The sequence below is a fragment of the Engystomops pustulosus genome, chromosome 6, assembly GCF_040894005.1.
Source record: "Engystomops pustulosus chromosome 6, aEngPut4.maternal, whole genome shotgun sequence".
Classification (NCBI taxonomy): Eukaryota; Metazoa; Chordata; class Amphibia; order Anura; family Leptodactylidae; genus Engystomops; species Engystomops pustulosus.
In genome coordinates, this window is record NC_092416.1 from 54758190 (window position 1) to 54830060 (window position 71871).

The 71871-nt window shown below is 41.9% G+C and overlaps 1 protein-coding gene across 3 annotated transcripts; it reads right to left on the reverse strand.

The window, feature by feature from the left end:
- Positions 1 to 1695: 1695 nt before the first annotated feature.
- PDPN (podoplanin) lies at positions 1696 to 24018 on the reverse strand. Of its 3 annotated transcripts, none has more exons than XM_072156161.1 (5): positions 23847 to 24018; positions 11073 to 11155; positions 5547 to 5673; positions 5117 to 5225; positions 1696 to 2572 (listed from the first exon to the last, which is right to left on the reverse strand). In XM_072156161.1, exons 1-5 carry the CDS (start codon positions 23911 to 23913, stop codon positions 2563 to 2565), a joined length of 396 nt encoding a protein of 131 aa, XP_072012262.1. In that variant the 5' UTR covers positions 23914 to 24018; the 3' UTR covers positions 1696 to 2562. The 3 variants fall into 3 exon arrangements, with proteins under 3 accessions (XP_072012262.1, XP_072012261.1, XP_072012260.1); XM_072156160.1 differs by having other exon boundaries at positions 1696 to 2569; positions 11064 to 11155; XM_072156159.1 differs by having other exon boundaries at positions 11064 to 11155.
- Positions 24019 to 71871: the final 47853 nt, after the last annotated feature.

Sequence of the window (71871 nt, forward strand, 5' to 3'; positions counted from 1 at the left end):
CCTGAGTGCCTAAGGGAGCTTTGTCATTTTTTTTAATACACTCCCCCCGTTGCTCTAGCGGTCCCTACCTTCCCCCGCACAGTGCATAGATCAACTGACAGACTGAACCTGGAGCTCCGGTGACAAGAACAAACAATTTATTGTAGATTACTTATATGTGTCTATGAAATAGTATCTAAAAGTGAACATAGGCAAAAATTTGACTTTACGACATCACACATCATTGGTTACACATATCACTTTATTATCTGTCACTTCTCATGATGATTGGGACGTACAGTTGCCATAAACAATTCCATTCTGTGTACAACAAGCTCCATTGCCAGCAATCAGAAGCCAATGAAATCTAAGGGCTACCCATAATGCACTCCAACACAATACATGGAATGCTGGCGCACCCACCCAAATCTAAGCCTCCTTTCTAAAGAAGACATTGGTCCTTGTGTAAAGAGGATGAGATGAGAATCATAGAAAATATCAAGAAAATAGAGGCACCAGCAGGTGCAAAAAGAGAAAAACAACCTTGTTGCTAAAGTAGCCAGACATATCACATCTTTCATTCTGACAAATGAAAGCACTGCTGTGATTGGCTATGTAGACAGCAAAGTTTCTCTTTTAGACAGTTTCCATAAGGTCGCTATACACATGAACCAATCTTTTAGCCAACTACTACCCTTAGCTTGATAGTGTATATAATTTATCTTAATAAAGTTAATAGGCAGCCCAAATTTTGCTCATAAGATTTCTTTTATATCCTCTGTGTAGGGTTAGTTGAAATTGACATTTCATCTTTTGCGCACCCGATTATGTGTAGGATCAATTCTCTGTGCTGATTTATTTCTTAATATGTTTTTGTAGCTCTGTTTTTCATAAACAGAAATAGAAACCTCTTGCCATATTACATACCATATTACATAGTTAAAAGGTAAATGTACAATAATGTGCAGTTAGCTCCCTCTAGAGGTTGCTGCGAGTAGGTAGAACTTTATGGGGTGATTTATGGAAGGTCTTGTACCATTTTATAGCATAGAAAAAAGTCCCAAAGAGTCCAAAAAGGGGACAATTGTGAGCAATATATAGCTAGAGATTACAGGGATCTCATGGACCAAAATATGAACCATCAACAAACTTGTAAAGACTTATTAACCAAATATTCATCATAGAATATTAAAGCTTATAAGATGTAGAAAATAATATGGAGTACAAGAATAGATATTAATTTTAGATTTCCTATCTGGCTTCTTGCCTTGTTGACCTCTATTTAAAATACTTTAGTCTAAAAAAAATAAATATAATCATATTCATTCTCATGAATAAGGTGGACAGCTTGAATATGCTAATGCTTCATTGGACATTTCACAGGACATTTGCATACAGCTTTAGGACCTCATTGCTTAGGTTTACAGGCATGTAGAGGGACAATGAAGGGATAGAGGCAATGCTCTCAAATGGCAGTTTATGAAAATATATTTAGTTTAGGGGGGTTATTTTGCATGACGGGTTCTCTTTAATAGAGAGCCCACATCTATTCACTTAAGTGTAAAGTGATTCTGAAAAGATTCTCTTGCATTAATCATACACTATATTGGGCATGTGTGGCCACTACCACTGGCCCTATTAGGTTGGTATTCTGTCATATCTACAGAACAATTTCTTTTTTATTATTCCAATTGAAAAATGGTTACGTTTTGTGAGAACGTTCCGAATTTTTTCCTACCACCAGGATGAAGGTTTGTAAACCAAGTACACTGACATATTGGTATGTGCCCCCTCTGGCAGGATCTGCTCTTCTTTTAGCTTCTAATGTCCTGTTTTTTTTTTACAAAAAAGGCTTTTCAAATTATGCAAATGAGTCTAAGGGGCTTTTTCTTCTTTTAAGAATTCTGCCTTTAAGAAGACTTTTTCTTCTTAAAGGAAGCTTAAAGATGAGTAGATCCTGCTAGTATGAAGGTGTGCTTGGATTACAATTCTTCATCCTGGTGATAGATGTCATTTAAGATATTAGTGTTTTTCCTAGCATTTCCATAGACATAACTAGGAACTACAATGAGCTTCCAAGTGGATAGGGCTTATATGACTATGCTGTAAAGGAGGTGTTTGTGGGTGCTTGATGTTCATCATTGTGGGGGCAATGGTTAAAATGTTCTTTCAACTGTTGGGAGATATATATATATACCAATACTGCATACCTGTGTATCATCAACCAAAGGGTTAGTATTTTATACCACGCCCTTTCTACCTAACCTCCATAATAACAGTAACGCTCCGGAAACAAACAATGGCTACCTACATAAATAATTACAAAGCTTCATATAACACATATTATGGGTTCATGCCAGGTTAAAGCCCCGCTTTGGATTTGTCTTGTGTGGCTTTTTCTATCTGGAATAAATATACTTCTTATTGACCCTGAATGAGTCCATTCTTCACCATCACTGATGGCGTCTTCTTCTGTTGTCAGCATCACACTTACGATATGTGTTTTATGTCTATAATTCACAGTCAAGAGATTTTATGTTTCCATACAGAATAAATGATCCCTTTCAGGTTCCTGTGTTCACCTCAGGGCCTGCTGAAACAAAAGCCACATATATCAGAAGGAAGTTACATATTTATGTAGGTTGAAAATACATAGTATAACTCCGCCAATGATATTGGCACAAAGCCAGGGAAAGAAAACTCTGTACATTTTGTAGATACATGTCTAGTGCAAACTCACATTTGACGGGTTATTGCAAGTCACGGTTATCGGTATAGAGAATCAGAGGTAGCAGCCAATCCTGGGCCCCAGACCATGAGGGGCCCATAGATGCACAAGGAGACAACAGTATTATAAATGACATATGTAAGTTTTTTTTTTTGTAAATAAATTTTTATTAAACTTTTTGATGACATATGGAAGTTTTAAAAATGTTGGCTCCTGAAGCCTCAAGCTTCAAAGTTACATCAAAAGGAATGTCCAATCACAATAAGTTAACTCCTATCCACAGGATAGGGAATAACCTGCTGATCCGTGGGGGTCTGAGTGATTGGACCCCCATGGATCACGAGAAATAGGGTCCGTCGTTGTTGTTGAGCTCTTCTAATGGAGCTGTCGGCTCATTGGCGTTCCATTCACTGTCTATATCTTTGTCAGTGCCAAAGCAATGAATAGAGCAACAGGGTGTGTGCACAACAGGCTGCCGTATTCCTTTGGGGTACAACAGGGGTACAATTCACCCACTTTATCATGATACAAGGTGGTCCCATCACTTTGAACTGCACCATTTCTGTGGATAGGTGATAACTTGTGATTGGAGAACCCCTTGAAAGATCCATGAAAATAAAATATGGCAGGAAAAGCAGGGACCCAAGAGCGTCTGAACCAGGGCTGTATAGGATAACTAGCGGCAGGGTGTTATGTGAACACCTTTTATTATAAGTCACCATTTGGTGTGGCTATCTTCTTTGTTAGTAGGTGAGATCTTGACACTATATTGATGATCAAATTTATTTTAAAACATAGATTTTGGATTTTCTATATAAAGAATAAATCTGAATACATTGTATTTGTTTAGTACACATGCTTCACTCTCCACTAAAGGAAATCTACCATCAACTACCATCAACTCACTCATACGCACCGTGACTGTGGTATCTTCTTATATTTGTTATCCAGGGCATCTCCCTTCTAAAAATTATTTTATTAAAATTATACTAGTGAGCCTGAAGGGTTCCTGATGGTGTTGCAGATTCACAGGCTGTTACACTGCTCTGAAGCACTTCCACATGCCTGCTCTGTGCTGAAACTTCCTCAGTCGGACTAAGATTACATCAAGCAGAGAAAGAAGTGCTGAGGGACCAGGGGGAAAAGGGGTGCTGCTCTGATAACCCTCACAGGAGCCCGTCTTGCACATTGGGATAATCTTAAAAGTTGACCTCTATTGGGGGCTTGATCAGGCTACAAATTGTGTGGCTGTATCACAAGCCCCCATACGGTCATTTGCATGGGGCATTAGTGTCACTGGTTTATCATGCTTGATTTTGATGGTAGATTTCCTTTAAGAGCTCAACTAAAGTGGTACTTCTTTGATGAAAGTTGATGGGGCACATGTATAATTTTTTTCCTTGGCTGAAGTTGGCATACTTTAGCAGTGCTATGTATCTTTCTATATTTGCCGTTGTAATACATGTCTGTTTTTGTTTTTTTTTAAGACCCTGGCATAATCGCAAAAATGCACAAACCTACAAAAAGAAGACAAAAAAAGCAGTGAAAATATGTCCCCCAATGATTACCATACCAAGTCAATGTTGTCTGGAGAGCTCGATCTTGCTGACTCAACAAATAACATAAGATATCAGAGTCAGGTATCAATGTCAGGAGTGTGTTGGGGTCCGTCCAGAGTTGGAGTCAGGCAATAAAATTTAGCACCATTTTTTCCCTTTTTTATGTCTTTTTTGTTCCAGGTATATATATGAGATAATAGTATCCGTCAACCACCGAGGGAGGGATGGGGTGAGGGTATAGGATTAGAAGGAATAATGTTATAAGAATCAATAAAGGGTTAATATTTAGTGTATGCTGTACTAATTAAAATTTGAAGTAATTCTTGTAAAGATTTGTATGTTATTTTTTTTCCTTTATTGTAATGTAAACTAATAAAATAAAACTTATAAAAAAAAAAAAATTGCACCATCCCATGTATTTACTTCTGTTAGTAATGGAAGCCTTAGCTGAAGGTAACCTTCCATCTATTGAAGTAAATTTTTTGCATTTCCGTTACGCTCTGCTAAAACAGAGAGTAGAGCAGAAAGCCCCAATGCAGGTGTGAGCAGATCATTAATGTTGATTCATTTTTTGACGATGTCCTATTTGGAACATTGTGCTGACTGTAAGGAGTCACCTCTAAGGGAAGATAACTACATCTGGATTTATAAAACTAGCTTTAAACTCGAAGGCAGCTGTACATATATATGCAGAGAGCTCCCACTAGTGGTGACTGTAGTAAGATCAAATATATAAGTGCCCTCCAACAAAGATCCTGAGCAATTGAAAATTGTGGTAGAAAAATTTCCCCATATTATGAAGGTTCAATTAGACTTAAGGTATCTTCCCATTTTATGAATAATTACTTACGAGTATCTTCCCATTTTGCGAATAATAAAGATGATGATCATGGCACTAATTCCAAAGATGGATACAATTCCGGCTACAATTCCAACCAATGTTCCCAAATCCAGGCCACCTGCAAATATTACACAGAATTATTAGGCCTTGCCATAGATAACAAAGGCCATGAATTCGACAGGTTCCCCCAAGTCATCACATTGAAGGAATGATGAGGGGCTCCATAGTAAAATTTGTGTCTCATTGTTAAAAGGCTCTCAGTAGAGATGTTGGTAGACAGATCCAATCCTCTAACCTAAGAGCAGCAAAAGTATGGGAGCTCTTGTGTAAATTCCATGTGTCCTAATCGACCGTAGGAATAGGACATATCCAAATAGGATGACCTTTAAGAGAATGTTCACCTATACAATGTAGATATTAGAGTACATAGTTGTCATACCTTGGGGATCTTCTATAACTACAGTATATGTTGTATTTTCCAGACTCTGGGTGTCTGTTTCCACTGGAAAGGATCTTGCTGTGCTGGTATCATACACACTTGTCACATTGAGGTCTGTTTGGAGAGTCTGAATAAGAAAAGAGGCATGAGCTAGAAGAGATTTCACCCAGGAAAGGATAAATGAATATATTTGACAGTATATATAACAATATATTTGACGTGACAATACATACAAAATGCAGAATGGCACTCCTTATTGATGAAGTTTGAGTTTTTCATTAGTTCAAAATAATTGGCCTGTAGAAAGTTTACATTGGAACTAGCTCATACTAGCCATGTGGTTGGGAACTTACGGGACTTCACTACCACCGGCTTGGTGGTATGAACTTTTTTACATATACATTTCTGGGAATTTATATATTTTTTTAAAGTATTTTGTACTTGGTGACAGGTTCAGGAATTTCTATTGTCCTTGCCATCAATATATCATTATGTAGATGACCCTTGAGGACCATCACAGAGCAGTATGGTGAAGGGTTGCAATCGGGCCTGGTACATAAACTGAACCCATTGTGAATGCTCTGTAGGACACGTTAGAAGTCAGCTCATCCGATGGAGTATAAAGAGGTTACAGTATAAAGAGTTTGTTCCAGATGAAGGTTTTTCTTTAAAGTCTGTCACCAGAGACCTCATTTTCACTATGGGTTAAAGAAGCTCATTACAGCTGCAGTGCAAATATGTCTTTTTGCCTTTTCTAAACATTTGCATTACAATATACACTCACCGGCCACTTTATTAGGTACACCTGTCCAACTGCTCGTTAACACTTAATTTCTAATCAGCCAATCACATGGCGGCAACTCAGTGCATTTAGTGCATGTAGACATGGTCAAGACAATCTCCTGCAGTTCAAACCGAGCATCAGTATGGGGAAGAAAGGTGATTTGAGGCCTTTGAATATGGCATGGTTGTTGTTGCCAGAAGGGCTGGTCTGAGTATTTCAGAAACTGCTGATCTACTGGGATTTTCACGCACAACCATCTCTAGGGTTTACAGAGAATGGTCCGAAAAAGAAAAAACATCCAGTGAGCGACAGTTCTGTGGGCGGAAATGCCTTGTTGATGCTAGAGGTCAGAGGAGAATGGGCAGACTGGTTCGAGCTGATAGAAAGGCAACAGTGACTCAAATCGCCACCCGTTACAACCAAGGTAGGCAGAAGAGCATCTCTGAACGCACAGTACGTCGAACTTTGAGGCAGATGGGCTACAGCAGCAGAAGACCACACCGGGTGCCACTCCTTTCAGCTAAGAACAGGAAACTGAGGTTACAATTTGCACAAGCTCATCGAAATTGAACAGTAGAAGATTGGAAAACCGTTGCCTGGTCTGATGAGTCTTGATTTCTGCTGCGACATTTGGATGGTAGGGTCAGAATTTGGCGTCAACAACATGAAAGCATGGATCCATCCTGCCTTGTAACAACGGTTCAGGCTTGTGGTGGTGCTGTCATGGTGTGGGGAATATTTTCTTGGCACTCTTTGGGCCCCTTGGTACCAATTGAGCATCATTGCAACGCCACAGCCTACCTGAGTATTGTTGCTGACCATGTCCATCCCTTTATGACCACAATGTACCCAACATCTGATGGCTACTTCCAGCAGGATAATGCGCCATGTCATAAAGCTGGAATCATCTCAGACTGGTTTCTTGAACATGACAATGAGTTCACTGTACTCAAATGGCCTCCACAGTCACCAGATCTCAATCCAATAGAGCATCTTTGGGATGTGGTGGAACGGGAGATTCGCATCATGGATGTGCAGCCGACAAATCTGCGGCAACTGTGTGATGCCATCATGTCAATATGGACTAAAATCTCTGAGGAATGCTTCCAGCACCTTGTTGAATCTATGCCACGAAGAATTGAGGCATGGTGTACCTAATAAAGTGGCCGGTGAGTGTAATTGTGTGTTTTAACGTACCTTCCACTATGACAGAATCCTCTGTTCAGTCACAGGGGTTGATTTTAGTTTGCATGCATTTCAAAAAGCAACTTGTGGTTTTTTGTGCTGCAGACGCCTCAGCTCTCAGCCCCCACCTTTCTGCTTCTGTACAAGAGCACAAAGGTGGGGTATGGGAACTGAGAAGTGAGTGAGCAGCATAGACATGTCACATGTTTTTTTAATGCATCAAAACCAACCTTTGACTCAGAACAGGATTCTATCAAGGTAAGTTAAACACACAATTATATTGTAATGCACAGAAAAGGCAGAACAACATCTTTTCAATCCATGGGCTTCTGCAACCTGTCTTTAGTAAAAATAAGGTCCCTGGTGACAGGCTCTCTTTATTACCCATGGGGCTCATTATAATCCAAATTATAATCCAGAGAAGCCTTTTAACCCCATAGCGCAATAAGACGTACCCTTACGTCTTACTGCGCATGGGGGAGTATGAAGAGGGCTCACAGGCTGAGCCCTCTTCATACTCACCGGGCATTTGCTTCATAAGGAAGCAAACGCCCGTCGCTATCACCCGCGATCGGTGCTTGCACTGATCGCGGGTGTTAACCCTTTGATTGCCGCCGGCAAAGCTGCCGGCGGTATTTAAGAGCCGGCGGCGCATGGGCGCCGCCATCTTGGCTCCGATCGTCACTCCCCGTGACGTCACCGGGGAGCGGCGATCCGTTGCCATGACAGCCTGGGATCACACAAAGATCCCAGGCTGTCATGATCGAGGCTATCTATTATAATGTGCGATCTGCACATTATAATAGATGGTATGCAAAATCCCCATATACTGCCATACTGTAGTATGGCAGTATATGGTAGGATCAATCAGACAACCTAGGGTTAAAGTACCCTAGGGAGTCTGTAAAAAAGTAAAAAAAAAAAAAAAAAAAAGTAAAAAAAAAAAAAAATAAAAATTCAAATCACCCCCCTTTCCCTAGAACTGATATAAATATAAATAAACAGTAAAAATCATAAACACAATAGATATTGCCGTGTCCGAAAATGCCCGATCTATCAAAATATAATAACCGTTTTTCACTGCGTTAAACCCCGTAGCGGAAAATAGCGCCCAAAGTCACAAATGGCATTTTTTTGCCATTTTGAAAAATAGAAAAAATTCTATAAAAAGTGATCAAAATGTCGAACAGTCCTAAAAATAGAAGCATTGAAAACGTCATCAGAAGTCGCAAAAAATGACACCACCCACAGCTCCATACACTAAAGTATGAAAAAGTTATTAGCGCAAGAACACGGCAAAATGAACAATTTTTTTTCTGTACAGGAGGTTTTAATTTTTGTAAATGTATGAAAGCATTATAAAACCTATACAAATTTGGTATCCCCGTGATCGTATTGACCCAATGAATGAAATAGACATGTCATTTGGGGCGCACAGTGAAAGCTGTAAAAACCAAGCCTACAAGAAATGGCGCAAATGTGTTTTTTCATCATTTTCACTGCATTTAGAATTTTTTTCCCGCTTCCCAGTACACGGCATGGAATATTTAATACCATCACTACGAAGTGAAATTTGTTACGCAGAAAATAAGCCATCACACAGCTCTGTACATGGAAAAATAAAAAAAGTTATAGATTTTTGAAGGTGGGGAGTGAAAAATAAAAACGCAAAAACGAAAAAGGGCCTGGTCCTTAAGGGGTTAAAGGCGGTTGAGGCTTTATTATTGTAGATGGATCATAGTCTGCCCCAGGATGTGCTTCATTCTTGTTTTTAAACTCTTTTTTTGGGGAATAACATGATTTAGTAACCATTGCTTGAATTCAGGGCTGGATTAAGTTTGGTCGGGCCCCTGGGCGCAAAATCTGGTGGGGGCTCCCATTCAATGTAGTCCAGACAGGGAGCAGTAATTGCTGTATACTACTCCCCAGCAATAAATATATACAGCCCCCAACATTACTATATACAGTCCCAAAGCATTAACTATATACAGCCCCCTTTAAAAATTATATACTTTCCCTTTTTAACTATACATAGCCCCCTATAATAACTATATGCAGCTTCCCATTATAACTATATACTGCCCCCTATAATAACTATATACAGTCCCCCTATAACTATTTACAGCCCACCTATAATAACTATATATAGCCCCACTATAATAACTATATACAGCACCCTATAATAACTATATGCAGCACCCAGCAATAACTTTATAGAGCCCCCCATAACTATATACAGTCTCCCTTTAATAACTATATATACAGTCTCCTATAATAACGATATACAGCCTTCCTATAATAACTAACTATATACAATTCTCCTATAACAACTATATACAGCCCCCCCTATAATAACTAACTATTATAACTATATACAGTACTAGGTAAAATAATAAAATTGTCCTCGGTCATGCGTCAAGGACAAGGCGCGCACCCCAGCGCCCCCCTATAATCTGTCCCCGTTTGGACTACTGCTGGATACATCACCTTTGCTGATCAACTACAGTAGGTAAAGGAGAAACCTTTGGCCTTCATTGATTAAATATTAATATCATATATTGAACATATAGATCCTTCCCCTTTTTTTGCTAATCCCAGATTTTTAAGAGCAAGCATATAATCAGCTAAGGAAGCTTAGAAATTAAGTTATAATCACTAGATCCAGATATATTGGGGCAGATTTACTTACCCGGTCCATTCACGATCCAGCGGCGTGTTCTCTGCGGTGGATTCGGGTCTTCCGGTGATTCACTAAGGCATTTCCTCCGACGTCCACCAGGTGTCGCTTCTGCGCTGAAGTCTGCCAAGGTCCACCGGTGTTCATGATCCGTTGCTGGGTGCAGGTAAGCGCGTGTCCAGCGACACTTTTTTTTTTATAAGTGCGGCGTTTTTTCCGAATCCATTGGGTTTTCATTCGGCCACGCCCCCCAATTTCCATTGCGTGCATGCCGGCGCCGATGCACCACAATCCGATCTCGTGCGCCAAAAACCCAGGGCAATTCTGGGAAAATCGGCGCAAAACGGAAAAATTCGGGTAACCTGCCGTAAAAATGCAATTAGGGCCCTTAGTAAATGACCCCCAGTATGTCAAATGAAAGTGCAAATACAAAAATAATTATTGGGGACAGGGTCCTCATGATAGTTCTATGACTGCCTTTGGACCTTCACTGCCCACTAGATTTATTAAAGGGGTGTTGGCCCTTTAATAAATCTGTTGGCAGAGTTTGCAAAAAAATTTTTAAAATAATTGAGAATTGCAAAATTGTAAAAAAAATGCAAGCATACTAGGAAGGGAGTGGATTTCTTTTGGCGATTTTTGGGGATTAAACTGGCTTTACAAAATGAAACACTAGCAGTAGCTCTGTTTTTGAGCCTCTAGTTCTAAATTGGCAGGAAAAGGCAATTGCAAGGTTTTTTTTACATTAAAAGATTGCCAAAAAAAAAAAAAACATGCAATTCTTGTAAACCAAAAGTCAAGAAAATCCTATGATAAATGTCCCCAAATAAGTTAATTTTTATCAACCAAATGTTTTTGAGATTTTGCATACCACACTAACTTGAGTTTGAGTTTCTGTTGAGTCTGTGAAGGTTTTTTCTGTCACGTCCAATGTTTCTGCTTCATTATCCAGTAAAGTAAAAACTAAAAAACAAAATTAGATCAAAGATAAAGTAAACTGACCTTGTCTTGAACTTCTATTCAATCTATTGCAAGGGCAGGCCATCCCAAAACTCCTGCTAAGACTCAGAGAAACAACTCTTTCAAAAGGGGTATTGCCATCTTGGGTTTTTGATAATACATCCACAGGATAGGTGCCGCTCCCACCTCAGTAACCTGTACCAGTCTCACAGCCTCTTCTATCTTTTCTCTCCCAGTATGGAATGTTTTAGACTGAAGTCAGGAGACTTCTGTTATCACAATAGCTGTGGGTTTTGACCCTTTGTAATGTGTTTGACCCCTTGGTTGTGACCTTACTCTGGAGACTTTGTGTGTGAGTTCGTCTTGGAATGTAAGAGGTGGGGCTGATGCAGAGAGGAGGTTAGTGCAGTGTCAAACAGGAGAACAATATGTCCTGCCTGACCCTAGATTTTTTATTTACGGTCAGATCCAGGGGCAAACAAAATTGTATACACCAGGACTGGAATTATATCAGTGAAATGCTGTATTTTTGTTACTATTAATGTGAATTAGAGAATGTGTTATTTTGTTATCCTGAGTATATTTAAAAACCTTGTCTTTGTTGGGAATACTCCTTTAAAATATTCCAAAAATGGAACTTGGAAAAGGGCTGTCCTACAAATTTCCACTAGTATCATAGGTGCAAAGGATTGAAAGAAAAGAGAAGATGGGAAACCTCATAGAAACAAACAAGACTTTCCTCTTGCTGCTCATTCATAATACCCTCCCCCTTCCTCTGCAGGTATGCCCAACCCATGAAGAATCACCTGAGCTGGAGCACTCCTTCCAAGCTCCACAGGGAATGCTTCTTAATTTACTATATTATTACATTATTTCTGGTAAAAAAAATAAAATTCTTGTACTTGTTATTTTTATACCCAGAGACCAGTCCTGCACAATTGCCGGCTTCGTTAATACTTATGTATCCATCACTGCCTAATACCAGTCTCTATAAATAATAATCAACAAATTCCTTGACCGCCACTACCTATATAAAGCCCAGGGAACAGTCGGGCATCAGAATACCTATCCTGTCTGTGTACTCCCTGGTGAAGTCAGACACTATTATATCAAGGAGAACATATCATTTTTGTATGCGGCTCACCCTGTATGCCAAGAAGGGATGGAAAAAAACATTCTTAGTTACAAGAAACCTCAGTCTCAGAAAACAAGTTTTCCTTTGATTGTGGACGGTCAGTAACTGGGCTGGAACACAAATGTCTACATGCTGTTTATATGGAAGCGGCAAGCGAATATTAAATTATTTAGTTGATGGGTCAGTTATTCTATTTCCTGCTATAAAAGTATTCATCCCTCTCCCAACTCCATAATAACTTTTTTGATCTATTTGTTGTAACAGAATTGGACTACAGTAGAAATAGATATTCAGATATTCTGTAGATTTCCTGCACTTTTGGGACTGGGACAAAAACTTGTTTTTTTGTGTCTTTTTACTTGTCCTATGTGTTCAGTTTTTCCTATCCTGGCAGAAGCAAATTTTGGCTTCTTTTTGAGACTTTTTGTTGCAAATGTCTCAAATCCACATGGACACAAGCCTTGTGAGGGGGTTATATACAGGAGAGGACACAAGCCATGCCAGGGGGTTATATACAGGAGAGGATACAAGCCATGTGAGGGGGTTATATACAGGAGAGGATACAAGCCATGTGAGGGGTTTATATACAGGAGAGGACACAAGCCATGTGAGGGGGTTATATACAGGAGAGGACACAAGCCATGTCAGGGGGTTATATACAGGAGAGGATACAAGCCATGTGAGAGGTTATATACAGGAGTGGACACAAGCCATGTGAGAGGGTTATATACAGGAGTGGACACAAGCCATGTGAGGGGGTTATATACAGGAGAGGACACAAGCCATGTGAGGGGGTTATATACAGGAGAGGATACAAGCCATGTGAGAGGTTATATACAGGAGAGGACACAAGCCATGTCAGGGGGTCATATACAGGAGAGGATACAAGCCATGTGAGAGGTTATATACAGGAGAGGATACAAGCCATTTGAGAGGTTATATACAGGAGAGGATGCAAGCCATGTGAGGGGTTATATACAGGAGAGGACACAAGCCATGTGAGAGGGTTATATACAGGAGAGGACACAAGCAATGTGAGGGGTAATATACAGGAGAGGACACAAGCCATGTGAAGGGGTTATATACAGGAGAGGATACAAGCCATGTGAGGGGGTTATATACAGGAGAGGATACAAGCCATGTGAGAGGTTATACACAGGAGTGGACACAAGCCATGTGAGAGGGTTATATACAGGAGAGGATACAAGCCATGTGAGGGGTAATATACAGGAGAGGACACAAGCCATGTGAAGGGGTTATATACAGGAGAGGATACAAGCCATGTGAGGGGGTTATATACAGGAGAGGATACAAGCCATGTGAGGGGGTTATATACAGCAGAGGATACAAGACATGTGAGGGGATTATATACAGGATAGGATACAAGTCATGTGAGGGGGTTATATACAGCAGAGGATACAAGCCATGTGAGGGGGTTATATACAGGAGAGGATACAAGCCATGTGAGGGGGATATATACAGGAGTGGACACAAGCCATGTGAGGGGATTATATACAGGAGTGTACACAAGTCATGTGAGGGGGTTATATACAGGAGGGGACACAAGCCATGTGAGAGGTTATATACAGGAGAGGATACAAGCCATCTGAGAGGTTATATACAGGAGAGGATACAAGCCATGTGAGGGGTTATATACAGGAAAGGACACAAGCCATTTGAGGGGGTTATATGCCGGAGTGGACACTACTGTTAATTTGGGATTTGAGGCCGTGTCCTGCATTTTTAAGCACTGTACTCACACCCCACGGAGCTGATGACATATGAAGCTGTGGTCACATGTAGTGTTAAGAGTGCGTTCACATGTTGCATTTTGATTGTATTTAAATTTTGTTTTGAAACACATTTCGGCTGAGGAGAGGTGATTTGCCTAATTACATTACTGTTAACATTAGCATTACAAAACGCATAGTAAATTTTGTAAACGCAAATGTTAACAGTAATGTAATTAGGCAAATCACCTCTCCTCAGCTGTTTTAATGTGTTTCAAAACGCAATCAAAACCTACGTGTGACCTCACACTTAGAAGCAACCAATAAGTTTAAAGAGAAACGTAAATGCAAAATTTTCTGAATTTTCATAAAACAGGTTACTGTGCAAAATTTTAAATATTTAAAGCATGTGAAATAATTCCAATTTTCATTGGTCCATGAAAAAAATCCTATCTTTGCAACTGCCCTGGACCAGATGCAGATTTGCGCCTGAAAAGTCGCAAAAAATAAGCAAAAAAAGTGATACATAAGTGAAAAGTCACACGGGTCATTTGGAAAACAAAGATACATAAGGTACTGCACAAGGTGCACTTGGAAAAGGACAGCAAAAGTCGCAGTGAAAAGTGCCAAAAACGCCAAAAGTCACAATATTGAGACAATTTGACAATTTCCCTCTTACACCACCTACACACCAAGTCAGGCGAAAGTTATGGCGCAATTTTTATACAACTGTGCAGCCAGCTGCCATATGTATCTAGTGCAGTGGGAGAAGCGGGCTTTAATCATACACTGGCACACAATGGGGGTCATTTACTAAGGGCCCGATTCACGTTTTCCCAACGTGTTACCCAAATATTTCCTATTTGCGCCGATTTTCCCTGTATTGCCCCGGGATTTTGGCGCACGCGATCAGATTGTGGTGCATCGGCGCCGGCATGCACGAGACGGAAATCGGGGGGGGGGGGGGAGGGGAAGCAAAAACCCTACGGATTCGGAAAAACCGCCGCATTTAAAACAATAAAAGTGTCGCTTGGGACGCGCTTACCTTCACTTGGCCCGGCTCGGTGAACTTGAGTGCGTTCAGATGCTTTTCAGCGCAGCAGTGCCACCTGGTGGACGGCGAAGGAACTACCTTGATGAATCCCGGCCGGACCCCAATCCACCGCAGAGAACGCTCCGCTGGATCGCGAACGGACCGGGTAAGTAAATCTGCCCCAATGCGCCAGCATATGATAAATCCCCTTCTTTCAGACTATATACAGAAAACTATGCTTTGTTTTGGTTTGTTTCTTTTCTTGTCTAGTAATTTACGTTAGTTGTTGTTTTACCTTATTAAATGCGCTTTGAATTGTCGCACAGCTGATTCAATTGCACTTAATTTTGCGCCTTATTTGTTAAAAATTATTCCCCTACAAAGTACATTTCATTTGCGACCAATAAGGAAACTGTATTTAAAAAAGATGTGACAGAACATTCCTAGCTTCATATTTAAACAAAAAAAGGAAATGCATGTACAATGTCCAGACTATATTTAATTGTAAGTGTAAAGACTAAAAGTTAAAGATATGTTAAAAAAATCTATATATTTTCTTGCTCAAATGAGTTGCTGCCTTTTTTTTATTATAATGTATGTGAAATGGAGTCTGATAATAGTTTTAGATGTGCACATTAAAGCGTAACTGTAAAGTTATAATAATTCTCTCTTTTTTCCAAGTTATGGCATTTTTTGTTCCGAAAGTGTTTGACAAAAATCTTTCTCACCAGAAGTGAAGTGGGCGGAGACTATTGTCTGTCAGTCTATGCCCTCAGTTAGGGCCAGTTAGCTTACCCACAGACCTCATGATGCCTTGCGTTCTCTTTCAAAGTAATTTAGCATTAAATCCATTTAGTTTCCCACAAGTAAATGCACTGAAGACTAGCTTCTCAGTACAGAGCCAATGACAAGGTGGGGGAAGGGTTGCAGTATGAGGAGAGAAAGAGACAGAGAGAGTTCTGTAGAATCACAGTCTGGGATGGAGGGACTCATAGGGAACAGGGGAGCTCTTGTACCTCACTATTCTGTGCAGGAGACATCTGTATCCACAGTCTTGAAACACATCCAGCTCTGCTACAGAGAGAGAGAGCTCTGTCACATGACCTCCTCCTATGTGTGCAGGGAGTCATACGGGGTCATTTACAAGGGCCCGAATCGCTACTTTTCATTGGGTTTCCCGAATATTACTGATTTTTGCCGTTTTTCCCTGAATTGCCCCGTGAATCGGCGCCGGCATGCATGCAACGGAAATCGGGGGCATGGGCATCGGAAAATCCGACGGATTCGGAAAAACCGCGGAATTAAAAAAAAAAAAGTGACGCTTCACACGCGCTTACCTGCACTCACGATAGGATAGTGAACTCCGGTGAAATCCAGCGGACTTTTGCGCAGCAGCGTCACCGGGTGGACATTGGGCGCACTACCTTAGTGAATCCCGGCTGGACCCGAATCAGCGTCGGTGAACCCGCCGCTGGATAGCGACTGGACCGGGTAAGTAAATGTGCTTCATAGAGTTTGTAGATTTGTTTATTGGATGGACTCCAAGGCTTGTCAGCACAGGGAGAGGAAGCAGCCATTGCAGCACTCTCCCTGCTAATCTGCTAATCTGAGTGGATAGCAAAACGAACTGATGGATTAAGGTAACAAAGATAATAGGCAAAGTTGTTTTTCATCCTGAAAGCTATTGATTTGTGGGAAAAAAAACCTTTACAGTTACCCTATAAGATTGACGGGGCGTGGCCGGAAGCCGAGGAGTCTCCCAGTCATACTTAACTCTCTATTAGCTCTCCTCTCCGATGGACTTGATCAATACGCCTTTTGTCATAGAGCCATCATCATTTTTTGATTACAACTAGGGCCAAGATTCCAGCAAACTGGCGATCACCTAAGCTTCCCTTTATAAAAGAAATACTGGGTACCATTAATGACAATTGTTGGTATAACTGTAGGCTAGCCCTATCAACTAACTAAGTCATAATAACTTCCTTAACAAAAGGGACTCATGCCTTTTCAGTAAATATAATATTGTTCTCCATTAATGTCATAAGGACTTCCCCCCTTCAAAGCTCAGGTACATTTAGGACTGTCACTATATGATATACAAGAAATTTCAACTGTTAACTATGATTTTTGCCTGTTGGAACACGGTTTGTTTTGTATGATGATTTCTCTTGTTTACTTGTTGATCTTGATTTTAATGTCTCAGAATACTTTCATTCCTGCAGGACGATGATAAAAACCCAGCGACCGCCTGTAATGCTATCATTACCGCATCTCGCGGCATCTGATTAACAAACACTCCGATCAGAAAAGGATATCATACAAGCAATCACTGCTCTTTATTATATATATATATATATATATATATATATATATATATATATATATATAAAATATATATATTATTGCAGTGCATAATGCTTGACAGCATACCACTGACAGGATACCTTATAGTTGTACAGATCAGCAGAGCTAAGGGCTTTCATTATGCCCCCTGCTGGCATGACAGTCCAATTTCACCCCACAACTTCATCATGAGAATACAGAGTATGGGATATGAGAAGGAGCCTGACCCTCTTTGTAACCACTCAGATGATGTAGTTAAATAAGATTTATACAGTGACCACAGCAAAGCAAACATAGTATTACATAGAGTATTAAATTGTGGATATTCAGAAAAATGGACAGGAAATACTCGTATATGGCGGATTGTCTTTCCAGCTGAGAGAGAGGGGTCAAGCTTTGATGGTCATATGGACATGGGCTCTCTTTCTCTTTAGATTAAATGAAAAAAAAAAATTTCTACCCCTCTCAATTCTTTACATGAACCAGTATATTGATAGTCTTACTTTACCACAGGTTTAATACTTGGTGTATTAGAAGTGACCCTGGGCTATGGTTCAGTTACAGTGTATTTAGTTGTGAATAGTGGCTGTATTGTCCTCCTCCATGGCTACTGTGCAAATATTTTTGTACAAGGCTGCCGTCCTAGTAGACCAGCCCTATACATCTTACTTTTACCAAATATACATTTTCTGTTTAATCTGGGTTCATTCTGTTATTCATGTATGTCCTAACAGCAAAAATTGAAAAATATGATGGGTAACAAATACCTTCCTCAAGGGGTTTTCTCTTAAGCCCAGTCAGAACCTGAGATCCCTCATTTCCTGTTCCCTCTGTGATGTTCTTTTGCTTTAGTACTAATTTATGTAATTTTTATCCACTGATAAAAATAAGCATTTCAAATGAGACCCCTGACCTGCCCGAGAAGTATGTATCTATGTATCGTTATGTATCAGGAATGCTGGGACAAGCACTAGATTCTATCATGAAACATTTTAGGCTGGAAAATAAGAGGACGGAAGGAATCTCTAAGAGCGTACTGTACATATCAGTGTTCTCCGCTTCGCTGCTCAACACTTAAAGCCTTGTTTTACGTATTCTGTTGGAAACATTTCTGGAAACTGGTGCACAGAGAAACGGTGGTGTCCTCCACATCTTCTATCCACCTTTTACTCCCATTTTGTAAACTACTCACCCCAAAGAGGAAAATGTCCACTAAATCTGGGGTTTCCCTCTACAGACAGCCTGTGTGTAATCAGTAGGATGGTTAAAAAGTATTTGGCGTGGTCTTGCATGCATAGTAGTATCTCTATCATTTACATTGCCTGCTATAACTACAGGCGGCTACTCACTGCAGAAGCAATAAAGGGGGGGGGGATTCCCTTTTCAGTATCCTCATGTATTAGACAGGAGCGGTGAGCTATTACAAAGAGTTGTTCTCTGGTGGCCCGGCTTGTCCAAGCGTTACACAGGCAGCCCACTGATTCAATAGGTACAATGCAGGGATTATTTCCCATGTGGTGGTGCTGCAGAGAAATTGAATACTAACCGCCAGGTTCTGCTGATAACTGGAGAATAGTCTGTGATCAGGTTATTTCCAGGGAACTCTTCTAATGCAATGAAACATAAAAACCAGCTTAAAGAGAATGTGAATATTTTCAACCCTTCAAATTATTTATGAACTGGTTGCAACCTGGTCCCCAGAATAATGAATATCCCGAGTTATAAAGTCACATTCTTACACTTCTTTTGCTAAAGTGTAAAGAGCTTGACAATGGAAAATGAGCTTCACCCCTTGGTTATAACCAGGGCGTCATAGTACATTTCCACGCTAGTAACCAATGGCTACAAGAATGTATTGACCAGGCTGGCTTTTGCATAGGATGTACCCTAACCAGTACAGGTCTCCTTCCTATTTTGGAAGCTGAATGTATAGTGCCTTGCTAAAGTATTCGGCCCACTTGAACTTTTCTACCTTTTGCCATATTTCAGGCTTCAAACATAAAGATATAAAATTGTAATTTATTGGTGAAGAATCAATAACAAGCGGGACACAATTGTGAAGTGGAACAAAATTTATTGGATATTTTAAACTTTAAAAAAAATAATAAAATGAAAAGTGGGGCGTACAATATTATTCGGTCCCTTTACTTTCAGTGCAGCAAACTCACTCCAGAAGTTCAGTGAGGATCTCTGAATGATCCAATGTTGTCCTAAATGACTGATAATGATAAATATAATCCACCTGTGTGTAACCAAGTCTCTGTATAAATCCACCTGCTCTGTGATCAGGGTTCTGCATCATGAAGACCCAGGGACACACCAGGCAGGTCCGGGAGAAGTTGTGGAGAAGTTTAAAGCCGGATTTGGATACAAAAAGATTTCATAAACTTTAAACATTCCAAGGAGCAGTGTGCAAGCTTTTATATAGAAATGGAAGGAGTATCAGACCACTGCAAATCTACCAAGACCCGGCTGTCCCTCTAAACTTTCATCTCAAACAAAGAGTGATTAGAGATGCAGCCAAGAGGCCCATGATCACTCTCTATGAACTGCAGAGATCTACAGTACAGTGTCTGTCCATAGGACAACAATCAGTCGTACACTGCACAAATCTGACCTTTATGGGAGAGGGACAAGAAGAGACATTTCTCAAAGATATCCATAAAAAGTCTTGTTTAAAGTTTGCCACAAGCCTCCTGGGAGACACCTCTGGTCAGATGAAACCAAAATCAAACTTTTTGGCCACAATGCCAAACAATATGTATGCCATCAAAGCAACACAGCTCATCACCCTGATTACACCATCCCCACTGTCATATATAGTGTAGGCAGCATTATGGTTTGAGCCTGCTATTCTTGGACTTCTAGGACAAAGATTTCCAACAAGACAATGATCCCAAACATAAAGCAAAATCTACAATGGAAGGTTCACAAATAAACGTATCCACGTGTTAGAAAGGCAACGTCACAGTCCAGATCTAAATGCAATGGAGAATCTGTGGAAAGAGCTGAAAACTAGCATAAAAGCTCTCCATCCCACCTCAAAGGAAGAATGGGCAAGAATTTCAGTCTCTCGATGTGTAAAACTGATAAAGACAAACCCCAAGCGACGTGCCGCTGTAATCGCAGCAAAAGGTGGAGCTACAAAGTATTAACTTCAGGAAGATAAATAATATTGCTCGCCCCACTTTTCAGTTTTTTATTTTTTTACAAAAGTTTTAAATATCCAATGAATTTTGTTCCACTTCACAATGGTGTGCCACAATTTTATATATTTATGTTTGAAGCCTGAAATGAAAGTGTCAAAAGGTAGAAAAGTTCAAGAGGGCCGAATACTTTCACAAGGCTCTGTATGTAGTGCACAATAAGACACATGTGTCTTAAACAATTTAATAAAAGCTCAGTTTTATCCAGCGTGTAATGGATTAATGTTGCCAGTAATAGGCATAAGTTGGGATTGCATTGTAAAGAAATAACCCAAAGACTGTTGGTAATTCTTGTGTAAATAACCAGCCTATAACAGCTGTCAGTCAGAGCAGGGGATATTAGTGTAGTAAGCAGATAGCTCTTCAGGCTGAGGCTCCACCCCAAGTAGCACTTGCAGGGTTTCAGCCTTGAATTTAAAATTCATTGCGTAGTAATGCTGCTGCTAACTACAAACACGATGGTATAACTACAACTTCCATTTATAATCTAGTTGCTCTCCATTGTTATATATAGAGGGCTATCCTAGGCATCACCACTTTTCTCAAATCTACTATTATCAAATCTATTGTAATCTGAAACTCAGGAGAGTCTTAAACAGTTGAAGACCCTCCTAAATATATATGGTGCTAACAATTTGTGTTCTTTTTATCTGAAAATGCCAACTGTAGTTTATTTCCTTTCGCTGTGCCGAAATGACGTGCACAACTACTGTTTTGTTTTCAATTATTGCTGGGTCATCAGACCCTGGTCCAGCATTTCTGAGGGAGGGTGCATTATGGTATGGCATGTTTATTATGTTTGGAGTGGCCCACTAAGAAGATAAAGTTAATTATTTTTTGGTCAAAAGGTCAATAAATAATAACTTCAGAGGCTGTAAAAAGTTACTTCCTTATGAATGAATTTCAGTATGTATATTACAATTGGGGTCAAACTTTCAGTAAATAAAGTTTATTTTTGCATAATTTTTTGCAAATACTTTCTGCATGTTTTTCAAGCACTCTACCTGCAATCATTGAGTGTTTTTTTATGGCCATACATTTTTCCTGCAGTGGCCACTGCAGGGCAAACGTGGTACTGCATGCTGCTGATTTAAATAAACGGCTGACCCTGTAGTAGGCGCCATTTTTTCTTTGAATGTCTCAATACTCTGGATTATAGAAGGTCTGAGGTGTGGTCATCCTTCATGTTGTCTCTATACCCTATAAGGGCATAGTGACTTTGAATATTAATAAAGGTGTTTCTTCTAAGCACCAGCAGCTGTATGTTGTTTTTCTGATGAATACCTTGTTCTGAATTACACTTTAGTTCATGTTTTAAAATTGTGCTTATAAAAATCAACAGTGCACATTATATATACAGAGACATGAATGGGAATTATTCAGCAGGTATAACGTATAGATGTTTATCCAACCATTCCCAGAATTCCTTAGTCAACTGTTCTCTAGTGCAACATAATAACCCTTTCAGCTGTCTTCTCCTTCTCGTCAACCCCAAGTGTAAGTCCTGCGAGCACAGAGATAGGTATTTACTATTGATGTCCCTTAGGATTTGCTCAGTGCAGTTTGGATTTCTGTGCCAGGTCTATTTTCCCAATTTAAGAATGAAGACCCCTCTATGAATAGGGCATAAAGTGTCTGTTCAAGAAAAGCAACTGGAATACAACCCAAGACTGTGAATATGTATGTTTAAGATTTTATATATGTGTGTTCATGTATATGTGTTATATATGTGTGTTTAGGTATATGTTTTGTATCTGTGTTTATGTGTATGTTTTACATCTGTGTACAGGCGGTCCCCTACTTAAGAACACTCGACTTACATACGACCCCTAGTTACAAATGGACCTCTGGATATTGGTAATTTATTGTACTTTAGTCCTAGGCTACAATAAACAGCTGTAACAGTTATCACAGGTGTCTGTAATGAAGCTTTAGTGTTAATATTGATTCTTATGACAACCCAACATTTTTAAAATCCAATTGTCACAGAGACCAAAAAAGTTCTGTCTGGGATTACAATGATAAAATATACAGTTCCAACTTACATACAAATTCAACTTAAGAACAAACCTACAGACCCTATCTTGTATGTAACCCGGGGACTGCCTGTATATGTGTTGTATATATGTTGCTTATGTATATGTTATATTTGTGTGTATGTGTTGTATGTGTGTGTTAATGTAAATGTTTTATATTTGTGTATATGTGTTATATATGTGTGTCTATGTGTTTTATACTGTATGCGTGTTTATGTACCGTATATATGTTATATATGTGTGTTTGTTTCTATGTTTTATATGTATCTTTGTGCATACATGTTTGTTTATGTATATGTGTTATATATTCATGTTTATGTATATGTTATATATATATTTTTGTGTATCTAGTAATAGTTATTTAATATTAATTTTAATATCATTTACAGCATAGGTGACAAAGTGAGTTCCTAATCATATTGTAATAAAGTGTGTGCTGATCTGGGGTCCTTGAAGAAGAGGGCCCCTCCTTGGTTGTTCATTTCACCTTGCAATAGATGGGTATAGCCTCTACAGGACTTTCCTTTTTTAAAAAAGAATGTTGCTGTTCACATGCATATATCTCACCTATCATTATATCTATCACCATATCTATCTATGTAATAAAATGAATAAGAGTAGATCTCTGATTGGCTGTGGCACAACAAACATGTGTGTACCCTCCAAATTCTTTGCTTCTGGTGCTAGACTGCAGGCGCCTATAGTTCCATAGACTGATTTATCTGCAGTTGAACTGTAGCAAATCAAGGAATTACATATATAACAATTCCATAATGTCAATTTCATCATTTATGAATCACATGGTCAATAAATGGGACACACAATTCAGCACATAAATCTTCAACCAGTGGCTTTATAGTTGTTGTAGAACTAAAAAATAATAATAATCTCACAGTAACAGATTATGGAGTATACTGGGACTTGTAAGTCAGGAAAATAAGACCCCCAGGTCACAGACCACCATCACAAACTAGTGCATAGTGAGCTTGGAAACTGAATCCAATTGCTTGAAGAAAGGCAATAGTAACTTTCAATGGTAAATCTATAGTAATGAATAGCTATTTGTGCAATACTCCCAAATAGTTTTCTTACCCCATTTACTGTGAGTAAATACGTATATGCATACACCTCTAATAACTCTGGCTACAGTTTGATATACAGATGTGTACATCATGTAATATAAAGTAGTTACATTAAAACTTTCTTACCTTCTGCAGATGCCGCTTGAAGCACAAGACCAAGCAGCAGACAAAGCAGCCCCTGTGTCTTCAGCATTTTCCAACAGTGTAAGGAACTATGTTCTGTAGGAAGGCAGGAAGGCTGTAGAAATGTGATTTCAGCACTTACAGCTTCAACCACATTATAAGCTGGACTTCCAGGGGGAATGGTCGGTGATGGGGAGTTTAGGAGGGTGGGGTTGACTGAGGTGGTCTTACAGGCATATGATCCTCCCATTAATCCCTGTATGGTCAGCAGTGAACATGATCCGACTCTGGGATAGCAGACACTGGGATACAGCTGCCAGTCTTAATAGCATGCTTTTTACAAAAGGTACCTATAGGGCAATTATAGGAGTCTCTTAAATGTGTCCTATAAAAGTATCAAAAGTTTTTAAAAGTTAGACTAACTGCATCAGATTGGGAAGATAGTCAGTGTCCATACTACATAGAGGTTATTTACATGTTTCCCATATTCCCCTAGTACAGTAAAGCATCAATGGTTATGAGTCTCCACACGCTTGCAAGGTGTCTTAATTGGTAAAGTCCATAAAGAGAGCTCTTACTTCCCAACCCTACTATATAGAGGAACAGGAAATGTTTCGAGGAAATCTGGTTTGGACAACAGTATTGTCTTCCCAAAGACTTGGTCTTTTGAGAAGTATTGAGAACATTTTAAAGGTTCTATTGTCTACAGTAACAGTACATTTAATCAGCACTGGCAAAGAAATAAAACCATAGATATTAATAAATTAACTTTAGTGTAATGAGAAATGATACAGCGAAAAAGTATTGACCATGTTAAGAAAGAGGTCATGGAAAGTCATGACACCAGCTGAAATATATAAGTAATAAGAAAGCAATCCTTCAACTTGGTTAAAAACAATATCAGTTGGTTTAATTGATGGCCTATAAAAAGGCATCTGAAGGTTCCACACAAGAGAAGTCTCTGGATAAAATCATGGAGCCCTCTGAAGACCTTAGCAACATTATTGTTTAAAAAACATACATAGTTATAGAAGATATTGCAAAATACTGAAGTGTCCAGTGATCACTATTGGAGCCATAATCCCAAAGTGTAAAGAACGTAATTTCAAAATAAACCAGCCACAAGCTGGGGCTCCCTGCAAGATTTCAGACAGATGAGTGAAAAGAATTATCAAAGAGCCAAGGTCATCACTGGAGAGCTACATAAAGAATCAGTGGTTTAAAAGAAGAAGTATTTGCACTAAACCTCCAAGCCATGTATGCACCATCATCACCCAATGCTGTCTTGCTGAACAAAAGAATGGTTAAGGGACATCTACCACCAGGATCAAGTATTTTAGACCAACCATCTTGCAGGATCTGCTCTTCTTTTAACTTCTTATGCCCTGGTTTTTACAGAAGACGGCTTTTAATACTAAGTCCAAGGGGCTCCAGGATCCATAGGTGTTAAAGGGGCTGTCCGAGTTCTGAAAAAAAATGGCGCCCGGACCGGAGCGACAGCAGCGCTGGATACCGGAGGGCACCAGAAGGTAAGTAGGACTTTATTTTTTTAAGCAGCGCCCTACCGGCCTCCCTTAGTTTTTTTTTCAGAACTCGGACAACCCCTTTAATGGAGCCTGGATTCTTTCAGGCTGATCTAAATAATTTTTAAAACCTTTTTTTCTTAAAACAAGGCCAAAGGAAGTGTAAAGGGGTGTTCCCATTTCAGCAAATTAATGTTATTATTTATATAATGAAATATTATACAATTTTCCAATGTACTTTCCGTATCAATTCACCATGGCTTTCTAGATCTCTGCTTGCTGTCATTCTATAGAAAGCTTCTATGATTACTTCCACTGGACAGAAATCAGATCATTTTCACACTGGTGCACAGATTGTTAGTATCAGAGTAATCAGAGCTGTGTGATATACTGAGCTGTTCACCTGTGTGACCATGGTCAGATTTCTGTGCACTGGAAATTAACAATGAAGCTTCCTATAGAAGAACAGCAAGCAGAGATCTAGAAAAACATGAAGGATTTATACAGAAAGTTTATTGGAAAATTCTATAACTTTTCATCATACAATCAATATCAATTATTTGCTGAAATGAGAATACCCTTTTAAAAAAGAGTAGATCCTACCAGAGAGGGCACACACCAGTATGTCAGTGTGCTTGGTTTACAATCCTTCATCCTGGTGGTAGATGTCCTTTAAGCATTATCGTCATGGGATTGAAGGAAGGATGAATAATATATATTTCCAGGCATAAAACTCTACTAGGATGATGAAGATGAAACGAGTGTGACCATATCAGTGATCCAAAGTCAATGATGCCTAGCACACAGCCAAGGAAACTCTCAATTGGTTTCAGAATAAAGAACATAAAGCTGCTAGAATGGCCCAACCAATCCCCTGACCTGAATCCAGTAGAAAATCTATGGAAATAGCAAATCCTAAAGGATATGTTAGCTTTAGTTGAGTGAAGAATGGGACAAAATCTCACCAGAGTAATGAATGTAACTAGTTTCTCCTTACAGTTTGCGTCTTGAAGCTCCATCACCAACAAAATCTTTTGTACAAATTATTAAATAACTTTCAGAAGTGTGATAATACTTTTTCATTTCTTATTATTCCATATAACTTCATTTCTGGACATCTATGATACGATTTGTTTGCCAGTGTGAATTATATATGTTGTTATCTAACAAGAATTTCATGGCAATAGCACCTTTAGACATGCACCTTTAGGCGACATGCTCAATACTTACCGTATATACCCGTGTATAAGCCGAGTTTTTCAGCACAAAAAATGTGCTGAAAAACGTCCCCTCGGCTTATACACGAGTCTATAACAAAAAAATTACCCACTTAAAAAAAAATAAACTTAAATGCTCACCCTCCGATGTCGGCGCGGCTCCCCGATGTCCCCGATGTCAGCGTGTCCCATCTTCTTTCTTCTCCGCGGCTCCTCTTCTCTCTTCTATCTTCCGGCATGGAGGCGGCCATGGTTTCTTAGTGGCCGTGCATACTATGACATCAGCAGCGGCCGCGTCATAGTATGCGCCTGCTAGAAGAAGAGATGGCCGCGTCCATGCCGGAAGAATGAAGAGGAGCCGCGGAGAAGAAAGAAGACGGGACGCGCCGACATCGGGGAGCCGCGCTGACATCGGAGGGTGAGTATATAAGTTTATTTTTTTAAGGGCCGTGGGGGCAGGCTGGCTGTATACTACTAGGGGCTTGCTGTATACTACTTGGGGCTGCTGTATACTACTAGGGGCTGCTGTATACTACTAGGGGCTTGCTGTATACTACTAGGGGCTGCTGTATACTACTAGGGGCTGCTGTATACTACTAGGGGCTTGCTGTATACTACTAGGGGGCTGCTGTATACTACTAGGGGGCTGCTGTATACTACTAGGGGCTTGCTGTATGCTACTAGGGGCTTGCTGTATGCTACTAGGGGCTTGCTGTATACTACTAGGGGCTTGCTGTATACTACTAGGGGGCTGGCAGGCTGTATACTACTGGGGGCTGGCAGGCTGTATACTACTGGGGGGGTTTGACCAATGCATTTCCCACCCTCGGCTTATACTCGAGTCAGTAGTTTTTCCCAGTTTTTGGTGGTAAAATTAGGGGTCTCGGCTTATACTCGGGTCGGCTTATACTCCAGTATATACAGTATTTCTCCTGCTGTAATAACAATAAAATAAAGTTGTCAAATAGTATTGCATTATATTCTTACAAAATGATGAAATAAGGGAGTGAGGAAAATAGGTATTTTATACACTGAAAATTTAGCAAATGTTCCCACCTACAAAGAATGGAGAGGTCTGTAGGTACTCTTTACTTGTGTGAGAGACAGAAACTAAAAATAAAAATGCAGAAATCACATTGTTTGATTTTGAAATGATTAATCTGCATTTTTTTGCATGAAATGATATTTGATACAGTTGAAAAACATAACTTTATATTTGGTGCAGAAGCTTTTTTTTTGCAATTACAGAGGTCAGACGTTTCTTGTAGACAGGGACACCTGAATATTCTCTCTAGGAGCTGCAGCTCCCTAGCCCTACCCCAGTAATAGCAGTGATAAACTGCTAGCTTTATTGGAACATACCTATAAACCTAGCAAACACTACACTACAAAGCCCTCTAAACGCTGGACCAAGCTTACAGCGGTTCAGCGTATTCATGAGGGGGTGGTCCAAGGAGCTCCCCTCTCCATATCTTTCTTCCCCGGACCGCCCCTTCCATACCGTAGGCATAAAGGCATAAAGTGACTGCCAGGCGTCATGCGGCAGTCACTGCCTCCTTGGAATGCCCCCTCATGAATATGCCGGACCGATTTAAAGGGGTTTTCCCATCAGGGCATTTACATTTAATTAAATTCATTTGCCACATATAAACATTTCTTCAATTGGATGTTAATGAAAAAAATGTTCCTGTGTGAAGATAATTTCTCATAAATGTAGTGATATGGTCCCTTAGAAATTAGATAGCTTCCTCGGATACGACCACCTCACACTCTGGCTACGGTGGCCAGACTTGCGCTATAGAGTTCTGCTGGACCACCAGGATTCAGCAATCATTACCACAGGACGGCCGTAGGATATGCAGTAACTCCCGGACATTTCATATACAAAAACGTTTCTTTGTGCAATCACTCCAGCAGAGGTGGCAGTATCCGAGGAAGCTATCTCGTTTCTAAGGGACCATATCACTACATTTATGAGAAATTATCTTCACACAGGAACATTTTTTTTTAATAACATCTAATTGAAGAAATGTTCATATATGGCAGATTTATCAAACTGAATGTGAATGCCCAGACGAGAATACCCCTTTAAGCTTGGTCCGGCGTTCTGAGGACTATGGCAATGCAGTGTTTTCTAGCTTTATCAGTATGTTCCGATAAAGCTAGCAATTTAACACTTCTATTACTGGGGTAGGGCCAGAGAGCTGCTTACTTTAGTAAATACTCGGGTGACAGGTCCTCTTCAAGGTTGGTGGGGGCCCCTGGGCGCAAAATCTGGTGGAGGTGCACACTGAATGTATCCAAAATAGGGTACACATTTAGCATCCATGTAATTATCAGGGTCTCCCTTAGTTTATAATGCATGTAATAGGCAGGGTTCCCCTAAGCCAGAAATCCATGTAGTGGACAGCCCCCCCTTTAGACAGTAATCAATGACAGGGTCCTTGAGTAGATTTTTGATTGGGTTCAGGTCTGGAGACTGCTTCACCACTTGAGGACCTTGTAAATGCTTCTTACAGAGCAAATCCTACATAAGTTGCCCTGGCTGTGTGTTTCAGGTAATTGTGATGCTGGAATACCCAACCGGAGCCCTTCTTTAATACTCTTACTGAGGTCATCTTCCCACCTTTGCAGAAGAGCTCTACCAAAGTATAAAGTATTTAGCCCATGTTTCATGGTTGGGACAGTATTCTTGGGGTTTTGTTCGTCTTTCTTAATCCTCCAACCATGCGAGCATAGCTGATACCAAAAGTTGTATTTTGGTCTAATGTGACCACATGTCCTTCTCCCTTGCTATTTTGGATCATTCAGCTGGTCATTGGAAAACTTTAAACAGGCCTGGATATGTGTTAGTATTAGCAGGGCGACCTTACATGCCTTGCAGGATTTTACAAATAATAATCATTGAGACTGCGGTCCCACCCCCCATCAGGACATTGACCAGGACCTCATGTGTATCTGAGCCAAACCAGCATCGGAATACACGGGGTACCGGCTGTAACTAACAGCCGACACCCCAGTCTATGACTCCGATCATGGGTGTTTAACCCGATCTTTTCCCTGGCAGCCCTGCAGTTCGATCAGGATCCCAGGGCTGCCTGCTGGCAGTGCCTAAAGTCATCTTAAAGGCACAGCGTCAGCCTATGCATGTGCATAGTCTGACACCGCTAATACCCTGCAATACATCAGTATTGCAGAGTATTATCATGAACAAGCAAACAGACGATTGCTTGTTCATGTCCCATGGTGGAAATAGTAAAAAAAATGTTATTCAATAAATAATAAAGCATTAAATCAATAAAAATGCCCATAACCCCCATAACATATTAAGAGACATATAACACAAAAAAAGTCATAACACAAACCCCACAGATATAGTATCACCGCATCCGTAACAACCTGTAGAGTAAAAGTAAATACTGTATATACGGTACAAAAAATGTGCTGAAAAACCTCACCTCGGCTTATACATGGGTCAATAACAAAAAATAAACTTACATACTCACCCTCCGGCTTCCCCGGTGCTCAACACTGCTCCTCTTGCTGAGGCTGTGACCAATGCATTTCCCACCCTCGGCTTATACTCCAGTCAATAGATTTCCCAGTTTTTGGGGATAAAATTAGGGGTCTCGGCTTACCCTCGAGTATATACGGTAATTATTGAACCCGCGCTGTTAAAACAAACTGTTAAAAACCCGCCAAAAATTATGATTTTTACCTATTGAATCACACAAAAAATGCAATAAAAAGTGATCAAAAAAACATATGTACTCCAGAATGATACTTTTGCAAAGTACAACATGTCCCACAAAAAACAAGTCACCAAGCAGCTCCATAGCCAAAAAAGTAACAATGTTATGCCACTTGGAAGACGACAATGCAAAAATTATAGATTTTTTGACAAATTTAATAAAACTTAAGAAAAAATATTCAAGTATTATATCCCCATAATCGTATTGACCCACAGAATAAAGATAACATGATTATTAGGCTATATGGTGAACACCAAAAAAAAGTTAAAAATCGAGTACAAAATGATGCTTTTTCTACTTCTGGGGATACCAACCCCACAATGGTAACACTGGAAAAAGCATCTCTTCCCGCAAAAAAAATGCCATCACATGGCCCCATTAATGGAAAAGCTAAAATTTTATAGTCTATAAAAGGGACCAATGAGGAAACTAAACTCCTGGCAGCTACAGGTCCCTCCTTCCCTTCTGCGCCTCGCTGTGCACCCATAAAACAAGTCACGGACACATGAGGGGGGTCTCTGTACTCGGGAGAAATTGCATAACAAATTGTATGGTGGGTTTTCTATTTTTATCCTTTTGAAATATGTAAATTTTAGGGCTAAATGAACGTATAACCGACAAAATTTGACATTCTAAATTTTACCTCCATTTTGATGTAATTACTATGAAGATCTCAAGGGGTTAACAATCTTCCTAAAAGCTGTTTCTGATAGTTTGAGGGGGGCAGATTTGTAAATGGGTTGGTTATATAGGGGGTTTTGATGTATGTAAAATTTCATTCAAAACACTATTTATCCCCAAAATACCGTATATTCCGGCGTATAAGACGACCTGGTGTATAAGACGACAGATTTGAATTTAACATGGTCCTTTTTTTAATTTAAATTCTTATGACATGCAGGTATATAGCAGGAAAACTGTCGCTCATAAACATAAGGCATACAACAACAACATTACCATCATCCATTTTACTGTAAATGTTACCATACTGTACCTTAAATTTTTATTTTATTAAATATTCCATGCCATGTACTCAGAAGCGGGAAAAAAATTCCAAATGCAATGAAAATGGTGAAAAAACGCATTTGCACCATTTTCTTGTGGGCTTGGATATTACGTCTTTCACTGAGCGCCCCAAATGACATGTCTACTTTATTCTTTGGGTCGGTACGATTAAGGGGATACCAAATTTGTATAGGTTTTATAATGTTTTCATACATTTACAAGTCTATGAACTCAAAATCCTTTGCCCAATATTAAGTTAATTGTTAAAGGGAACCTGTCATCAGGAGCACTTATTCTGGCTCCCCCATGTCCCCATAGAGAATAGTGTGCACACTCACTTGGTTTTACTATAAAAACTCTTTTGCAATATGTACATAATTCTCATGGGCGAGCCATGAACCTTATGACAGGTTCCCTTTAACGCCTTGCCGACCGAGGACAAACTATATCGTCCTCGCGCGGCAAGGGGTGTATGGAGAGGGCTCACGAGCTGAGCTCTCTCCATACACAGTGGGTAACGGCTGTATAATACAGCCAACACCCGCCTGTCACTGCCGCAGTCGGTGCTGGCACCGATCGCGGCAGTTAACCTGTTAAGTGCTGCGGTCGAACCCGACCGCAGCACCTAACTTACCTTTACATGGGCGCCGCCATCTTGGATGCCCGATCCCCGCCCCCTTGGACGTCGGCAAAATGAAGAATTATTTTTTGTACAGAAGGTTTTACATTTTTTAAATGTATGAAATTATTATAAAACCTGTACAAATTTGGTATCCTTGTGATCGTACCGAACCAAAGAATAAAATAGACATGTGATTTGGGGAGCTCAGTGAAAGCTGTAAAATCCAAGCCCACAAGAAAACGGCGCAAATGCGTTTTTTCATCATTTTCACTGCATTCTGAATTTTTTTCTCGCTTCCCCGTATACGGCATGGAATAATAAATACCATCACTATGAAGTTAAATTTGTTATGCAGAAAACAAGCCCAAACAGTGCTCTTTACATGGAAAAATAAAAAAGTTAAAGATTTTTGAAGGTCGGGAGTGAAAAATGAAAATGCAAAAACGAAAAAGGGCCACGTCCCTAAGGGGTTAAATATAGGAAACTGTATGACTGTAAAGTTTTATTCCTCATGTTGAATATGTGTAAGAGCAGATGATATCAGAACACTGTGCACTTTTCTAATCTGCAGGTATTAGGTTTCTAGTTCCATTTCCCCACACTTGTCTATTATGTCCTTTCTGCTGCTAGTATTTGCTATGAAAATAAGCCCCATCTTTCCATCTCTCTTTGTCTATTTTTACTTCTGAAACAAATGAACAAGGCCAATGTACAACCAACAATACAAACATTTCCGATCTAACACTAGAGGGTGCTGATAACACGAAAATTTCCTGCGAAAGGAGAAATATGCAGTTTAGTTTCATGTAAGCCCATATGCTTCATGTATCACTACATTGCTAAGTAAGGCTCAATTCACACTACCAGTCCTTCTTTCTAATGTAACGAATAATAGGTTTAACAGATTTTTACCGTATCACTTAAAAATTCCATTGACATCAATGTAAATTTTATGTCATCCGTTATGTTCCGTTTAGGCAGGGATTTTTTAATTTGGACAGAAAAAATTATGGAGGCTGCAGTACTTCCGTTAAAAAAAATCACATTGATAACGGATTCATGACAAAACTGGCCATAACGGATGACATATAATTTACATTAATGTCAATGAAATTTTGAACTGATACGTTCAACCTCCGTTCAACTTCCATTCTTACCTTTTTTAATGGAGGGAAAGAAAGGTAGTGGGAATTTAGCCTTATATATAGTGTTCACATAATACAGACATTCAGTGCCTAAATAATAGTGTCATACAGTATCTAAAAATAATACTATAAAGAATCTACATAACACTGTAATATTATGGAATACTGCCATTCATAGTGTATTGGTTCACCACAGTATTCTCAGGTTGCCTCATGGGTCTTGCCTTTAAGAAAACCTGACAGTTCATTTGGGGACCCTAAACCAACTACAGGTCCTTATGGACCTGTTGTTTAGGGTCCTTAATCGACCTGTAAGAAGGCTGGATGTTGTGAAAAAAATAACAAAAATAAACGTTGATATGTACCTAAATGGTGCCTCTTCCAGTGATGCAGAAAGTTAAGCCGATCGATGTAAAAACATACAGGGTGATATGGGACACTAAACTAAAGGTCCATAAGAAAATGTCAGTGGTTTAGTGTCCCAAATTGCCCTGACAAATTCTCTTTAAGGGGTGGCCCACATACACCACAACTAAATTATAGGTATTGCTAGTGCAACACCCCTGCCAATGTGTAGGCAGGTGGGAAGTTGCAAATAGCGCCCTCTCCAGGTCAGGAGTTGTTAGGGAGACTGATCACCTCTCTAGGAACGTTCTAGAACCTGAGCATTGTGTAATTTCAGCTGTAGGTACTGCCTGGCATGGCAACAGTTAGCAATGTGAATGTTGCTAGCCAATGATGTGCTTGCTGTTAGGAAGGAGTAAGCTGGTTGGACGATCCACCTGAGCTGGACACACCCCCAAGGTTATATAAACCTTGGCTGTGGAAGGTTGTATACTACATGGTGGCTGGCTTGCTGTATACAACATGGGGGCTGGCTGTATACTACATGGGGGCTTGCTGTATACTACTGGGGGCTGGCAGGCTGCATACTACTGTGGTCTGGCTGGCTGTATACTACATGGGGGCTGGCTTGCTGTATACTATTGGGGGCTGGCTGTATACTACATGGGGGCTGGCTGGCTATATGCTACATGGGGGCTCGCTGGCTATATACTACATGGGGGCTGGCTATATACTACTCGAGTCAATAGGTTTTCCCCCTTTTTGGTGGTAAAATTAGGGGGGCTCGACTTATACTCGGGTCGGCTTATACTCGAGTATAATTATGCAGGCGGTCCCCTACTTGAGAACACTCGACTTACATACGACCCCTAGTTACAAACTGACCTCTGGATATTGGTAATTTATTGTACTTTAGTCCTAGGCTACAATGATAAGCTATAACAGTTATCAAATGTAATGTTCTGTAATGAAGCTTTAGTGTTAATCCTGATTCTTATGACAACCCAACATTTTTAAAATCCAATTGTCACAGAGACCAAAAAAGTTCTGGCTGGGATTACAATGATAAAATATACAGTTCCGACTTATATACAAACACAACTTAAGAACAAACCTACAGACCCTATCTTGTATGTAACCCGGGAACTGCCTGTATACGGTAGAAATGTTATCAGCTGCTTAATACTGATGTAGAGGCTGGCGCAGCACTAAACTGTAGTGAAAGGATAGAAGGAATATGTATAGCCTCCAACCTTCCTGGATGCAAGTCCCAGACCTCTTCACACTCCCGCCATGGATCCCGCTCCACTATTAGGTCTTTGCCACTGCTGTGTGCAGCTGAGAATTGCTGACGCAATTTAATGACATTTTATGACAAGCAAAGGAGGATTTTGGGAAAAAGGTATCTTTTTTTTGTAAGGTTAAAAAGCCACACGACCAAAGTAGTGCCCTGATGTGGGCAGTAGAGGGGGCACTACCTATAGAAGTAAAGGAGCAACATTAACTGTAACTCTTTAATCCAGGCAATGTAGTGAGAACTAAACTTCACCTATCTAGCAATTGTGATGGGCCATCAACAAAATCTCATAGAACTTTCCTTTCATTCCACACAGTAATACAATCTATTGAATTGTACCACACAGTAGTTTTTTTTAGCTGTAGGTAAAATGGCATTAAAAAGAGGCTTCATGGGGGCGTGGCCTGGCTATGGAGGAGTGAGGAAGCAACCCTGCTTAGCTCCCAGGCCAGCCAGGAATCCTAGCCAGCAAATCTCCCTCCATCCTGCCTAACCATATATCCCATGGGACCCAGAAAGAAGAGGGGTACAGGGCACACCGCCTCGACCACAACGCGGCCCTCATCCAGGGGTATTAGCCAGTACCTGGTCCCGCAGGCCTCCCAGGACACGCGGCCTATTCAGGAGGAGGACGGCGATCTGATCGATCTGTCGCTCCCGGTTGCCGCGCTCCAGATGCCGCCTCCCGATCCTCGTTCCGGACCTCCGGATCATGGCCCCCTTCTGTCGGGCTGTGCAGACTCCAGGTCCCCGGCGCAGTGCGCGGAGCATGACAGCCCCAAGATGGCGGACGGCACAGCCCCGAGGTTCCTTCAGGCGCGGGACCCTGCTGTTCCGGCGCCACGCACCGCCCGCTCCAGCAGCAACAGCACCGGCTCACCCAGGATGCCCACCAGCGGAGATCAGGCTCTCGTCCGGACTCCAGATCGGCCCGGAGACCCCCAGCACCGGCTTGCCGATATGACAGTGGCCCAGGAGGCCAGCGCTACAGGTACCTCCAGCCATAACCTATCGCTCTCCGGCCCCGCCACTCTGAAGTCGGGGATGAATGGCTCCTGCCTCACACCGGTGCAGCGCAGCCCCACTCTGCAGCGGCCCACCCACCAAGCTACAGCCACAGGTGAGCAACACCTCTCCCCTGCAGTCCGGGACTTTGACCCCATCCTGGTTCCACAGGAACAAAGGAGCCCCACTCAGGCAATGAGCCCCTGCCCCCAGTCTTCTGGGCTGCCCTCCTTAAGCTCAACAGGAGCCCCAACCCCAGAGCCGGCCTCACCTGCCCCATGCCAGCAGTCTGCATTGTATCCAGTGGTGGTGGTGCAGAAGGCTCCCTCGGTCCAAATACTGGACCCAAAGGCCCCAGCGTTCTCCTATACGCACCCAGGCCCAGCCGAGTGTTCCCGGATGCCCCACCTGTTTCCCCTGAGGCCTGGCCACAGAACACGCCGTCTTGGCAATCTCCTGTGCCACCACGATCATCTCTGTCACAGAGCCCGAATCTATGCCTTCAGGATACCCAAGATAGTTTATCCATTCAGTCCCTCGACCGGTCACCCGTAATGGGGACACACACCTCTCCACAGCATTTTCCAAGTTACCAAAGTAACATAATAGAGGCGGGAGTGCTAGCGGATCTGCGTGCGCTCCGTAATCATATCAGAGCCATTCCAACGAGGGAGGATATGGAGAGCTACGTGGCTCGTCTTGAACAATCATACAGAGTGGAGATATCCAATTTGCGCGACGAGGTGCTTCAAATTGAGCAAAGAGTTACTACTACTGAATCCTCTCATCGCGCTGTAACAGAAAGGCTTGCAATCCACGACACACAGATCTCGCTTCATTCCCAGCAACTTTTAGCCCTCACAGAACAGATGGACGATGCTGAGAATAGGGGCCGCAGGAATAACATCAGAGTTCGGGGTGTGCCGGAATCCATCGATAACCAACAGATTGACGGGACTCTCAGAACCATATTCAACAATATTCTTGGGGTTCCTGAGGACTCCCCTGTAGAGCTCGATAGAGCCCACCGAGCTCTCGGCCCTCGCTCAACTGACCCATCCAGGCCTAGGGACATTATCTGTAGAGTCCATAGATATCAATTGAAAGACCAAATCATGGCCAAAGCAAGGGAGGCAGGCAAGGTGCGCTTCCAGGGGTCGGATGTCCAACTGTTACCTGATTTGTCCCGCCTGACGCTACAGAAACGTAAGGCCCTTAAGCCACTCCTTGGCGTCTTACAGGACAGAAACATACCATACTCCTGGGGCTTTCCGTTTCGTCTCCAGGTTAGGCGAGACGGCATCCTGACGGTGCTCCGTCATCCCGGGGACCTCCCAGTGTTTTGTGCTGCTCTGAATCTGCCTGAGGTCTCCATCCCGGACTGGCCCTCTTTCCTCCCGACCGGTCCCTCTCCTCAACCACCGAGACAGCAGAGATTTCCTAGACGAAGAGCCAGGAGACACTCTCCGGATAGACGAGATGAGGGCGCCCAGGGCCCCCCCCACCCAAGATGAATATCTCCTGATTCGACCCGCACTCTGAGCTGTTCTTCAGGACTCTTTGGGCCCGTTTCTTTCTCTCACTTCAGTCGTTCTTGTTGGACTGGTCCCTAGTGGACTCCTGCAGTATCCTTTATAGTGTTTAGTAGTCATACACATTGTTACAGTTTTATAATGTTTAAGATTGACCTGACTACATTTAAGTTCACTTTGCAATGTTTTCATATTTAGGCATGGACACTTGTACATGACTCCATTGGCGGTTCCTGGCCCCTGGGGGCGCCCTGCATAGACAGCGCGTCTCTCATTGGGCCCCACGACCAGCTGGACTGCTCGTGGTATAATTTGACCCCATTAGGCTCGTCACTGTCGCCCGCGGCAGAGACAGACCCTAGTCCTTAGCGGCCCTTTAGGCTGCTTTATTTGTTTTCTTTGCTTTTTTCTATTTGTTTAATTGTTACCTTCTCTTCCTCCCCCTTCCTTCCTTGAGTCCTCCCTGTCACCTCTTTACCCTATTGTTTCCCAGTCGGTGTCTCCCCCAGTGATTGCCTGCCCAACTAGGACCTAGAGCTCCTCTTCCTGTGGTTGTTCCCAACATGGCGCCTATCACCTGCTACTCCCTAAATGCCAGGGGCCTAAATATTCCCCAGAAGCGTAGCCAGGTCTTGTTCCGCATGCACAAACTTCGGGCTGACCTTCTCTTCTTACAGGAGACCCACTTCCGCACCGATAGCATTCCAGTGCTTAGGGACAGATATTACTCATCCTGGTTCCATAGCACTCATGCGGGGGCCAAATCGAGGGGGGTATCTATCGCTATCCATAAACGCTTACTTCATGAAGTTATAGACTCCCAAACCGACCCAGAGGGCAGATTCATTTTTGTAAAAATAAGAATATGGGGCCAACTGCTCACACTGGCCTCGGTGTATCTTCCCAATAAAGACCAGATTAGAGCATGCCGCAAAATTCTGTCCCGATTACGGGATTTTTCAGAGGGTATAGTTGTTCTGGGGGGGGACTTCAATTTCCCGCTCGACCCCTCGGTCGACTGTTCAGTAGTGCGGCCTTCCCTGGCCCCAGCCCAAATGCGGAAATTACGGAAATCCCTTGGGGAATCACAACTGGTGGACGTCTGGAGAATCCTCCAATAATAATAATAATAATAATAATAATTCTTTATTTATATAGCGCACACAGATTACGCAGCGCTGCACAAGCATGTCAAATTGGTCCCTGTCCCCAAGGGGCTCACAATCTAAACAACCTAACAGTATGTTTTGAAGTGTGGGAGGAAACCGGAGTACCCGGAGGAAACCCACGCAAACACGGAGAGAACATACAAACTCTTTGCAGATGTTGACCTGGGTGGGATTCGAACCCAGGACCCCAGTGCTGCAAGGCAGATGTGCTACTCACTCAGCCACCGTGCCGCCCTCCACCCACAATCCCGTGACTATACCTATTACTCCCCAGCGCACCGATCCTACAGTCGATTAGATATGTTTTTCCTAAGCCACCATGCCCTTAGCTGGAAGCCGGAGGCCTCCATTGCCCCCTCCTTGTGGTCTGACCACGCGCCGATCTCTCTCGCCTTGGATATACCGGGCCCTCGTGCCTCACCTTGGCGGTGGCGCCTTAATGACAATTTGCTAAAAGACTCTGTCTGTCTTGCTGACGTTCGCAAGCAGATTGCTGAGTTCTTCACTACCCATTCGGGACAGCAGCCGTCTCTCCCGGTGCAGTGGGAGACCCTTAAGGGTATGCTCCAATTAGTATTTCTTAAACATGGGGCCCGTCTGAAGCGTGAGAGATTGGCCAAAACGCTGTTACTTCTGTCCAAGATAAGTGCCCTAGAATCGGATCACAAAAACGGAGGGTCCCAGGAGGTTCTGAATGAACTATTAAACACTCGAGAGGAGTTGAGGGAGTTACTGAATCAGAAGTACTTAAGCTCCCGAGATAGGAATAAACGCTTCTTCTATGAATACTCCAATAAGTGCGGGAAACCCCTCGCCAGATACCTCCACCCCCGCATGACTGGCACTTACATTCCACATGTTAAAGACCATGCGGACAGGATGACTCATGACCCCAACAGCATTAACTCTGTTTTCCAGAAGTACTATAAGGAGCTATATAACCTTCAGGACCAGTTATCTGAGTCAGCCGGGGCCAGAGAAATGGAGAGAATTCGGGCGTACGTTAAAGATACGGCCCTTCCCAGATTGACTAGTGAAGGCCGCGAAGGCCTAGAAGCGGACTTCTCTGAACCAGAGGTAATGGAGGCCATTAAAGCTACCCCAGCAGGTAAATCCCCTGGCCCCGACGGTTTCACTCCTCGCTTTTATAAAACCCTGAAGACCGAGATAGTCCCATTCCTGACACGTACGTTTAACTGTATCTCCTCTCAGGTCCCTCTCCCGCCCCAGTCACTACAGGCCTCCATATCCGTAATCCCCAAGCCTGGCAAGGACCATACCATCTGCTCCAACTACCGGCCAATATCCATCATTAATATGGACATAAAGATACTTTCCAAACTTATGGCCAATCGACTGGGGCCCTTGCTTCCAGCTATCGTACACAATGACCAGGTCGGCTTCATCCAGGGGAGGGAAGCCCGCGATAACACTAATAAAACTCTGCTCCTCATTTCTAAGGCCAAGTCAACCAGGCAGCAGATGTGTTTGTTCTCGGTGGACGCAGAGAAGGCGTTTGACCGTGTGCACTGGGGTTTCCTTTGGGCTTCGCTGAGACAGTTGGGCATAGGTCCCCGTTTCCTGGGCTTGGTGCAGGCACTTTACTCTGCCCCCACGGCCCAGGTCCGAACCAACGGCATTATGTCGGACTCCTTCTGCATTAAAAACGGCACCAGGCAGGGCTGTCCGTTATCTCCTCTCTTATATGTTATAGTCATGGAACATCTGGCTGTTGCCCTTCGTCGAAACCCCAGTGTACACGGTCTCCAGGTGGGATCTCGACAGTATAAGATGGCACTATACGCTGATGACCTTCTCCTCTATGTCTCCCAGCCCAGAATCACTCTCCCTAATGTCCTGGAAGAATTTAGAAAATTTGGTTCCCTTAGCAATTTTAAGGTCAACCTCTCCAAATCAGAAATCTTGAATGTCTCCCTCCCAGGGACTGAGGTGCTCCACCTGGCCTCTCAATTTCCCTTTAAATGGAAAAACTCTCATATTTGCTACTTGGGAATTAATATCTCGGCGGACCTATCTTCACTGTATGCCCTAAACTACAAACCACTCCTAGACCGAACGGTTAGAGACCTCGGCCAACACCAAAGCCGCCACCTCTCCTGGTTCGGCCGCATAAACGTTCTTAAAATGGACACTATGCCCCGATTTCTGTATCTATATCAGACGCTACCGATCCGACCCCCGAGCTCCTTTTTTACGACTTTACGTACGGCCTTTCGGAGGTTTATCTGGGGTGGCGGATCTAGCCGCATAAGTTTCTCTGTATTGACACGTACAAAAGCCAGGGGGGGGGGGGTGGGACTTCCCGATCCAAGGTTATATCATACGGCGGCTATTATTCAAAGACTGGTTGACTGGACATATAACGCTGACTCTAAACAGTGGGTTAAATTAGAACTTGATCTAACCTCCCCCACGTTACGTTATCTTCCCTGGGTCCCAGTTGATTCTAGACCCTCGGACCTTAATCATTCTCTGTTTTCCCCATACTTTTTCTTTGCATGGGACAGACTAATGAACATGAATACCCTGCTTAGGATGAGAGGCCCCACTATTTCACAATCCTGCCTTCCCACCTGGCATGGGCAGGCAGAGGTTTCTCTGTTGGGAGGCTTCTTCCGACGTTCGCCTGGGTCAGATTGTCGAGGGCGATTCCGTCCCCACTCTGGGGTCCCTGCGGGCCTCCCATCCTGACTCCTCACTGTCCTGGCTATAGCACAGGCAACTGACATCTTACATAATGGCTGACCCAGAACACACCTCATTTGGATCGTCTCCCACGGCCCTGGAAGCATTATTTAGATTGTCCTCTCCGCCATCACATGTACTTTCCACCATATACAGCTTATTGTTGGAAAATGCCACTCCTGATAGGCCAAATTACATTGGCGCATGGGAGGAAGCCCTCTCTGTCGAAATTACAGACGCTGAGTTAGATAAGGCCTTCCTATTCTCGCACAAGATGCCGCTGCCCTGCAGCGCTCAAGAGAAGAACTATAAAATATTGTCCAGATGGTATAGATGCCCCTCTCGGCTCCACAGAATTTTCCCCGAAGTCTCTGATGTGTGCTGGCGCTGCGGTGCGGAGGTGGGTACTTTACTCCATATCTGGTGGAGCTGTACAGCCCTTCAACCATTCTGGAACAAAATCTTTGACACCTATCAACAGGTCACCGGCAAGACGGCCACCCCTTCTCCTCAGATAGCTTTGCTCTCGATTATTCCTGGTAATATCTCCTCCATCAAGAAGGGTCTCCTTCGTCACTTTTTGACTGCAGCCCGTTCAGTAATTCCCAGGCATTGGAAAAGCCCACAACCTCCTACGATAGTGGAGTGGGTTCAGGAGCTTGGTTTTATCCGGAGAATGGAGGAGTTGGTGGCCAACGATTCAGCAGACCCTAGTAAGACGAACACAGCTTGGGCCTCATGGGATGTTTTTCTGGACTCTCAGGGATTTCATGATCTCCTCCTGTCATAAATGAAACGTGTAGTAGCTCTCCCAACCTTCAGAACCTATCCCTTATGTGTGTGTCCCCCTTCTTTCCTCCCCTTTCTTACCCCTCCCCCCAATTTCCCCTTTTCCTTACTTTCATGTGAGTGTTTTTTTTATATATTTATCTTTTATTAACTTGTTTATGTTATAGAACTTACCTTGCCCGAGATGGCAACGGGGGGCTTTACTCCTTGCTGACTCACCCTTCAACTTTCCTCCCCATATGAGCATATGATTGTTGCGTCTGACCATGCGTGGTCAGGTTTATTATGCCATCTCTTGTTTGTACTGATTTTTGTAACGTTTTCCCAATAAATGTTGATTATACCTAAAAAGAGGCTTCATAAGGTGCACAAAAATTTGATAGGGGAAATGTACCAGTTTCTCCGTTAATTTTCTGGCAGAGAAGTAAAAATTCTGATCTCTGCCTATTTATTCTTTATGTGAACACTGGTGGAGACAATAAATAACATTTCCGCCAGTTCAGACCTTCAGAAAAGGCTTCCAGATCTACTAAAAGGCCGGTGCCTCTGAGTAGGTCTGGGACACAGGGGAATATTAAGACTAGTGTTTAAAACGCCAGACTTAATGGGGTTGTCCTCATTATATATAGGTGGCCTGGGGCTGTAAAAAAAAGTAAACTTATACTTACCTTCTTCAACAATCATGTTGTTCCACTCCATTGTCTGTCAGTGCCGTACCCCTGTTTGTTTACAAAGGCAGGCACGCCCCCTGTCCCAAACACCTGATGCAGCATTAGTATCAATGGGGGACATTGATCATAGTTATTTTTTTCTTTGGTATATAATTGAGACCTTTGGAAGGTGTATTTTGCGCCTTATGGATGATCATGTTTTTTCTTGTGATGCATGTTCAGTTTTTCCTATCCTGGCAGGAGCAAATTTTAGCTTCTCTTTGTGACTTTTTGTTGCAAATGTCTCAAATCCACATGCGTGCTTGAAAAAGGACAGCAAATATCGCAGTGAAAAATCACAAAAACTATTAAGCATAAATAAAGATACATGTCCCATAATGGCTCATGATGCATCAAATCAAATGGTAGATTTTAGCCTGAGCTGCAAAAAGATGAATAGCATATCCAAGAGATACGTAAAGTCCAGGTCAAAGACACTCCGGTTGTCGTAAAAGCAGGGTAATTTCTTTATTGGAGTATAAAAAGAAAATCCAAATGTATACACAACAGAGGGAAACACACAACTGCAAGTTTATGGTCTACGCGTTTCGGAAAGATCCTTATTTATGACCTAGTGTGGTATGCGCGCAGGTGCATTTAAATCATGATCTCCTGCGATCACATGACCAGCTCATTCACATAGTGTACACATACATTTTAAAATCTGAGCATATATAAAAAATATAAATGTATACATAATGGGACAAGAACAGTTTAGAATCGCAATGGAAAATGCTTACATAGAGAGAGTTCGGAATATATGAAAAAATGGAACTAGTCAGGTTTGATATATCATGTCTTGCCTCTTATTCAGACCATACGGTGATTCAAAGAATGCTCATGATTTAAATGCACCTGCACGCATACCACATTAGGTCATAAATAAGGATCTTTCTGAAACGCGTAGACCATAAACTTGCAGTTTACCCTGATTTTACAACAACCGGAGTGTCTTTTAGCTGGACTTTACGTAGCTCTTGGATTTGTTACGTATCTCTTGGGTCCCGGTGCATGGAGAGAGCTCGCGGGCCGAGCCCTCTACATAGCCGGTAAGCTGGTCTTTGCAGCATATTGCACGCGGCATCAAAAAGATGGCGGCGCATGGACGCTCCCCGTGACGTCATCGGGGTGCGGTGACAACCTAGGGTTAAATTATCCTAGGGAGTCTGAAAAATAGTAAAAGTAAAAATACAAAAAAGTTTTAAAAAAATTTATAATAAAAAAACCTAAAAATTCAAATCACCCCCCCTTTTCCCTAGAAGTGATATAAATATTAAAAAAGTAATAATCATAAACACATTAGGTATCGCTGCTTCTGAAAATGTCCGATCTATCAAAATAAAATAACGGTTTTTCACTGTGTTTTACCCCGTAATGGAAAATAGCGCCCAAAGTCGAAAATGGCACTTTTTTGCCATTTTGAAAAATATAAAAAAAAATCAATAAAAAGTGATCAAAAGGTCGTACAGTCCTAAAACTTATAGCAATGAAATTTTTGTAAATGTATGAAAACATTATAAAACCTATACAAATTTGTTATGCCCATGATTGAAGAATAAAGTAGACATGTCATTTGGGGAGCACAGTGAAAGCTGTAAAATCCAAGCCCACAAGAAAATGTTGCAAATGCGTTTTTTTCACCATTTTCACTGCATTTGGAATTTTTTTCCTGCTTCCCAGTACACGGCATGAATATTAAATACTGTCACTATTTAGTGCAATTTGTTATGCAAAAAATAAGCCATAACACAGCTCTATATGTGGAAAAATAAAAAAGTTATAGATTTTTGAAGGTGGTGAGTGAAAAATGGAAGTGAAAAAACTAAGGGCCAGGTCATTAAGGGGTTAAACAAAGAGTGTCTGTGCTTGGACTCCTGGTGATATGCTGCCTGCCTTCAGGTGAGATGACTTTTCCCTACCAATGAATAGCTTATAGTATAGATCTGGGAAATGCTTGTGTTTCTGGAAAATTGTAAACCTTATTTTCTTTTTGAATATTCTTTTTTTCGGTTAATTAGTACTATAATAATCCGGTTCTTGTAAATATTGCATGAGGCAGAGAACCTCTTTATTCTTAGGAATGAGCTGAAACTGGGAGGAGAGGAGTTTGTGTACAGACTTGTACTTAATGAAACAAATGAATAATGTCAGCGCTTCCCCCTGAGAACAACTGAGAGCTGCAATTAAACTAAGATTCATAAAAATGTCTGCCGCGTTATCTGTATTGATTTATTGGTTTTATAAAAGCTGTAAGTGTTATGTGTACAGTATTATACGTATATTATTGCATAGTATATTCCACCCCATTAGATGTTATATGACCCAGCAGGAGGGAGCAACTTCTGTATGTCATGAATGTAAGCTTTATTCACATATACAAAAGATAACACATATAACACATGAGCCGGATCTCATTCAGGGCAGTATAACCGAAAGTCGCACCACCGAGCTTGCATTTCCAGGTGCAGCACGGTATCGAGCTTACAGGTAACCGGCGCGCATCGAGGTTTCTCTGGTACAACACGCTTGGTCCATACTACCATGCAGATATATTAATATATCTAAAACTGTGAATGCACTGTGCACATTTATCCATTATATATAGCTCATGTATTTGATATAAAGCCAGGTTTTCTATTCCATAGCCACTTATATGCATTAGGCTCCTTACATTTGTATATGATGACATTTTTTAGTATTTATTTAATCATGCACTAAGCACTTAACTTTTTCTTGATGTAATTATTTACTCTTAACTCTCTGTACTATTTTAGTTATCATGTGATATATTGTATTGAGTTAGGTACTAGCACCTTGTACATAATAATATTGTACTAAGAAAGTTGTGGCTATTACAGTTTAGATTGCATTACGTGATCTCAATATTAGGAACAGAGATGTACTTGTGTGCTCATTATGGGATGGTTTTCTAGGTTGTTTTTATGTCGTAGTGATCTTATATGTGTTATCTTTTGTATATGTAAATAAAGCCTAAATTCTTGATCAATCGGGTGGTGATTTATTGTGTATGCCCTTGAGATTTAGTACAGAGTCTGAATGTGGGTAAATATTGTTTAGCGCAGGCTTCGCACTTATTTTGTGTATCTGGATAATTGATATTTACCATTATCTTTTTGGTTCGTACCAGAGCATACTACTACTACTATGGACTTCTGCAATAGGGAGTCCTATTGGGTGTCACTACTGACACAAGTTTTTAATGATGGAATTGCGGGGTATACTAACGTCAAACGACAAATTGTCGACACACAACGTGTTTTGAAATAATTATTAAAACGATGCACGAGGAAGTGGTGGAACAAAGCCTCATTGGAACAATACCCGGCCAGGTATCTCATCCCTAGAAGATTAAGGGTCCAGGTATATCCACCCTTCCCTTTAGAGCAGGGGTAGGGAACCTATGGCTCGGGAGCCATATATGGCTCTTTTGTTGGCTGCATCTGGCTCTCAGACAGATCTTTAATAAATGGTGATGGCTGTTGTGTGTCTCAGACTGATCACTGGACACAGGCAGCAATGTTAGCGCTGCTTACGTTCTTTATACGACCCAGGTGCCATCGCCGCCATCGTCTAGGCCTAGGTCAAAGAGAAGAGCATGGGAGCAATGAGGAGCTGGCTGCAGGGAGCGCTGGTAAGTGGCTACCTATCTACTGTGGGTATGTGCTGGGGCTACCTATCTACTGGGAGTATGTGCTTGGGCTACCTATATACTAGGGGCATGTGCTGTGGCTACCTATATACTGGGTGGCATGTGCTGTCGCTACCTATATACTGGGGGCCTGTGCTGTCGCTACCTATATACAGGGAGGCATGTGCTGTGGCTACCTATATACTGGGGGACATGTGCTGTGGCTACCTATGTACTGGGGGGCATGTGGTGGGTGTCCGGATTTGGAGTAGTGAACCCCCTGGACCACTGCGGACTATGATGTAAGCAGACACCTGGGACCGGAATCCAAGTGGCACCCGGTCTTCACCAGAGCCTGCCGCAAATCAGGATGGTCTTGCTGAAGCTTGGTACTACCAGGTCGTTCCACAGGCGAGACCTGTCCATGGTGGCAGCCAAGGATGAGGTACAGGATCACTAGGCAGTCTTGTGGTCATGAACAGGCAGACAGTCAAGGCAGGCGGCAACGATGCAAGGTTGGGGACGGAGCAAGAGGTCAGAGCTGGCAGCGAAGGACCAGAATAAGGAACAGGTCCGGAGTCACAACGGGAGGTCAACACTTGGGAAGGAAACACTGTGGAAAGCTTCCTCAAAGGCATGAAGCACTGAGATCCAGTGGGGAATGCTGGGAGCTGCCAGTCTTTATAGGAAGTGGGTAGGGGCAATCGGCGGCGAGCTGGTCCTTTAACCCCTTAACGACTTGGCCTTTTTTAGTTTTTTCACTTCAATTTTTCACTCACCAACTTCAAAAATCTATAACTTTTTTATTTTTCCACATAAAGAGCTGTGTTATGGCTTATTTTCTGCGTAACAAATTGCACTTCGTAGTGACGGTATTTAATATTCTATGGCGTGTACTGGGAAGCGGGAAAAAAATTCCAAATGCAGTGAAAATGGTGAAAAACCACATTTGTGACGTTTTCTTGTGGGCTTGGATTTTACAGCTTTCACTCTGCGTCCCAAATGACATGTCTACTTTATTCTTTGGGTCGGTACGATCACGTGGATACCAAATTTATATAGGTTTTATAATGTTTTCATACATTTAAAAAAATTAAAACCTCCTGTACAAAATATTTTTTTTTTATTTTGCCATCTTCTGGGGCCAATAACTTTTTCATACTTTGGTGTACGGAGCTGTGGATAGTGTCATTTTTTGCGAATTTTGATGCCGTTTTCATTACTATAATTTTTGGGACTGTGCGACCTTTTGATCACTTTTTATTAATTTTTTTATATTTTTCAAAATGGCAAAAAAATGCCATTTTCGACTTTGGACGCTATTTTCCGTTACGGGGTTAAACATAGTGAAAAAACATTATCATATTTTGTTAGATCGGGCATTTTCGGACGCGGCGATACCTAATGTGTTTATGATTTTTACTGTTTATTTATTTTTATATCAGTTCTAGGGAAAGGGGGGTGATTTGAATTTTTAGGTTTTTTTATTATAATTTTTTTTTTTTAAACTTTTTTTTATTTTTACTTTTACTATTTTTCAGACTCCCTAGGGTACTCTAACCCTAGGTAGTCTGATCGATCCTATCATATACTGCCATACTACAGTATGGCAGTATATGTGGATTTTACTCCCCATGCATTACAATGTGCAATTAGCACATTGTAATGCATGGGTTAAAAGGAAGTAGCCTCGGGTGTTCGGAACACCCGAGGTTACCATGGCGACGGATCGCCGCTCCCCGTGACGTTATCGGGGAGCAGCGATCCACAACAAGATGGCGGCGCCCATGCACCGGTGCTAGCACCGATCGCGGGTGTTACCGGTAAGCCTTTGCTGCAATATGCAGCAAAGACTTACCGGCTATGGAGAGGGCTCGGCCCGCGAGCCCTCCCCATGCACCGGGACCCGGCGCGCGCCGTACTAGTACGGCGCGCGTCGGGAAGGGGTTAAATCTGTGAGTGCCAGGGCGTGTGCACTGGCCAGCCGGGATGAGAGCAGAAACGTGGAGAGGTGGGTGAACTCGGAAAGGGGCAAGCTGAGATGGGCACAGCTGTGCCTGTGATCCGAGACGTAGATCACCTGTGACACCCTATCTACTGGAAGGCATGTGCGTATTGTACGGCTCTTACGGAATAACATTTTAAAATATGTGGCGACCATGGCTCTCTCAGCCAAAAAGGTTCCTGACCCCTGCTTTAGAGGATGAAAATATGAGGAAGCGGTGGGAAGATGTATGCCACAAGTATTCAAGGATTTTCATTGAGCTCTTGGTAGGTGTGGAGAAAAGAAAGCTTGAAAATATTGAATTGAGAATGGGCCCTCTACAAGAGAAATTGAAGGAATTATCCTCTCCTGATTACTTAATAAAATTTGAACAGGATATAAATATGGAGTACGATACATGGGAAAAAGATATTCAACAGATCAAGGTCCGAAAGTTCCAAAGGGATTTGGTTGACTTTCAAAGGAATATGGTGTTCAAGTAGCAGAGGGGAGATTCAGCGGTTTTACACAAAACGGAGTCATCTATCTCTTTAGACTCATGTGCATCAAAGACATCGTCTTACAGCTCCAGTGTGGAACAAGTATGAGCCAGACAGAAATTTAAGGCCCCTGGTACACCAAGAAAGAGGAAATCTTACAATTCTAATGAGGAAGTGCAAGGGCATCTAAAGGTTATTAACTAGAGATGAGCGAACATGCTCGTCCGAGCTTGATGCTCGGTCGAGCATTAGCGTACTCGAAACTGCTCGTTGCTCGGACGAATACTTCGCCCGCTCGAGAAAATGGCAGCTCCCGCCGTTTTGCTTTTTGGCGGCCAGAAACAGAGCCAATCACAAGCCAGGAGACTCTGCACTCCACCCAGCATGACGTGGTACCCTTACACGTCGATAGCAGTGGTTGGCTGGCCAGATCAGGTGACCCTGGGATAGACTAGCCGCTGCCCGCGCTGCTCGGATCATTCTGTGTCTGGATGCCGCTAGGGAGAGAGCTGCTGCTGGTCAGGGAAAGCGTTAGGGTGTTCTATTAGCTTACTGTTAGGCAGGAGTGATTCTCCAAGAACCCAACAGCCCTTCTTAGGGCTACAATAACGTTCTACTTTTTTTTTTTTATTTGCAGCTAGTACCATATTGTGAGGAATTTGCAGGGGGACTTGCTACCGTTGTGTTTAGCTCTTAGTGACACACATATCCACCTCAAACACCAAAGTGGGAAAATTTATTAGGGGTTTGATTTCAATTAGGCACAGTCTGCCATTTACTTTTTATTTTACGTTTATTTTTTTAATAACTCAGTGTCATCTCATCTGGCATAGTAGTGTGCTTTCATACTTGGCTAGAAAATAGCCATAGGAGAATCCAAACAGCTTACTTACGCCTACAGTAGCGTTATATATATTTGATTTCTGGTTGATCTGCTGGTGGCTGTACTTGCTGCAGTGCATCTACTAGCAAATTGTGAGCAATTTGTAGTGAGACTTGCGACCGCTGTGTTTTGCGCTTAGTGACGCACATATCCATTGCAAAGACCGAAGTGGGAAAATTTAGTAGGGGTTGGATTTCAATTAGGCACAGTCTGCCATTTTTCCTTTTTTATTTTACGTTTATTTTGTTTCATAACTCTGCGTCATCTCATCTGGCATAGTAGTGTGCTTTCATACTTGGCTAGAAAATAGCCATAGGAGAATCTAAACGGCTTACTTACGCCTACAGTAGCGTTATATATATTTGATTTCTGGTTGATCTGCTGGTGGCTGTACTTGCTGCAGTGCATCTACTAGCAAATTGTGAGCAATTTGTAGTGAGACTTGCGACCGCTGTGTTTTGCGCTTAGTGACGCACATATCCATTGCAAAGACCGAAGTGGGAAAATTTAGTAGGGGTTGGATTTCAATTAGGCACAGTCTGCCATTTTTCCTTTTTTATTTTACGTTTATTTTGTTTCATAACTCTGCGTCATCTCATCTGGCATAGTAGTGTGCTTTCATACTTGGCTAGAAAATAGCCATAGGAGAATCTAAACGGCTTACTTACGCCTACAGTAGCGTTATATATATTTGATTTCTGGTTGATCTGCTGGTGGCTGTACTTGCTGCAGTGCATCTACTAGCAAATTGTGAGCAATTTGTAGTGAGACTTGCGACCGCTGTGTTTTGCGCTTAGTGACGCACATATCCATTGCAATGACCGAGGTGGGAAAATTTAGTAGGGGTTGGATTTCAATTAGGCACAGTCTGCCATTTTTCCTTTTTTATTTTACGTTTATTTTGTTTCATAACTCTGCGTCATCTCATCTGGCATAGTAGTGTGCTTTCATACTTGGCTAGAAAATAGCCATAGGAGAATTTAAACGGCTTACTTACGCCTACAGTAGCGTTATATATATTTGATTTCTGGTTGATCTGCTGGTGGCTGTACTTGCTGCAGTGCATCTACTAGCCAATTGTGAGCAATTTGTAGTGAGACTTGCGACCGGTGTGTTTTGCGCTTAGTGACGCACATATCCATTGCAAAGACCGAAGTGGGAAAATTTAGTAGGGGTTGGATTTCAATTAGGCACAGTCTGCCATTTTTCCTTTTTTATTTTACGTTTATTTTGTTTCATAACTCTGGGTCATCTCATCTGGCATAGTAGTGTGCTTTCATACTTGGCTAGAAAATAGCCATAGCAATAGGATAGCATCGTTTGGTTTTAAAAACTCAAAAACACAAAAAAAAACAAAAAACACAAAAAAAAGTTAAAAAAAAATTAAAGTTATAACTCTCATTTTAAAAATGTTTAACCCGAGGGCTAGGGGTAGAGGACGAGGGCGGGGACGTGGGCGTCCAACTACTGCAGGGGTCAGAGGCCGTGGTCCTGGCCGGGGTGAGACACCACCTGCTTATGAGGGAGCAGGGGAACGCCGCAGAGCTACACTCCCTAGGTTCATGTCTGAAGTTACTGGGACTCGTGGTAGAGCACTGTTGAGGCCAGAACAGTGCGAACAGGTGATGTCGTAGATTGCCGACAATGCTTCGAGCAATTTGTCCACCAGTCAGTCTTCCACGCAGTCCACCCATGTCACCGAAATCGCCACTCCTCCAGCTCCTGCACCTCAGCCTCCTCCCCCCCAGTCTGCCCCCTCCCCGCTTGAGCACAATTATTTCCTATTTAAGGACAAATATTACCTACAATTCAGGGGGATGGGATGGGGCAAACCTGTTTCTAGGTCTATGAGAACATGACGAGGTCCAGTACGCTATGGACATATCAAGTGGCTATGTGGTGTCATGGATGCATTTTATTGATGATGTTTTGTTTGTCTGGCAGGGGAATAGAGAGGAGTTGGACAATTTTCTGCATTTACTGAACCTAATGATCAAAATATCAAGTTAACACTTGTGGTGAGCCAAACAAGGATGGAGTTCTTGGACATCGAAATTATGGTAGGTAATGGGGGCCATCTCAACACATCTGTTTTTTGTAAAAAAAAACTGCTGTGAATGCATTGCTACACTCATTGCTACACTCGTCATCACCTCATCCCCACCATACCATCCGCTCAATTCCCATAGGGCAATTTTTATGGGCCCGACGAATTTGCGACACGGAACAACAATTCAAGGAGGAAGCATGTACCCCTAAAAACGATTCACAAGAAGGGGCTACTCTATATACAAGGGGCAAAAAGGAAGATCGGAACCTTCTTCTTAAGACCAAACCTCATCGCGCTACTAACAATCAGGTGAGACTGATTATACACTTCAACTCCCAATGGCGAAAGATGGAGCGGATACTGAAGCGCTTCTGGCCGATTTTATTGTCAGACCCAGACTTAACCAGCCAACTCTCACCACGGCCACAATTGGTGGCTAAGAATAGCAAATCGGTTGGTGATATGTTGTCAAGGAGTCATTACACTCCCTTGTATCCGAAAGAGTATATCTTTGGGTCCTTCCATTGTGGACATTGTTCTATCTGTAAATTGATGACGAAGGTGAATACTTTATCTGATTCCGCAGGGATCAAGTCTTTTCAAGTGGTTCATTTTATTAATTGCCGTACATCTGGCATAGTGTACCAACCGACATCTCTGTGTGGGCGTAAGTACGTTGGAATGACCACCAGGGAACTTAGGACCAGAATACAGGAACATCTGAACCCCTACGGGACTCAGCCTCTTTTGGCTTGTGTCACTATAAGTGGTTATAGCTTTGGAACACTATGAGATATCCAAGGGATTTTGAGATTGTTTTCTCGTGACACATTGTACTTCAAATTAGTTTAAAAATTTGGATGAAATCTTTTGCGTTTAGTTCCGAAAAAAAAACTAAATTTGGCAAAAATTTGGAAAAATTCTTTATTTTCAATGTTCTCTAAATTCTCTACTTTTCATGCAGATAGTCATAGCACCCAAATAAATTCATGACTTACATTTCCCAAATGTCTGCTTTATGTTGGATGGTTTTTTAAGATTCCACATATTTTACTAGAATGTTATGAGGCTCAGAATTTTGGTATAATTTTTCACATTTTTTGTAAAATCACCAAAACCCGTATTTAGATGGACCTGCTCAAATTCTAATTCACACTGAGAGGCCTAAATAATAGCAAGACTAGTGTTAAGTGTTTTTACATGTTTTTACTTATACTTACTTCAACTTGAACCAGCGATGCTCTGATCGCTGGTTCAAGTCCAATACACTGCTCTACAATACTTTTTCATTGTAGAGCAGTGTAAACTGTCTGAGCATGCGGGCGCATGCTCAGACACTTTACAATCAGACCCGGAAGGGATCTGACTGCCTCGGACTTCGGGCTGCTCCAGGGCAAATGGCAGTCCTCGGAGCTGCCCAGAAGTGGATCGGATCGCCCGGTAAGCGGCACGGGGGATCCGATCCATAGCGGAAACCCCTTTACACGCCGCTGTCATGCTCGGCTCCGATCGCGGGTGTTACAGCGCAGTGTCAGCTGTGATAGACAGTTGACAGCCGCTGCTTCTGGTACCGGCTCAGTTCGTGAGCCGGTGCCAAAAGCAGGACGTTATAGTGCGTCCTGGTGCGCTAAGCGTCTAGCCACCAGGACGTGCTCTAACGGGACGGGTTAAAGACATTTGAGCTGCATTGAAGATTCGACCTGATGATCATGAAGCATTTTCCTAATTAAAACATGTCCCAAGACACTTTCACGAATATCACAATGATAGATGGCAAGATGTTCGTGTATGTGGCATTGACAAAATACTCCCAGGATCACGGGGCGGAAATGTGTTTTGCAAGCTGGAAAGAATTGAAACAAAATGGATTGTGAAATTACAGATCATTGCACCTCATGGCTTAAATGAGAAGATGTCATTTGCATCCTTCGTGTAAATCTTGGGGTGGTGTCTCCGCTTTTTAATGGCATTAAATAACATTAGTCTATTATTATGTCCATGTTTGCACCATTCATGTAGATATCAGATTGCTGTATTTTGGATCGGCTATATATGTATTGGGCTAGTGTATATTCTTATTTCTTCAATTTATTTTTTTTATAACCTAAAATGGATCATCTATTATCACAGCTGCTATTATCCCATATTTCTAAATTGCAAGCTGGTATTGTTACAATCCGGGGTAGAAATCAAAATTATATGTATCAAAATCTGTTTTTATTGTACTTTTTTGTTTTTTGTTGTATTTGCTGTCGTACTGCTTGGTGTGTCTTTTCAGCATCCTAAAATCCTAAATGTGTGTGTACGGGGCACCAAAACAGTCCATATGGAGGCTAAGTATATATATATATTGTATATATATATATATATATATATATATATATATATATATATACATATAAATATAAATATATATATATATATATATATATATATATATATATATATATATATATAAAGCTATTTTCTATTACACTCTATTCACTACTGTACACTTTAGTTTCATGCACTAATATATATATATATATATATATATGTATATATATATATATATATATATATATATATATATATATATATATATATATATATATATAATATTTTTTGCATTCACTGTCTTTATCTTTTTGATTGACACAGTCACTTCAGTCACTTTCACAGTTTTTTCTGCATGTCACACATTTTCCCCTAGGTGGCACTTCTTGCCAGGCTTCCAACATTACACGCTGTGTCCATGGCCGGACATCTCATTAGAACAAGGGTTGTACTATGTTCGGCCGGGCCATACGTTTAGCTTTGCCGCTATGACAGGCTTGCGTTCCATCAGAGCGAGCTATGCGTCGCTCTGGTAGACGGGGGGAATTACTGCTATGCATGCGTTCCACTAGAGAGGGCCGTGCCTCGCTCTAGTGGCCGAAACTGGAAGCAAACATGTCACGCGCACCCTTGCATATTGCACATGTTGGCGGTCTATGGCTGTTGAGCCAGATCTCATTCAGGGCAGTAGAACCGGAAGTTGCACCACCGAGCGGGCGTTTCCAGGTGCAGCACGGTATCGAGCTTGCAGGTAAACTTAGGTAACTAGGTTGTGTGGGTATAATTATTATTCAGCTGTGTTATAGCTTTACAATAGGATTAACTGGGAAAACTAATTATTTCATTGGGTATACGAGTTCCAACCCTCCTCTTTACTATATAGCCATATCCATTATCACAATCTGCAGTACCCCCTGAGAAAGCCGGGGCGAAACGCGAGTCAGGGTTTCTGTGGTACATCACGCTTGCTCCATACTACCATGCAGCCGGGTTGGTATATCTAAAACTGTGAATGCACTGTGCACTTTATACGTGTATATATTATGTATAGCTCATGTATTTGATATAAAGCCGGACTTTCTATTCCATAGCCATTAGGCTTCTTACATTTGTATATGATGAAATTTTAAGTATTTATTTAATCATGTGCAACATCCCCCACCGGGCCTAGCCTTTTCTTGGAGCCTGGAGGCAGCCGGGGCCCAGAATACCGGAGTGGTTGGTGGTTGCGGCCTAGGCACGCTAGTGTCACGGTTCTTGGTATGGGGACCAGAGGGCTGTCCCACAGCCTGGCAGGTCTCCAGCGGGTGGTGTGTCCAAGAAGTTAGATGAGGGAGAGGCTGTGGTACTGGTTCTCCCTGGGGCAGCCCTTAGAGCAGTGATGGGGGACCTTTTGGAGACAACCAAAACCCACTTATATGTCGCAAAGTGCCAACATGACAATTTAAGCAGTAACTTATTGATCCCTGCTGTATCACAGGTTTTAATTGCATTGGGATCCTGAGTTCACCAATATAAGAGAAAGATGATAGAGAAATTTGGATTGTAGCTTCTCTCCAGGGTTCCCTGAAGAGGAAGAATTAGGGGATCCAGAGCAGGAGCTCCAATGACAATCCATCTCTATCCACACCTTCTTGCTCCTTATGTAGTCCAGGCAGTCAAGGATATCGCTTTAAAATAGTGCTGAACATGGCATGTCCTGGGCTGTATTGGATCACAGGAGAAAGCCTTGAGTCCTATCTGGCAAACTCTGTGTTGGGGTGAAGACCTGGGTGCCCACAGAAAGGGCTCCGAGTGCCACCTTTGGCACCCGTGCCATAAGTTCGCCACCCCTGCCTTAGAGTCTGTAGTATGTGTCCCTGGTAGATAGATGGGGCTCCCTTGATGGTGATACAGCCGTAGCAGGGACCAGACGGAGGCAATGTTGTGCATAAAAGTAACTTACAGTTCTCCACCCCTGCCTTAGAGTCTGTAGTATGTGTCCCTGGTAGATAGATGGGGCTCCCTTGATGGTGATACAGCCGTAGCAGGGACCAGACGGAGGCAATGTTGTGCATAAAAGTAACTTACAGTTCTTTATTCTAACCAACAGCTGCAACAGGCCAAACGATTCTATACAGAAGCAGGTTACTGGAGTGATCTTGGAGAGGGAACCTCAGGATTTGGGTCACCAGCCTGGGCTGGGATGTAACTGTGTCCAGTGCTGGAAGCTGCAGCTTTAATCCTGGGTATTGTTCAGTATCAGCCCTGACGGTCGACTGGTACCAGGTCTCTCACTCTGGCTAGTAGCAGGTGTGCTCTCTACACAGAGCTCTGCTTCCTCCTCTCAGGAGGTTCTGGAACACTCCTCTCCTCACTCTGTTCTAACTCTCCCCTGAATAAGGGTTTACTTAAACCCTGGTCAGGTGATCTCACTCTCCAATCACAATCCAGTTACAATAGTGGAACATCATTGGATGACAGCATTAAATAACATTAACCCTTGCCTATCCAGGCAGTATCTACCGCTGCACAATTACCTAAGCATATGTATAGTGTCCTGCGGAGGAGCTGTTCAGACTCTCTACTAGGGGAACACACATATTAGGGGTTCATTCGCAACAACTCCTCTGCCTTGCATTGGCAGGGGTGTTGCACATACACTAAGCACTTTTTACTTTTTCTTGATGTGATTATTTACTCTTAACTCTCTGTACTATTTTAGTTATAATGTGATATGTTGCATTCAGTTACGTACTAGCACCTTGTATATAATAAAATTGTACTAAGAAAGTTGTTGCTATTACAGTTTAGATTACATTACGTCAATATTAGGAGATGTACTTGTGTGCTCATTACGGGATGGTTTTTTTTGGTTGTTTTTATGTCGTAGTGATCTTATATGTGTTATCTTTTGTATATGTGAATAAAGCTTACATTCTTGAGATTTAGTGCAAAGTCTGAATGTAGGTAATTATTGTTTAGAAGTATTGCAGGCATCACACCTTATTTTGTGTATCTGTATAATATAATATAATTACTAACTTCTGTATATCACACTGGATTTACCCTGAATATGGCAGACTGAAATAGACAGATATACAGATACAGAGGCATAGCTAGGGGTTCAACATAAGAGGAAGTGGGACAAAACCACTCCGGTAGACCCGCAACCCAGGCCTATGAATATTTCTATCATAAAGTGACCATATACTGGTAGATACTCAGCCCTCAGCAAATCTGAGTACGTGACAATGTTTACACGGGACATCTCTGATTGTATACATCTACATTTCTTGTTTCTTCCATCTGACCAGGCCACCATGACCACTTCTACAAGCTGCATCTTAGGGGTGTAGGCTGGAGAAAGATGGAGCCATAGGGGTGCAGAACAGCTAAGGAGGGGTTGATGGGGGTGCAGGCTGGAGAAAGGAGGGCATGGAGGCACACATAGAGGACATACATCCTATATAAGAAAGAAAAGGACATAGAGGTTGTGGCAAGCTGGCTGTGAGAGAAAGAGAACACATGGGGTTCAGGCTGGGTAAGTAAGGTGCATGTGGTGAAAATGAGGTTGATATTGGGTGTGAAACATGTAAGTGTCAGTAGTATCAAAAGGAGGGGACAGGAGGGTGTAGGCCCAAATCAGATCTACATGTAACTTGCCGTTAGAAATCTATGTTTTGTGTGAAACACAGCAACATTTCAGTTACACATCAGGTCGATCAATATTTCATTATGCCCGTGGTTGGCGTACCATGAATCTGCTGACAGATTTCCTATAACATCTTTTCTACCAACCGCACTATCATTAAGATTTTATTCTGTAGCTTCTTGGGGACAATTTTCATTGTCTGCTGAGGGCACCAGCATGCATTTTCCTGCCCCTGCAGAGGTCCTGATTAAGGCCATCCATTTACTGGCATCTATTTGCTGCTGGTGAATAGAGGTTGGACCGACAGAGTGATTTTTTTAAGTGGACCCAAGGCAGGGGTGTACATAGAAAACATGGCTTTTGTCTATGTTTAGCAGGTGTATGTGTTTTTCATATTTTCCCTAGTTCTTATCTTCATGTAGGCTTTCAATGCTGAGTTTTTTTCTTAATTACATTACAAATATTTAAAGAGGACCTGTCACCCCCCAAAAATACCCCCACCAAATATGCCCCCATCCTCTCCCCAGCCCCTTTGTATTTATGCCATTTTTATTAAAACTTATTGGCAAAGGTGGTTTGAATCGATCCGACCTCTGACTAAATAAGTGGTCGCATCCTTGTATTCTGTCCCCTGACAGTCGGCCTTATTCATGAGGGGGCCGGCTGACACACCCCCTCGACGCCCCTGTCAGCGGGGACCTGTAAGAATAATAAAAATTTATTAAAATGTCATAAATAGAAAGGGGTTGGGGAGAGGATTAGGGGGGACATATTTGGGGAGAGGATTAGGGGGGACATATTTGTTGGGGGTATTTTTGGGGGGTGACAGGTCCTCTTTAAGAATAAGGATTAAATGTTGTATTTAGTATAGCAACATTACAGTAGACCCTGTACATGCAATAATATTACTTAACTTATGTCTATATTTGGGACACGCATTTATGTATGGATTATAGTGTATGCCGCACTATGCCACTAAGTTACTTTAGACATTTCTCCTCCTGAATTAATTCAAACATATACAGTGTCCCCCCTTTAATTAAAATGTGTCTTTCAAACTATAACATTGTGCCTGTCATGAAGTATTATTATAGCAATTTACAAATATACTTCACCAGAACAATATTTAGTACATAAATGCAGCACCAGTATGGAGTTCAATACATAAGTACAGTACTAGAGCCTAACTTCATACAGAAACACAGCATCGGGAACTGTATACATATATAGGTGGTCCCCTACTCAAGAACTCCCGACTTACAGACGACCCCTAGTTACAAATGGACCTCTGGATGTTGGTAATTTACTGTACTTTAGCCCTAGACTACAATAAACTGCAATGAAGCTTTATTGTTAATCCTGGTTCTTATGACAATCCAACATTTTTAATTTTAATGTTAATCTATTTGTCACAGAGACTAAAGAAATTTTGGCTTACAAATTCAATTTAACAGAACAAATCTACAGAACCTTTTCTGTACGTAACCCGGGGACTGCCTGTATACAGTATCCCAAATGATTTTACAAATGTACAGAGCTCTCTAATTTACATGTATACAGAATCCCCATAATAAATGAATACATGCAGTCGCCCTTTTTATTTCATAGTGTCCCCTGTAATAAATATAGATACTGTGCCCCCTGTATGAGCTATACACTGCCCCCCCCTGTATTAAAGGGGTTTTCCCATGAACGAAAGTTAGGCCCTATCCACAAAATGGGGACCTAACTTGCCAATCAGTGGGGGTCTCAGTGCTGAGACCCCACAAATCGTGAAATAGAGGGGTCCATTGTCACTCTGTCAGAGCAATGGAGCAGACGGACGTGCATGATTGTTCCTTTATCTCTATGGAGCTGATGGAGATCGCCAAGCGTGGACCCTCGTTTTCACGATCTGTGGGGGTCTCAGCACTGAGACCCCCACTGATCAGCAAGTTAGGCCCTATCCACAGAACTTTTGTTAGTGGGAAAACCTCTTTAAATACCATTCTCCATTTATTAGATGTATTTACTGTGCCCCTCCCTATTAGATATATATAAAATGCCCCCATATGAGCTATATACAGATGGTCACACCCAACTTAGGGACACCCGACTTACAGACTACCCCTATTTACAGACAGACCCCTCTGCCCTCTGTGATCTCTGGTGAAACTCTACAATGCTTTACAATGATCAGCTGTAAGGTTTCTGTAATGAAGTTTAATTGATAATACTTGTTCCCATTACAGCAATAGATTTTGAAAATCCGATTGTGATTGGAATAAAAAAAAAAATATACAGTTTCCACTTACATACAGTCATGGCCATATGTTTTGAGAATGACACAAATATTATATTTTCACATGATCTGTTGCCCTCTGGTTTTTATGTGTGTTTGTCAGATGTTTTTATCACATACAGAAATACAAGTACAATCATATAATGAGTAACAAAAGCTTTTATTGACAGTTAGAATGAGTTAATGCAGCAAGTCAATGGGGCACATTTACAAAGGGTCCGAACAGCGCATTTTCATCGGGTTTCCGTCTCTTTTTACTGTTTTGCCCTGAATTGCCCCGGGATTTTGGCAAACAGGATCAGATTGTGGCGCCTCGGCGCCGGCTTGCATGCGACACAAATCGGGGGGCGTGGACGTCAGACGATCCAACTAATTCGGGCAAACCGCGGAATTTAAAAACTAAATTGTGTCGCAAGATCAGCACTTACATGCACCAGGAAGAAGAAGGTGAACTCCGGAGGACCTCAGCGAAGGATGCAGGAAATCGGGCGCATGAGCTATGTGAAGCACAGAAGATCCGAATCCTCGTCGGATCGCAACTGGACGGGTGCGTAAATGTGCCCCAATATTTGCAGTGTTGACCCTTCTTCTTCAGGACCTCTGCAATTCTCCCTGGCAGCTCTCAATCAACTTCTGGATCAAATCATGACTGATAGCAGTCCATTCTTGCACAATCAATCCTTGAATTGTCACAATTTTTGTTTGTCCACCTGTCTTTTGATGATTGACCACAAGTTTTCAATGGGATTAAGATCTGGGGAGTTCCCAGGCCATGGACCCAAAATCTCTATGTTTTGTTCCCTGAGCCATTTAGTTATCACCTTTGCTTTATGGCAAGGTGCTCCATCATTGTTGATCACCAAACTGCTCTTGGACGGCTGGCAGAAGTTGCTCTTGGAGGACATTCTGGTACCATTCTTTATTCATGGATGTGTTTTTAGGCAAGACTGTGAGAGAGCCGATTCCCTTGGCTGAGAAGCAACCCCACACATGCACAGGATGCTTTACAGTTGGCATGAGACAAGACTGGTGGTATCACTCACCTTGTCTTCTCCGAACAAGCTGTTTTCCAGATATTCCAAACAATCGGAGAGAGGATTCATCAGAGAAAATGACTTTACCCCAATTCTCAGCAGTCCACTCCCTGTACCTTTTGCAGAATATCAGTCTGTCCCTGATGTTTTTCCTGGAGAGAAGTGGCTTCTTTGCTGCCCTCCTTGACACCAGGCCTTGCTCCAAGAGTCTCCGCAGTCTCACAGTGCGTACAGAGGCACTCACACCTGCCTGCTGCCATTCCTGAGCAAACTCTGCACAGCTGGTAGCCCTATTCCAAAGCTGAAACACTTGTAAGAGACGGTCCTGGCACTTGCTGGTCCTTCTTGGGTGCCCTGGAGCCTTTTTGACAACAATGGAACCTCTCTCCTTGAATTCCTTGATGATGCGATAGATTGTTGACTGAGGTGCAATCTTTCTAGCTGCGATACTCTTCCCTGTTAGGCCAGTTTTGTGCAGTGCAATGATGACTGCACGTGTTTATTTAGAGGTAAGCATGGTTAACAGAAGAGAAACAATGATGCCAAGCACCAGCCTCCTTTTAAAGTGTCCAGTGCTGTGATTCTTACTTAATCATGACAGATTGATCTCCAGCTCTGTCCTCATCAACACCCACCTGTGTTACTGGAGCAATCACTGAAACGATGTTAGCTGCTCCTTTTAAGGCAGGACTGCAATGAAGTTGAAATGTGTTTTGGGGGAAAAAGTTCATTTTCTAGGCAAATATTGACTTTGCAATTAACTGCTGTTAAGCTGATCACTCTTTATAACATTCTGGAATATATGCAAATTGCCATTATAAAACCTGATGCAGTAGAACCTGATGTAGTTGTAAAAATTAACATTTGTATAATTCTCAAAACTTTTGCCCATGACTGTACAACTTCACATTCTTTATCTTACTTGCTGTGTCCATGTAATTCCTTCTTGTCTTGTGGTATTTACAATCTAAGATCAATGTCACAAGTGCTCACACGACCCACGTCTCAGGCTCACCCGTGACCCTCTGTGTTCCCCAGCGCCTGCTGCTCTGTCTTACCTCTTCCCGTTCCTGATTCCAGTTTGCCAGCTTCAGAAGATTTAAAGGGCCAGCGTAACGCTGATTGGGGCTAGTCCTTTCCAGGAAATGGATAAAAGCCGGCGCCTCCCAGCTTTCCCTGGGAGTGGAGAAAACTTTGTTTAGTGCCTTGTGCCTGTGACTTGATTCCCAGTTGTGACCCCGGACCTGTTCCCGTTTACGCTCCTCTGCTGCCTGCCTTCTGTCTTGACCTCCAGACTGTCGCTGACCACGAGCTTGCCTTCTGACTTTGCACCTCGCCTTGGCTTCCACATCGCACAAGTCACACCTGTGGAACAACCTGGTGGTACCACGCCGCAGCAAGTCCAACCCGCTTTGCAGCGGGCTCTGTTGAAATCGTAAATATCAGCAGAAAAACGAGCTAGGCAAATCATTACTTGAAAAAACACATATCATTTTATTCATAATACTTCAAGTCAAACATATAAATATACACACAGGTCGTATTAAAAATATACCAAGGAAACCAGGTGTTCCAGGTTACAATTGGGACCACACAGAGTACCAAAACGGCCCCCCTCCGTCTAAAGCCCCCTAGGTGAAAGTATGTCAAAAAATGGTGGTTATGCCCAATAGTAGGGCCAACGAAGTGAAAAGGGGTAAGTGACAGTGCAACCCTAGCCTGTTTAGTACCCCGGAGGTGCCTTCCGGTGTATGTAGTTAGTGGCTTAGCATATTGCACTTACCCGCAGGCATGGTAACAGAGGGCAGACAGGAGGAAGACCGAGCAGGCACACCCCGACGCGCGTTTCGCTGATGCTTCGTCAGGAGGTCTGTTGAAAACCTGTTGCCACTTAGATTCCGGTCCCAGGTGTTGGCTTGTGTCATTGTCCGCGGTGTTCCAGGGTGTCCACTACCCCAGAAGCCTGACAGTTACCCAGAAGCCTGACAATCAAAGAGTTTGCATTAATTAGATTAGTTTTTCCCATGATGTACCAGTCAAGCCCCTATCCTGCTGGCATTCGAGTTAATAAAAAAATATTTATGGAACCATTTATTTGCTTCAGTTTTTTGTTCCCATTTCTGGTTTTTGAAAAATTGTGATGGATTTAAATTGGACATTTTACCAGAACGTCTTTCCTGATCTGCTTCCTATTATTTTTAATGGTCGACAGAGCTTTGTATTTGATAAGCATGGAAAGGAACTTAACTCCTTATCACCTACGCTTGTTTTCAGCTTAATGGCCAGACTCGATTTTTAGAATCTGACGTGTGTCACGATAATTGGTTACAACTTCGAATTTTCTCCTACTTACATGTTAACCTAGTTGCTGGCCTAGCTGGCAGAGCGGCAATGGCAGTAGTAGTGACTACTAGTCTTAGTCGCCAGTCCCATGTGCCACTGCATTCCTAAGAGTTCTCTGTCCTCCTATCACAGATCCAGCCAGGGGGTCTGTGAGGAAGTGAACCTAACACTGATGGGCTAGGACTTGGCTGGTAACCAGTTCAGCCAACTAGACTTAGGTACTAAGGGGGAGTACACTCTGCATGCTCCACAGTTCCTGAAAGGCATGCTGCATGCAGAATGGGTGCATTGATGGAGAATGTCTTGGTGTGCATGCTCTCACTGACAGAGCCAGTGAGTCACTCTCACAGCTTGGAGGCACGTGCAGGTGTGTGGCGCAGTGGCAGCGCTGCTGCGCATCACTCCCAGAGACATATCTGGTAGGGGTCCCCTTATAAGTAAATTGGTGGAGGCCAAGTGCTAGAACCCTACCTATTATCTGTCCCTGAGTAGAGTATAATGGTCAGAGACTGGGACAGATATCTCAACAACTGTGAGTGCTGGGAAGAAAATTTAAAGTTCTTCTGAATCTGTGTGTTCATCAGGTGAGGTGTAAGAGGTGAGGAAGGGTCCTCTTTAAGGTATTTTGTCCCCAAACATGTCTGAAATATAAATCAAAAATGGGCACTAAAAAGTAAGCCAAAAGCTCTACTGTTTGTTAAATTGTTCTAACTCTTACATAGAAGAATAGATAAGAGCTAAATAAATTCAGGTTACATGCATAGATGTTATATACGGAGAAAGAAGTGTGGTAGACCCACAATTACCTTCATGGGAACTGACGCTGGAGCCAGGGAAGGTAAGTGAGGCTGCAGCTGGGCTCCAGGGACGCAGGAGCACCTGGGACAGATAACATGTAATATTAATTTTATTGCCATAAAATATGTCTCCTAAATTTTCCCTTATCATTATGGGATTCTCACAAGCATTTACAGTTACACAGATGTCTTCCAGTTTTCAGGGACAACAGCAATGGTGTCATCTTAGATCAGACAATTTTCCAAACCGCAGCACAATTACAACACCAGGACTTAGCAATTTTAGCTGTTGATTTGGCTGACACTTCCAGTCTAAATAGAGGTGAGAATTGTGAGGGTTTGACCTACAAATGTAATTGTCCAATAGTAAATAATACTTGGCACTCATAATGAATAATGATGTGAATTCTTTCTTTTTATTAAGACATAGGCAATCCAATCAATAAACGTTTCGGTCTGTATCTCAGACCTTCTTCAGTTATGGATTGTCCTGGGAATAGAGAAAGTAAAGCAGGTTGGCCAGGAGATTGGGCTGTGTCGTCAGGAGGATGGCGGCACTGCCACATAAGCAATGGACTCTTGGATTGATTGGATTGCCTTCATTAAAAAGAGAAAATTTATCTGCAATTATTCACTTTAAATGCCAACTATTGGACATTTCATAAGGGGTGGTTCCCCTACTTGTGCACCAAGTACCCAGTTTAAAAGTAGTGTTGTATATTCGGTTATTACAAATGTTACATTTCCCCAGCAAATCTATCTTTCTCTCTGTCTCCTATCATAAAGCTCCAGTGCAAAAATTAATACTTAAGATAATTAAGAGTCCCGATCTGTCATTCATTATAATGATGTTTTTTTGGGTGGCAGAAAGGTCCCTTTCAACAAACAAGATGGATGCATCTACAAAATCTGCTCCCCAGAAGCACTTGACACTGGTATCTTTTTTTGGGTGGCAGAAAGGTCCCTTTTGACAACTAAGATGTATGTATCTGCAACTTCTGCTTTCCTGTAGAACCTACCCTGTGAGTGGGTAAACTTTACGTAGTGGTAATACGAGTGAAAGTCTTCTACTGAGGCTCGGAGATCGCTATTCCAGCCTAGGAATGTTGGTTCTGAGGTACTTTTAGCTGAAATGAAACAAAGGAGGAACCAAGGAGTTAAAAAATTAACTCCTGTTTTGTGGTTTCTAAAGTTTCCGTTTTACACCACTTCAAGAAAAGGGGACATTGGGGCTTATTTATTAAGGGTCCCGCAGATCGCACTTTTGGCGGCTTTTTGAAATTTATTTTATTTGCGCTGCTGTGACAGCTATTTAGAAGGGGATTGTGTCGCAGGCGATCAGATTTTGGCAATCGCAACGACTTTCATGCAACAGAAATTGGGGGGCGGGCCATCGGACAGGCCAACTGATTCGGACTGAGCACGGGATTTAACTTTAAAATTGTGTCACAAGACATGCACTTACATACACCGGGAACAAGAAGGTGAACTCTGGCGGACCTGAGCGGGGAAGCGGGAAATCCTGTGCACGATCTTTGTGAATCGCGGCAAAGTTCATTCTCGTCGGACAACGAACAGCGGGGATCGCGCAGGACCAGGTAAGTAAATGTGCCCCATTATGTAAAAAAAAACCCCAACCTATTGCCAGAGAATATAGAAAATGAAGAATAGCGCATTCCACAAGAAATCTTCACTGTTGAACAAGTTCCTCTCATTAGTCATTTATACAGATCCTCTTCAGAGAGGCGTGGAGGATGTTGCCACCAAAAAGCAAAAGTGATGTGCCAATTGTTGGATGGCAACAACCTTTGCCCCATCGATTTCTTCCCAAAATTTATAATGAAATATTCTACCACATAAGGTCCATATTAAACTGAATCTGTCAATCAAACTCTGTGAAAAAGATTCCATAATGCGTAATTATAAAGGTCTCCCCCTGGAAGCCTCTGAGTATTTAGCCTGCTGCTGGCATAAGACGAACAATGTTTTCATTATGGTTAATGGGATTGATGGTCAGATAATGGCCGGTGTCAAGAGATTCACAATTAAAAACTTTAACGCTGCATTAATTCTTTGCTTCTGTACTTCAGCTAAATTTTAATGACTCTGTGTGATAAGCATGGCAGAATCCCATGCACTATAAATAGGTAACTGACTTCTTTGTGCTGAGATCATTTAACAAGTTGATCTAATTTTTCCTGACATTTCACTCACTTTATTAGCAAAGCGAATGAAATGTCAAATTAAGTAATGTCACAATGTTCTGCACCAGTAACGCGTCCTGAAAATAAGGTAACTACACAGGGAAACTTCCATGTGCCCATTGTAAAGTGAAGAGGACTTGGTTTATCTCTTGGATGAAGCACGTTAAAATCCAACATGGTAATCCTAGTTTCCCCCACCAGTTTAGAATGCCGGAATATCACCCACCACCACCAATACTTCTGTAGGTTTTACCATCATCTTTTGCCTTGAATTTGGTGCCATCTATATGTTAGAGACAGGGCCGGATTAAGATTGGGGGAGGTCCCTGGGTGCAAAATCTGCTGGAGGTCCCCACAGAATGTAGCCCAGACAGAGTACACATTTAGCATCCATGTAATAGGTTATAAGTAATAGGTTCCCCTTTAGGCCTCTGGCACAAAAACGTAAGGGGGACCATGATCTGGCCGCACAGTGCCCCGGTAATTAATATGCAGCCACCTCAGTAATTAATAAATGTACAACCTCCAGTAATTAATATATTGCCCACAGTAATTATCATATACATCCCCCAGTAATTACTATAAAGCCCCCAGTAATATACAGGCCCCAGTAATTAATAAATATACAGCCCTCAAGTAATTAATAAAGGTACAAACCTCTAGTAATATATACACACCCCAGTAATTAATATATACAGTCCCCCAGTAATATACACAGCCTTCCAGTAATTAACATGCAGCCCCCAGCAATTAAAATATACAGCCCCCCAATAATGTACACAGCCCCCCAGTAATTAATATGCAGCCCCAGTAATTAACATGTACAGCCCTAGCAATAAACGTACAGCCCCCCAGCAGCTAATAAGTATACAGACCCCAGTAATTAATAAATGTACAAGCTTCCAGAAATATATCCAGCCCCCCAGTAATTAATATATCCAGCCCCCCCCAGTAATATACACAGACCCCCAGTAATTAATATGCAACCCCCAGCAATTAATATATACAACCCCCAGTAATATACACACTATACGATATACCAGCCCCCAATTAACTAATATACTGTATACTAGTTACTAGGGGGCTGTATATTGTACTCTGGGGGTTGTATACTGTATACAACTCCCAGTGTACAATATACAGTACTCTAGTAACTAATATATAGCCCATACAGCCCCCCATAATGTACAACAAGCCCCCCAGTAAAATCATAAATCTGTACTCACCTTCACCTGTTCCGCCAATACAGCAACCTCAGTAAATAATACATGTACAGCCACAGTAATTAATATATGCAAACCCCAGCAATTAATATATACAGTCCCCCCTAATTAATATATTTAGCCTCCCAGTGCTATATACAGCCCCCAGTAATAAATAAATATCCAGACCCCCCCCAGTAATATACACAGACCCCCAGTAATTAATATGCAACCCCCAGCAATTAATATATACAACCCCCAGTAATATACACAGTATACAATATACCAGCCCCCAATTAACTAATATACTGTATACTAGTTACTAGGGGGCTGTATATTGTACTCTGGGGGTTGTATACTGTATACAACTCCCAGTGTACAATATACAGTACTCTAGTAACTAATATATAGCCCATACAGCCCCCCATAATGTACAACAAGCCCCCCAGTAAAATCATAAATCTGTACTCACCTTCACCTGTTCCGCCAATACAGCAACCTCAGTAAATAATACATGTACAGCCACAGTAATTAATATATGCAAACCCCAGCAATTAATATATACAGTCCCCCCTAATTAATATATTTAGCCTCCCAGTGCTATATACAGCCCCCAGTAATAAATAAATATACAGCCCCCAGAAACTAATAAGTATTCAGCCCTCAAGTAATTAATAAATGTACAACCCTCCAGTAATATATATACAGCACCCGAGTAATTAATATATACAGCCCTCCGTGATATATACAGCCCCCCAGTAATTGATATATACAGAACCCCAGCATTTAATATGTACAGCCCCTGTGATATATACAGCCCCCCAGTAAAATATGTAGCCCCCCAGTAATATACAGCCCCAAGTAATATATTTTGCCCCCAGTAATATATACAGCCCCCAGTAATATATACACTCCCCAGTGATATATAGCCCCCAGTAAGTAAGGAGGAAGGAGCAGCATTGTGTAAAAGGAAGCAGGTGCAGGCCTTCACAAGGTCTGACGAAAACCACAGTAGATAGCCACAATCACTGATGAAGCAGCACTCAAAGTTGAAAAAAATGAAGAATTCTTTGTTCCACCATTAGTATGCAACGTTTCCCCTTATGCTTAAAGGCATTATCAAGCCCCCAGTACTATATACAGCCCCCCGTAATACATATATACAGCCTCCCAGTAATAAATACAGCCCCCTAGTAATTAATATACACAGTCCCCCAGTAATTAATATGCAGCCCCACACTAATTAACCTCTCAGTGATAATGATAATATTTCCTTTATTAATATACAGATTACACAGCGCTGCACAGAGCTTGCCAAATCGGTCCTTGTCCCCAATGGGGCTCACAATCTAATCAACCTACCAGTATGTTTTGGAGTGTGGGTGGAAACCGGAGGACCCGGAAGAAAACCACGTAAACACGGAGAGAACATACAAACTGATTGCAGATGTAACGATCTGACCATTTTGCATTTTTGTGTTTTCATTTTTCACTCCCCTCTTTTAAAGATCCATAACTTTTTCCATGTAAAGAACTGTATGAGGGCTTGTTTTCTGTGTAATAAATTGCAATTGATAGTGCTGGTATTTCATATTCCATTTACTGGGAAATGGGAAAAAATTTCCAAATGCAGTGAGATTTAGTGAAAAAAAATGCATTTGCAGCATTTTCTTGTGGGCTTGGTTATTACGGCTTTCACTTTGTGCCCTACAATGACATGTCTACTTTATTCTTTGGGTCGGTAGGATAATGGGGATACCAAATTTATATAGCTACAAAAAAGTCTTTGTTTGCCATCTCCTGGTGCTAATAAATTTTTCATACTTTAGTGTACGGAGCTGTATGTGGTGTCATTCTTGCAACTTTTGATTATGTTTTTAATGCTACCATTTTGAGGACTGTATGGTCTTTTGATCACTTTTTATAGATTTTTTTATATTTTGCAAAATGTAAAAAAGTGTCATTTTTACTTTGTGGGGAAAACGCAGGGATTCCTAACATGTTTATGGTTTTTACTGTTTATATTAATATCAATTCTAGGGAAAGGGGGTGATTTGAAGTTTTAGTTTTTTTAATCTAATTTTTTAATGTTTTTTTTTAAATTATTTTACTATTTTTCAGACCCCTTAGGGTACTTTAACCCTAGGTTGTCTAATCCTACCATATACTGCCATACTACAGTATGGCAGTAAATATATGGGGATTTTCCACATCAGCTATTACACATCATCTATAGCAGCGGTGGGGCAATTGCCAGAGTATGATAAATATCCCCTAGTAACTGGATTTTTATCTGCAGCTCACATTCTCAACTATGTCTTTAGCTGCCTGTAGCTCCAGTTCTGTAGCTCACATAGCCGCAATTGGCTGCAGTGAGTGCGCCTCTCCCCGGTCGTCTACACCCCCTTCATGGAGATGGGAGGGGGAATGAGCTCTCCCCACAGAGGAAAGCCAATTGGCCACAGTGAGGTGAGATACCTTGTGGTCACTGCACTGTGATCGGGTTCCATCAAGCAAATTGTGCGGCTGGATCAAGGGTCTGTAATGTCCCACTGGATGGGTCCATTACAAACCTTACATACACTTTTAATGTCCATAAAATGTGGGTGAAATATGGCCAAATTGACTATTTTGGGGATAATTTCAGTTTTTGATGAATTTTTAAATATTTAACATTAAACCCCACCTACATAATCAACCCATTTTCAAATCTGCACCCCTCAAACTATCAGAAATGACTTTTAGGAAGATTGTTTACCCCTTGAGATCTTCATAGTAATTAAATCAAAATGGAGGTGAAATTGTGCCGGTTACGTTCATTTAGCCCTAAAATTTACACATTTTCCAAAGATAAAAAGAGAAAACCCATCTTATAATTTCTCCCGAGTACAGAGACCCCCCCACATATGGCCATTATTTGGTTTATGGGTGCACAGCGAGGTGCAGAAGGGAAGGAGCGCCCTGCAGCTGCCAGAATTTTAGTTTTCTCATTGGCCCCATTTGTAAGCTATAAAATTTTAGCTTTTTTGTTATTGGGGCCATGTGATGCCATTTTTTTTGCGGGATGAGGTGCTCTTTCCAATGTTACCATTTTGGGGTTGGTATCCCCTATTGTTGAAAATGTATGAACTTTTTTTTGAGGGCAAGAGTAGAAAAGCATAATTTCTGGAACCCTTACTAGATTTATTCCTTTTTTTTTGTTGTTCATCGTATAGCCTAATAATCATGTTATCTTTAATCTGTGGGTCAATTTGTTTACAGGGATTGCCTAATAAAACCCTAATGTGGGGAAAAATCTATCATTTGTTCATCACTGTCTCCCAAGTGGCATAACATTTTAACTTTTTTGGCTACAGAGCTGGTTGATGGCTTTTTTTGTAGGACATGTTGTACTTTGCAACAGTTACATATGTGTTTTTTATCACTTTTAATTGCATTTTTTGTGGGATTAAATAGGTAAAAATCATAACTTTTGGCAGGTTTTTTTCACGGTGTTCATCGTGTGGGTTCAATAATTATTTACTTTTATTCTACGGGTGTTATGGACACAGTCATACCATATATGTGTGCTATGATTTAGACATTTTTGTGCACTCTTTATATGTTAGGGGCTTATGGGCATTTTTATTAATGTATTAATTTATTTTTTATTGATTAACATTTTTTTTAACTTTTTTATTAGTTCCACTATGAGACATGAACAAGCAATCATCTGACTGCTTGTTCATGATAACACTCTGCAATACTGATGCATAGTCTGACACTGTGCCTTTAAGATGACGTCACAGATGCCATCTTATAGGCACTGCTTGAAAACAGCCCTGGGGTCCTGATCAGACCTCAGGGCTGCCATTGGAACGATCGGGGTAGTGACCCCCAGAAGGGAGTTTAAATGCCACAGTCACGCTGACCACAGCATTTAACAGGTTAAACACCGAGATTGAAACTCACTCTGACCACGAGTGTTACTCAGGAATGTCAGCGGTAGATTACAGCTGACACCCTGCGACTCCCAATGCCAGCACGGCTCCGGCGTAGAGCCAAACCGGCATCGGCTCAGCTCCGCACTAGCCCGTGTACTTGTAGGGCGCTGAGTGTTAAGGGGTTAATGATGTATTAATTCTATAGTAAATACACCAGAGGGTTATGCCATAGCACAACACCGGAAAGTGAAAGTTTACATTTACCAATGATGGGATGTTTATAAATGTGAATCCAATCCTATCACAAGGCCCTTGGTTGTATACCTGGAAAACTCCACCCCAAGGGGAGATTTATAAAACTCCCTGTAAGATTCTTTTTCTGTGAGTTCTGAGGAACAGCAAACACCCAGG

What these genes read in the sequence shown, in the direction of transcription:
- PDPN (XM_072156159.1), bottom strand. Translation starts at nt 23,913, where the DNA reads ATGCTGAAGACACAGGGGCTGCTTTGTCTGCTGCTTGGTCTTGTGCTT. An exon ending in TCAAGCGGCATCTGCAGAAG is followed by an intron (nt 11,156 to 23,846) that starts GTAAGAAAGTTT and finishes TTTGTTTTTTAG; the next exon opens with TTTTTACTTTACTGGATAAT. An exon ending in AGTTATAGAAGATCCCCAAG is followed by an intron (nt 5,226 to 5,546) that starts GTATGACAACTA and finishes TAATATTTGCAG; the next exon opens with GTGGCCTGGATTTGGGAACA.